Source organism: Triticum urartu, chromosome 2A (assembly GCF_056163025.1).
Source record: "Triticum urartu cultivar PI428250 chromosome 2A, HENAU_Tu73, whole genome shotgun sequence".
Taxonomy (NCBI): domain Eukaryota; kingdom Viridiplantae; phylum Streptophyta; class Magnoliopsida; order Poales; family Poaceae; genus Triticum; species Triticum urartu.
The window spans coordinates 616,869,814-616,941,902 of NC_141874.1; the positions used below are offsets into that span (position 1 = coordinate 616,869,814).

Here is a 72,089-nt window from a genome sequence, read left to right on the forward strand (position 1 = left end):
TCTGCATTCGTTTGCAGAATTCTTACAGCATTACATTAACTCTCCCGAAGCCAGTTCCTGTTTGACCAGAAAGCGAAAGCCTTTGAAGCCTTTAAACGTGTTGAAGCCCTTCAGTTTAAGCTTCATGGCACCAGAGAAACCTACAAGAAAGGGTGGCAGACAGCGTCGTGGCAACACCTCAAGAGATTTGCCTCCTGACCTCTATGAGTTGTACAAGACAGATCCAGAGGAGGACTACAATCAGCGAAAAACTCGAATCCAATGGATTCAAAGATATTGGGCAGAACAGTGGTTCAAGTACAGGTTCATGACCCAGGAGTATGCTGAGAAGAATGCCATCAAACGACCATGGGGAGACATTCTATACAGAAATCTTCAACCCAAGTCCAGAGCTGAAGCCATTGAACAAGGCTTCTATCCTTGCATGGTCCATGGACCGCAGCCTGCGGATGCAGACCCATCTTCATTACTGTGGTGCCGCGATGATAATCTATTCAAGCGCAACCTTCAGTTTGCCAAGAACTCGGCCAAAGAGAACAAGAAGTCACGAGGCTTAGACTTCAATCCAGGCCCTTCTGCTCCTCGTGCTGATGGCACATGCGAAGCTGAACCCAATCTTGTTGGGCCCTTCTACAACCTGGAAGGTCTCATCACTCATATCATGGTTCAAGGGACAGCCATGGATGAGCCTGCAGATGACGCTGAATCTGATGAAGCGCCTGCACCGCCGAAGCCAAAGAAACTGAAGAAGCCTAAAGCTTCAAAGCCTGCTCCTGCACCAAAGGTCTTACAGGCGAAGCCTCTGGCCACTGCACCTCCTGAACACAGTGTGTAGTCTGAAGATTTTTCACGCATCTCCAAGCCCTCGAGAGTAAAGATGCCCTTGCAACCCACCAGCCAAGAACTGACTACTGCTGCTATTCTGCGCAACGACGCCATTGATCTGTCCAACGATGAAGATCTTGCAGATGACGCTCTTGAGCAACTGATCAAGAGCAAAGAAGAAGCAGAAATCTTCAATGAGTTGCCTCTATTTGACGTAGCAATCCTTCACAACTTCATTGATGAGTGGTTTGAAACCCCCAATCTCAGCTTTGATGATCTGCAACTTCCAATTGGCCTTAGCATCGCTTTCACTGGCACCATTTCTTTTGAGCTAGCTCTAGCTCAGCGCATCGTTGAACTGAAGCAAAAGATCGACTATGAGAAAGCTCAGTTCAAGCAGCACATGGCAAAGCTCAGCGTGCAAGATGTCAAGAACTTCAAGACTATGCTGCACGAGCTCAAGGAAGCCTTTCTCAAGAAACGCGAAGAAGCTAAAGGTTCTCGTGAGCGCATGAAGAGTCTGGCTGACAAGTGCGTGCAAGCCTACAATGAAGCTGAAAAGCGCAAGGCTCTTGGGTGTCCTGGCATCGATCCCAGGATGGCTGCAAAGAAGAAGAAGAAGCCAGCTGTGGCCGAACCCGAAGCAACAAGGCAGGAAGCACATCCCATTGTCTTCTCAGCCAGTATGACAGGCTCGAAGCCTAAGGTCCCCACAGTGGCTTCAGAATTAAAGAAGACAAGGGCTGCCGAGGCTGAAGCCAGAAAGAGGAAACATCCTGAAGCTTCTGATGTCGTTCCCTCCAAAAAGAAGCGCAAAAGCAAGAAAGATCGGGCTGCTCCCACCGAGCCCCTTATTGTTGAGCCCATCTCGGTTGCTCGTCCTGCCTCTTCGCATCAAGAACGATGGATGGTAATTCATGAGCCTGCTTCCACAGAGGCTCCTGAAGCTGAAGACATTCCAGCAGTTGACCCCACCGCTGCTGAAGACATTGGTCACCATGACAATGTTGAAGATGATGAAGTCCTTCCTCAGATCGAGCACCAATTGGTATCATCGCCTGTGCTTACGCACAGCGAACTCATCAGCATTGGTCGTCCTCTGACGCCAACTGCTCAGGATGCATCGTGGGCTGATCACCCACAGAGACAAGACACTCCAAGCTCTCCCCAACCGCAAGCTACCCCAACAGTGCAAGATGATGATGACTTTATGGCCTAGCACACCCCATCTCCACAAGCGTCGCCCGCATTATGCAGGCTTCGCAAAGGACCAAGGCCCCAAGTCACTCCCACAATGCATGTGTCTGAACCCGAAGCCAAAATGGCTGAAGACATTCCGGCTGCATCAGCCGATGAAGAATAAGATGAAGATGAAGCCCTAAGAGACACAAGAGTTGCTACACCTCCGTCTCACCAAGATGTTGTTCTCGAGGAGAACGTGACCGACCCTCCAGCTTCTGAAGTGGAGGTTAACAACCCTGAAGTAACCACCAACATCACTGCTGACGCTAATGACGTTGTCATGGTTGACGCCAATATGGCGTCGGAAGCCAACGAGGCGCCAGAAGCCAATGAGGCACCAGAAGTCAATGCTGCAACACCTGAAGTCAATGCTGCAGCACCTGAGGTCCAAGTACCTGAAGCCCATGAAGACAATGCCAATGCCCCTGTTCCCCCTCCAAGAACCCTTATACCAGACCGCGCATTTCCTCAGATCGGTTCTGGAGCTATCAGCAGCGCAGCTACTATTCATGTGTCCTATACAATCAAGGGCGCATATTTCCACATATGTGTTGGAAATATGCCCTAGAGGCAATAATAAATTAGTTATTATTATATTTCCTTGTTCATGATAATCGTTTATTATCCATGCTATAATTGTATTGATAGGAAACTCAGATACATGTGTGGATACATAGACAACACCATGTCCCTAGTGAGCCTCTAGTTGACTAGCTCGTTGATCAATAGATGGTTACGGTTTCCTGACCATGGACATTGGATGTCATTGATAACGGGATCACATCATTAGGAGAATGATGTGATGGACAAGACCCAATCCTAAGCCTAGCACAAAGATCGTGTAGTTCGTATGCTAAAGCTTTTCTAGTGTCAAGTATCATTTCCTTAGACCATGAGATTGTGCAACTCCCGGATACCGTAAGAGTGCTTTGGGTGTGCCAAACGTCACAACGTAACTGGGTGGCTATAAAGGTACACTACGGGTATCTCCGAAAGTGTCTGTTGGGTTGGCGTGAATCGAGACTGGGATTTGTCACTCCGTGTAAACGGAGAGGTATCTCTGGGCCCACTCGGTAGGACATCATCATAATGTGCACAATGTGATCAAGGAGTTGATCACGGGATGATGTGTTACGGAACGAGTAAATAGAGACTTGCCGGTAACGAGATTGAACAAGGTATCGGGATACCGATGATCGAATCTCGGGCAAGTGTTGTACCGATAGACAAAGGGAATTGTATACGGGATTGATTAAGTCCTTGACATCGTGGTTCATCCGATGAGATCATCGTGGAACATGTGGGAGCCAACATGGGTATCAAGATCCCGCTATTGGTTATTGGCCAGAGAACGTCTCGGTCATGTCTGCATGTCTCCCGAACCCGTAGGGTCTACACACTTAAGGTTCGATGACGCTAGGGTTGTAAAGGAAGTTTGTATGTGGTTACCGAATGTTGTTCGGAGTCCCGGATGAGATCTCGGACGTCACGAGGAGTTCCGGAATGGTTCGGAGGTAAAGATTTATATATAGGAAGTCCTATTCGGCCATCAGGACGAGTTTCGGGGTCATCGGTATTATACCGGGACCACCGGAAGGGTCCCGGGGGCCCACCGGGTGGGGCCACCTATCCCGGAGGGTCCCATGGGCTGAATTGGGAAGGGATCCAGCCCAAAGTGGGCTGGGGCGCCACTTCCCCCTAGGGCCCATGCGCCTAGGGTGGGGGGGAACCCTAAGGAAGAGTCCCAAGGGGGTAAGGCTCCTCCTAGGTGCCTTGGGGGGAGGGAAACCTCCCTTGGCCGCCACCCCCTAGGAGATTGGATCTCCTAGGGCCGGCGCCCCCCCTTGGCCCTCCTATATATAGTGCGGGAAGGAGGGCTCTTTCATCCATGCCTTTGGTTGCCTCCTTCTCCCTTCTCCAACACCTCCTCCTCTCCCGTGATGCTTGGCGAAGCCCTGCGGGATTGCCACGCTCCTCCATCACCACCACGCCGTTGTGCTGCTGCTGGATGGAGTCCTCCTCAACCTCTCCCTCTCTCCTTGCTGGATCAAGGCATGGGAGACGTCGTCGGGCTGTACGTGTGTTGAACGCGGAGGTGCCGTCCGTTCGGCACTAGGATCTCCGGTGATTTGGATCACGACGAGTACGACTCCATCAACCCCGTTCTCTTGAACGCTTCCGCGCACGATCTACAAGGGTATGTAGATCCACTCCTCCCTCGTTGCTAGATGACTCCATAGATAGATCTTGGTGACACGTAGGAAAATTTTGAATTTATGCTACGTTCCCCAACAGTGGCATCATGAGCTAGGTCTATGCGTAGTTTCTATGCACGAGTAGAACACAAAGTAGTTGTGGGTGTTGATTTTGTTCAATATGCTTGCCGTTACTAGTCTTATCTTGATTCGGCGGCATCGTGGGATGAAGCGGCCCGGACCGACCTTACACGTACTCTTATGTGAGACAGGTTCCACCGACTGACATGCACTATTTGCATGAGGTGGCTAGCGGGTGCCAGTCTCTCCCACTTTAGTCGGATCGGATTCGATGAAAAGGGTCCTTATGAAGGGTAAATAGCAATTGGCATATCACGTTGTGGTTTTTGCGTAGGTAAGAAACGTTCTTGCTAGAAACCCATAGCAGCCACGTAAAACATGCAAACAACAATTAGAGGACGTCTAACTTGTTTTTGCAGGGTATGCTATGTGATGTTATATGGCCAAAAGGATGTGATGAATGATATATGTGATGTATGAGATTGATCATGTTCTTGTAATAGGAATCACGACTTGCATGTCGATGAGTATGACAACCGGCAGGAGCCATAGGAGTTGTCTTAATTTATTTATGACCTGCGTGTCAACATAAACGTCATGTAATTACTTTACTTTATTGCTAAACGTTAGCTATAGTAGTAGAAGTAATAGTTGACGTGACAACTTCATGAAGACACGATGATAGAGATCATGATGATGGAGATCATGGTGTCATGCCGGTGACAAGATGATCATGGAGCCCCAAGATGGAGATCAAAGGAGCTATATGATATTGGCCATATCATGTCACTATTATTTGATTGCATGTGATGTTTATCATGTTTATACATCTTGTTTACTTAGAACGATGGTAGTAAATAAGATGATCCCTCACTAAAATTTCAAGAATGTGTTCTCCCCTAACTGTGCACCGTTGCTAAAGTTCATCGTTTCGAAGCACCACGTGATGATCGGGTGTGATAGATCCTTACGTTCACATACAACGGGTGTAAGACAGTTTTACACATGCAAAACACTTAGGTTTAACTTGACGAGCCTAGCATGTGTATAGACATGGCCTCGGAACACAGAAGACCGAAAGGTCGAGCATGAGTCGTATAGAAGATACGATCAACATGAAGATGTTCACCGACGTTGACTAGTCCGTCTCACGTGATGATCGGACACGGCCTAGTTGACTCGGATCATGTAATCACTTAGATGACTAGAGGGATGTCTATCTGAGTGGGAGTTCATAAGATGAACTTAATTATCCTGAACATAGTCAAAAGGTTTTTGCAAATTATGTCGTAGCTCGTGCTTCTGTTCTACTGTTTAGATATGTTCCTAGAGAAAATTTAGTTGAAAGTTGATAGTAGCAATTATGCGGACTAGGTCCGTAAATCGAGGATTGTCCTCATTGCTTCATAGAAGGCTTATGTCCTTAATGCACCGCTCAGTGTGCTGAACCTCGAACGTCGTCTGTGGATGTTGCGAACATCTGACATACACGTTTTGATAACTACGTGATAGTTCAGTTAAACGGTTTAGAGTTAAGGCACCGAAGACGGTTTTTGAAACATCGCGAAACATATGAGATGTTTCGAGGGCTGAAATTGGAATTTCAGGCTCATGCCCACGTCAAGAGGTATAAGACCTCTGACGATTTTCTTAGCCTACAAACTAAGGAGAAAAGCTCAATTGTTGAGCTTGTGCTCAGATTGTCTGAGTACAACAGTCATTTGAATCGAGTGGGAGTTGATCTTCCAGATAAGATAGTGATGTTTCTCCGAAGTCATTACCACCAAGCTGCTAGAGCTTCGTGATGAACTATAATATATCAGGGACATATATGATGATCCTTGAGATATTCGCAATGTTTGACACCAAAGTAGAAATCAAGAAGGAGCATCAATTGTTGATGGTTGGTGAAACCACTAGTTTCAAGAAGGGAAAGGGCAAGAAGGGATACTTCATGAAACGGCAATTCAGCTGCTGCTCTAGTGAAGAAACCCAAGGTTGAACCCAAACCCGAGACTAAGTGCTTCTATAATAAGGGGAACAACCACTGGAGCAGAATTACCCTAGATACTTGGTAGATAAGAAGGCTAGCAAGGTCGATAGAAGTATATTGGATATACATTGTGTTGATGTGTACTTTACTAGTACTCCTAGTAGCACCAGGGTATTAGATACCAGTTTGGTTGCTAAGTGTTAGTAACTCGAAATAAAAGCTATGGAATAAACGGAGACTAGCTAAAGGTGAGCTGACGATATGTGTTGGAAGTGTTTCCAATGTTGATATGATCAAGCATCGCACGCTCCCTCTACCATCGAGATTGGTGTTTGCGTTGAGCATAGATATAATTGGATTATGTCTATCGCAATACGGTTATTCATTTAAGGAGAATAATGGTTACTCTGTTTATTTGAATAATACCTTCAATGGTCTTGCACCTAAAATGAATGGTTCATTGAATCTCGATCGTAGTGATACACATGTTCATGCCAAAAGATAGTAATGATAGTACCACCTACTTGTGGCACTGCCACTTAAGTCATATCGGTATAAAACGCATGAAGAAGCTCCATGTTGATGGATCTTTGGACTCACTCATTTTTGAAAGGATTGAGACATGCATACCATGTCTATTGGTGTATATGCATGAAGAAACTCCATGCAAATGGACCGTTTAGACTCACTTGATTTTGAATCACTTGAGACATGCAAGTCATACCACATGGGCAAGATGACTGAAAGCCTCGGTTTCAGTAAAATGGAACTAGAAAGCAACTTGTTGGAAGTAATACATTTTGATGTGTGCAGTCCAATGAGTGCTGAGGCATGTAGTGGATATCGTTATGTTCTTACTTCACAGATGATTTGAGTAGATGTTGAGTATATTTACTTGATAAATCACGAGTCTGAATTATTGAAAGGTTCAAGTAATTTCAGGGTGAAGTTGAAAGATCGTCGTGACAAGAGGATAAAATATCTATGATATGATCATAGAGATGAATATCTGAATTACGAGTTTGGCACAGAATTAAGACATTGTGGAAATTGTTTCACAACTAATACAGCCTGGAACACCATAGTGTGATGGTGTGTCCGAACATCATAACTGCACCCTATTAGATGTGATGCATACCATGATGTCTCTTATCGAATTACCACGATAGTTTATGGGTTAGGCATTAGAGATAACCACATTCACTTTAAATAGGGCACCACGTAATTCCGATGAGATGACACCGTATGAACTATGGTTTAGAGAAACCTAAGCTGTCATTTCTTAAAAGTTTGGGGCTGCGGCGCTTATGTGAAAAAGTTTCAGGCTGATAAGCTCGAACCCAAAGCGGATAAATGCATCTTCATAGGACACCCAAAATAGTTGGGTATACCTCCTGTCTCAGATTCGAAAGCAATAAGGGATTGTTTCTAGAATCGGGTCCTTTCTCGAGGAAAAGTTTCTCTCGAAAGAATTGAGTGGGAGGATGGTGGAGACTTGATAAGGTTATTGAACCGTCTCTTCAACTAGTGTGTGGCAGAGCACAGGGAGTTGTTCCTGTGGCACCTACACCAATTGAAGTGGAAGCTTATGATAGTGATCATGAAACTTCAGATCAAGTCACTACCAAACCTCGTGGGATGACAAGGATGCATACTACTTCAGAGTGGTACGTGATCCTGTCTTGGAAGTCATGTTGCTAGACAACAATGAACCTGCGAGCTATGGAGAAGCGATGGTGGGCCTGGATTCCGATAAATGGCTCGAGGCCATAAAATCCGAGAGAGGATCCATGTATGAAAACAAAGTGTAGACTTTGGCAGAACAGCTCGATGCTCGTAAGGCTGTTGAGTGCAGATGGATTTTAAAAGGAAGATGGACAATGATGGTAAGTATCACCATTAAGAAAGCTCGACTTGTCGTTAAGATGTTTTCCGACAAGTTCAAGGAGTTGACTACGATGAGACTTTCTCACTCGTAGCGATGCTAAGAGTCTGTTGGAATTATATTAGCGATTACTGCATTATTTATGAAATCTTGCAGATAGGATGTCAAAAACATTGTTTCCTCGACGATTTTCTTGAGGAAAGGTTGTATGTGATACAACCGGAAGGTTTTGTCAATCCTGAAAGATGCTAATAAGTATGCAAAGCTCCAGCAATCCTTCTAGGGACTGGAGTAAGCATCTCGGAGTTGGAATGTACGCTTTGATGAGATGATCAAAGATTTTGGGTTTATACAAAGTTTATGAGAAACTTGTATTTCCAAAGAAGTGAGTGGGAGCACTATAGAATTTCTGATGAATATATGTTGTTGACATGTTGTTGATCAGAAATGACATAGAATTTCTGGAAAGCATATAGGGTTATTTGGAAAGTGTTTTTCAATGGAAAGCCTGGATTAAGCTACTTGAACATTGAGCATCAAGATCTATAAGGATAGATCAAAACGCTTAATGGTACTTTCAAATGAGCACATACCTTGACATGATCTTGAAGGTGTTAAAGATGGATCAGTCAAAGAAGGAGTTCTTGCCTGAGTTGTAAGGTATGAAGTTAAGACTTAAAGCTCGACCACGGCAGAATAGAGAGAAAGGACGAAGGTCGTCCCCTATGCTTTTGTCATAGGCTCTCTACAGTATGCTATGTTGTGTGCCGCACCTGAAGTGTGCCTTGCCATGAGTCAGTCAAGGGGTACAAGAGTGATCCAAGAATGGATCACAGGACAGCGGTCAAAGTTATCCTTAGTAACTAGTGGACTAAGGAATTTTCTCGATTATGGAGGTGGTAAAAGAGTTCATCGTAAAGGGTTACGCCGATGCAAACTTTAACACTAATCTAGATTATTCTGAGTAGTAAACTGGATTCGTATAGTAGAACAGTTATTTGGAATAAGCTCCAAATAGAACGTGGTAGCTGCATCTAGGAGATGACATAGAGATTTGTAAAGCACATACGGATCTGAAAGGTTCAGACCCGTTGACTAAAACCTCTCTCACAAGCAACATGATCAAACCCAGAACTCATTGAGTGTTAATCACATAGTGATGTGAACTAGATTATTGACTCTAGTAAACTCTTTGGATGTTGGTTACATGGCGATGTAACCTGTGAGTGTTAATCACATGGCGATGTAAACTAGATTATTGACTCTAGTGCAAGTGGGAGACTGTTGGAAATATGCCCTAGAGGCAATAATAAATTAGTTATTATTATATTTCCTTGTTCATGATAATCGTTTATTATCCATGCTATAATTGTATTGATAGGAAACTCAGATACATGTGTGGATACATAGACAACACCATGTCCCTAGTAAGCCTCTAGTTGACTAGCTCATTGATCAATAGATGGTTACGGTTTCCTGACCATGGACATTGGATGTCATTGATAACGGGATCACATCATTAGGAGAATGATGTGATGTACAAGACCCAATCCTAAGCCTAGCACAAAGATCGTGTAGTTCGTATGCTAAAGATTTTCTAATGTCAAGTATCATTTCCTTAGACCATGAGATTGTGCAACTCCCGGATACCGTAGGAGTGCTTTGGGTGTGCCAAACGTCACAACATAACTGGATGGCTATAAAGGTACACTACGGGTATCTCCGAAAGTGTCTGTTGGGTTGGCATGAATCGAGACTGGGATTTGTCACTCCGTGTAAACGGAGAGGTATCTCTGGGCCCACTCGGTAGGACATCATCATAATGTGCACAATGTGATCAAGGAGTTGATCACGGGATGATGTGTTACGGAACGAGTAAATAGAGACTTTCCGGTAACGAGATTGAACAAGGTATCGGGATACCGACGATCAAATCTCGGGCAAGTGTCGTACCGATAGACAAAGGGAATTGTATACGGGATTGATTAAGTCCTTGACATCGTGGTTCATCCGATGAGATCATCGTGGAACATGTGGGAGCCAACATGGGTATCCAGATCCCGCTATTGGTTATTGGCCAGAGAACGTCTCGGTCATGTCTGCATGTCTCCCGAACCCGTAGGGTCTACACACTTAAGGTTCGATGACGCTAGGGTTGTAAAGGAAGTTTGTATGTGGTTACCGAATGTTGTTCGGAGTCCCGGATGAGATCTCAGACGTCACGAGGAGTTCCGGAATGGTCCGGAGGTAAAGATTTATATATAGGAAGTCCTATTTCGGCCATCAGGACGAGTTTCGGGGTCATCGGTATTATACCGGGACCACCGGAAGGGTCCCGGGGGCCCACCGGGTGGGCCACCTATCCCGGAGGGTCCCATGGGCTGAATTGGGAAGGGATCCAGCCCAAAGTGGGCTGGGGCGCCACTTCCCCCTAGGGCCCATGCGCCTAGGGTGGGGGGGAACCCTAAGGAAGAGTCCCAAGGGGGTAAGGCTCCTCCTAGGTGCCTTGGGGGGGAGGGAAACCTCCCTTGGCCGCCACCCCCCTAGGAGATTGGATCTCCTAGGGCCGGCGCCCCCCTTTGGCCCTCCTATATATAGTGGGGGAAGGAGGGCTCTTTCATCCATGCCTTTGGTTGCCTCCTTCTCCCTTCTCCAACACCTCCTCCTCTCCCGTGGTGCTTGGCGAAGCCCTGCAGGATTGCCACGTTCCTCCATCACCACCACGCCATTGTGCTGCTGCTGGATGGAGTCCTCCTCAACCTCTCCCTCTCTCCTTGCTGGATCAAGGCATGGGAGACGTCGTCGGGCTATACGTGTGTTGAACGCGGAGGTGCCGTCCGTTCGGCACTAGGATCTCCGGTGATTTGGATCACGACGAGTACGACTCCATCAACCCCGTTCTCTTGAACGCTTCCGCGCGTGATCTACAAGGGTATGTAGATCCACTCCTCCCTCGTTGCTAGATGACTCCATAGATAGATCTTGGTGACACGTAGGAAAATTTTGAATTTATGCTACGTTCCCCAACAATATGCGCCTCGACTCTGAAGCTATAGCTGGTCTGCCCTGCCTCAAAGAAGCATTAGACTGTTTCAGAGATGCTGGTCTGTTGCAGTTCATCACTGACAAGGAGCACTGGAATGAAGAATTGCTCCTTCAATTCTATGCCACTCTTTATATTCGAGGCTACAACAGGGATCCGAAGACTTGGGTCCTTGAGTGGATGACAGGCAATGCCCATCATGAAGCTAAAGCTCTTGATATCATTGAACTCACAGGCCTGCACACTCCTGGTGAATACTATGAACCAGGTTGTCAACAACATCAAAATGCCTTGGAAAACATCTTTCAGAAGCCAGAACCCAACATGAGTCAAATGCTGAGCATGATGAAGCCTCTGCCTCTCGACGCTGAATACCCATCTGAGTTCTTTGTTGAAGACCTAGAGTACCTGCCTCGCACCATTTACCACATCATCAGGAAGACTCTATGGCCTGTCAAAGGACACTCATCTGCAGCGAAGCTTGAAGGAGAAATGAAGACTTTGGTTTTCTATATCTTCAATGGCATCAGCTTCAATGCTCAAGACTTCTTCATCAGGCAGTTGGCTGCATCTGGCTCCGACATCTTTGGGTTGAAATTCTATGCTCCATGGGTCATGCGTCTGATCAAGCGTCACTCAGCCTTCAACTATCAGCCGTCTGCGCACAATCATCTTATATTCTTGCCCGAGGTTGATCTGTCAGTTGAAGCCATTTACCCAGAACCTGCTAAGGATCCCATTTATCTTCACAATGCTGATCACCAAAGCTTCACCCAGCCCATTGAAGGAATTCCAGCAGTGTCTTGTGTTTATCCCCTTGCTGGAAACACACGTGCCCCTCGTGCTCAAACTGATGCCACTGGTAGCACCATTGCGCAAAGGCCTCAAAGACGATCTCGTGTCCTCAATGACCGAGAGCTTCTCGTCGCGCTGCATCAGAAAAAGGATAAACATCACGACTGGCTTAAGCGTCAGATGCAAAGCCTCTTGGTGGATGTCAACCGCATTCGCAATCTTGCCACCAAGAATGCCTTTGTCACTCATGAAACCTGTCGGAGGTCGTGGAAGAGTTTGACCCTACTGAGTGCTGAAGCTGATCTGCACGACGATGGCTTCACCGAACGCTTCAAGTTTGACTCAACTCCTCCCAGAAATGCTCACTTGCGTCGGACTCCCTCACTTGAAGACTCTGAATACTCGTCCTTAGCTGCGACTGTAAATGCCAGAGTCATCGATGACCAAGATGATGCAACTTCACCTCCTGCAACTTCAGCGCATGACGACACTGCACCAAGTTCCTCTGCACCACCGGATCTCACCGACGACCCTGTTGCCTCGCCTGCACCTCATGGGAACGAGTAGGCGCTCTATGTCTTCAAACCTTTTTGGTCCTCACTGACAAAAGGGGGAGAAGCATATGAGTTGATAGTCTTGAAGCGGGTCCATATGGGTGGTTGCTTTACTTTTTGCTACTTTTGCCAAGTGCTTACAACTCTCGCTTTCGATACATTTGGTTCTTTGAGTTGTAACACTTAAACTCGATGGTCGTCTGCTACTTATTTGCTATTCTGTGATGCGATGATAAATTCCGCATGTGCGACGATAAATTCTGCACTTAGATCATTTTGCAGACGTCCATTTTTCATTATGCATGTCATTATCTTCACATACTTTTCTTGCATGATGAATTGTCATCATAAGTTGAAGAGGATCTCCACAAGGACAACCTGCCATGTGCATTTGCATACCAAAAGCAAATTACTTATATGCACATCTTCAGGGGGAGCCTTTGCCACTTATGATGACAATCCCCTATCCTTTACAATTTCACATATTTTATTCCCTGTTGAAAACTTCAACTAGTTTGTCATCAATCACCAAAAAGGGGGAGATTGTAAGTGCATCTAATGCCACCCCTAGTTGGTTTTGGAGTATTGATGACAAACCTAGTTGAGGGACTAATGTGTTTGTGAGAATTGCAGGATAACACAGGTAGAAGTCCCTCATTGATTCGGTTTTCCTACCAGAGATGACCCCTAAAAATGTAAGAAGACATTGAAGTCAAAGGTGGTATGTGAAGACATTCACATTGAAGACTATGACAAGAGAAGACATCGCATGAAGACTATGGAGCGCGAAGACTTAGTTATTTCGTCGTTCTTTTTCTTCTTTGTCGAGTCATAGGAACCACCGTACTGTTAAGTGGGGTCCAAGTGAACCAGTCAGAATGACTGAAGTGATGCTTAACCAAAATCCTATGTCTTCGAGTGAAGACTATGAGAGCAAATCTTGTCCAGAGTTGGATAAATCAGCTTTGCTTGTAGCTCAAGTAAAGTTGTCGTGTGTGTCTGAAACCTGACCGTTGGAACACGTGTCAGTTCCTTAGTGACCAAGGGTCATTTCGGACAAATCAGGTCGGGTTGCCTAATGGCTATAAATAGCCCACCCCCTATAACCATAAACGGTTGGCTGCTCAGAGTTAGTGCACGGCTTTTGTCGTTTGGGAGCAACCCACCTCGAAGCCTTTGAGAGAGAATTCCTTGCAGGGATAAAGCCCTAAACACCCAGAGCCAAAGAGTGTTAGGCATCACTTAAGTCTTCCTATCTGTGTGATCTGAAGACTTATTACACTTGAGGACTGTGAATCCTCTAGCCGGTTAGGCGTCGCGTTCTGAGCATCCAAGAGTCATTGTGGATCGCCGGTGAACGAAGTCTATGAAGGTTTGGAAGTCTACCTTGAAGACTTACCAGAGTGATTGGGCGAGGACTGGGTGTCCTTAGCTCAAGGGGAATAAGGTGAAGACGAGGTATTCTGAGTTGAATCTCAGCCTCCCTAACCAGACATATAGTTGTCACAACAACTGGAACTGGTCCAACAAATCATTGTCTTCAATGAGTCACTGGTTTCATCCTTCCCTTCCCTTTACTTACTGTTGGTCCTTGTGAAGTTATTCTATGATTGCTTTATTTTTGTCTTCACTGAGTGACTGCTTGTTCTGATTGGCTTCACAATATCTTCCTACCTGATCTTTACTGCCTAGCTGCTATTAGTCATTGTGCTTTCACTCTATTGAATACTTGACTATGGTTTGCCTAGTGTAGTCTACCTTCCGCTGCATGGTAATAGGTTTATTTCTATCGTTTGTCTTCGAAAGTTCCATGTTTTGAAGACTTTCATAAAAATCGCCTATTCACCCCCCTCTAGTCGATCACTAGCTCTTTCAGGCTTGCTGGACGGTGATGGGTTGGATGGGATCTATCATGTAATTGAGTTAGTTTTGTTAGGGTTTGATCCCTAGTGTCCACAATGTTCTGAGAATGATGTTGCTATGACTTTGCTATGCTTAATGCTTATCACTAGGGCCCGAGTGCCATGATTTCAGATCTGAACCTATTATGTTTTCATCAATATATGAGTGTTCTTGATCCTATCTTGCAAGTCTATAGTCATCTATTATGTGTTATGATCCGTTAACCCTGAAGTGACAATAATCGGGATACTTACCGGTGATGACCGTAGTTTGAGGAGTTCATGTATTCACTATGTGTTAATGCTTTATTCCGGTTCTCTATTAAAAGGAGGCCTTAATATCCCTTAGTTTCCGTAAGGACCCCGCTGCCACGGGAGGGTAGGACAAAAAATGTCATGCAAGTTCTTTTACATAAGCACGTATGACTATGTTCGGAATACATGCCTACATTATATCAATGAATTGGAGTTAGTTCTGTGTCACCCTAGGTTATGACTGTTACATGATGAACCACATCCGGCATAATTCCCCATCACCGATCCATTGCCTACGAGCTTTCCATATACTGTTCTTCGCTTATTTACTTTTTCGTTGCTATTGCTATCATCACTACAAAATACCAAAAACATTACTTTTACTGTTACCTTTTGCTGCCGTTATCACTACTATCATATTACTTTGCTATTAAACACTTTGCTGCAGATATTAAGTTTTCAGGTGTGGTTGAATTGACAACTCAGCTGCTAATACTTGAGAATATTCTTTGGCTCCCCTTGTGTCGAATCAATAAATTTGGATTGAATACTCTACCCTCGAAAACTGTTGTGATCCCCTATACTTGTGGGTTATCATCCGCGGTGGCCACGTGAGCGCCGCGCGCGTGCTCCGAGACCTTCCCACGTGCGCGGGCGTACGCGGGTGCACGACATCATGCCGACGCCGTCACCGTCGCCTTCGCCCTCTCCGTCGCCCCCCACCTCCTTGCATGACAGAGGAGGAGGAGGCCCGACTCCTTCAACGCGTCATGGAAGACTCCATGAACATGCACGATGAGGGCCAGTAGGAGGGCCTAAAGACCATGATGGCCCTCTCTGCCCCCGGTGACGTCGCCTTCCCCGAGCTGGAGATGGTGGACATCAAGGAGAAGGTGAGGAGGGAGGAGGTGCTGGAGGAGCAGCCCGTCGCCGCGTTCCACCCGGATCTGGTGGGCCAGTGATGGAGCTGGTCGTGCACGGCCGGCGACATGGCCGACGCCGTGAGGGCCGTGAACTGGTGCCCACGACGCCGCGGTCTCGGGAGCGTGAGCCGTCGCCACGGGGGGAGGGGGGAGGTGGTGCAGGCGCCTCCCACCTTCAAGGAGCCTCCCGCCTTTTAGGGACCGGCCCATCTCTGGAAGCCGCCGCCCTATATCGACCTCACTGGCGACGACGACTACAACGGCGACGTGTGAGGAGACGGCGACGGGCATGGCAGGAGTGCGCAAGCGGCACTTTTCTTTTCTTTTTTATGTTAATTAAATCTATGTGAACTGTGGAATCGGGCTGTTCTTTTATTTTTTTATGTTTTAATGTTAATTTTGTCAGCAATTTTTTTTAGTTTTTGTGATTTTTTGAATCACGTCCGCTCCAAAAATGATTTGGGGTGTGGCCGCGTGTTGGGCCCGTTGACACAGCAACGACCCCAAACGAATATGGGTGACCGCATTACCGCCTCAAACAAACGAAAACATGTTAAAATGGACGTCCGTTTTGGATCGTATGTTGGAGTTGGCCTGAATGCAGCAGCTCGAAACCAACCCTTGTTCCGCACGACACACGCAGAACGGTGATGGTTGGGCTGCTGGAGAACAGCATCATGTGCTGCTCCGCCCATGAACACTGATGATTCCTCCCTTGCAAAAAGTCAAAAGAACCTCACGCCTCTTGCCCATTTCAGCGTCCATCCGCGCATCATACCCCTAGCCATGCGGGTGCTCTAGTCCTGCACCACTGCCCTGCATCCGTATACGTGTGGAATAAATCGCTGGCTCTTCAAACTTTTCTTCCTGCTGATTCCGTGCCGCGGCAGTACTCATTTCGTTTCGAATTATTTGTCGCAGACATGGATGTATCTAGATGTATTTTAATTCTTGATACATCTATTTCTGCGACGAGTAATTTAAAACAGGGGTACATTGGAGCCGGTAACCGAAAGCAGAATGGTCAAGGCAGGCCGAGGAAAATATTACTGCTACCCGGGAAGGGAAAGCAAGGAGTGCGATAGGCTCGCGGCGCGCAAGGCGTGCGTGCTGGAACAAGAAAGGGAGCCGGGCTGCCGGGGGCGCGCTCTCTTCTCTGTCACGGGTCCTGTCCATGTCCATGTGGGCGCCGGAGGAATGATAGGTGTTACGGTAAAGCGCGGCACTTGGCTTGGTTATTACTTAGTACTCCAAGGCTGCAATGATTAGCTGCCTAGGTTAACATAACACGGTGAGTCAGTCAGTGGCAACAGGCAGGGTAGCTGCCTAGGTTAACATACTAACACGGCGAGTCAGTCAGTGGCAACAGGCAGGGTCACGGCCGGGCCAGGTATATTTGGAGCGGCGCGCCCTCTGTTTCTTTTCCGTGCCCCCCCTCCTCCTCCCTTGAACCACGTACCTGCGCTGCACAGGCACAGCACAGGCGTGATGGATCATGGCGGAAAGATGGGTACGGCCTGCGCCCTGGCTGCGGCTGCTTTTGTATTCTCTGATTCTCCCTCGCGCGCGCTCGGTCTCGCTCACTCTGATGAGTCGCTGTGGTGTGGTGTGGTGTGGTGGTGCGTGTGACCGCCGGCCTGCCTACTCTTTCCCGTTTGGTCTCTTGCCGCTTGTCCTCTCCCACGGATGGCTCCTGCTTGCTTGCTTTATTAAAAGCCGATACGTATCATGTAACTTTGGTCTAAATCCAATAAGCACCGTGTCAGAGCCAGGCCTTCACCCACCAGGTTCATGTCCAAGGCCATACAACACTTGCGGACACACATACTCAAGCTAATAATAATCTATGCAACGGCTTACGTAGGTTGCACAGACGTGATGGGCAGTCGGCCGACGTTGCTATCACGGGTTCGCTCGCTACATGACGAGTGACCCGGACGATCGAAGGGGTCGATCAGTCGCATGCACTGCAGCCGTGCAATTATATCTAGCTAACGGATTTCGGTTTACCCACCAATGAGATAGAGCTGATGAATTTGGCAGCTCACGATGCCTGAAAGCACGCACGCAGTTAGGCACGGAGTGGTTGCTGCCGTGATGCAACTGCATGCTACTCTTTTGGTCATCTTTGAGAGGGAGGACGCGATAGGTTTGCCGAAAATAGGGGGAGAGCGGACACGATAAGGGCGACCAGCGAGGATAGCTCGTCTTTGGAGCTCGAAATAGTGTTGACGCACTCGGAGACTTCCTTCGGTTCTCCACATGCACCGTGTTTGTTTGAACTAATCATCATACTGCCTGTAGCTATCGGTGAAGTAAAAAACCAGATTTAGTCTAATAGGAGTATATTGCAATGAGGCATAATATCAATCCGGGTGTTTGGTCTAGTGGTATGATTCTCGCTTCGGGTGCGAGAGGTCGCGAGTTCGATTCTCGCAACACCCCTCTTAATCTTTTTATGAAGTTTTTTCTTGTGTACTGTAATATATCTCTGCAGGCTTTGGCAAATATAGCCTGCTCGATGGCCCAAGCCCAAGCAATCCCTCCTGTCCATGTGTTTCCTGTTCAGCCCTTGGGCGTTTTTCTTCGGCTTTTTGTGCGGCCTGTTGGCCTGGTATCACTATCTCTCACTCAGTATCGTTCCGTTTACCCAGCCTGATGATCTCCGGCGTGATATATATTTAACCCAGTTGATGTTGGACGCATATTACAAATCCCGCTGAGTTATAATGCATACGATGATTTTGACCGCTGTCATTGATAGGTCGGGATCAGTAATTCTAGAACAGCTTCTCCGATCCTCTCATCAATTTATGCCTAATAATTTACGCAGCATCGGTGTCAGAGAAGGAATTATGGTTACATGCTGGTACTATGTCCGCCAATAATCAGGAGTGCGCCGACAGTTCGTGCCATTTGTCTGAACTTTCAGAGAGCTCTTTCGCCCAGGACTATGAACAGGACTGGAGTTGAAAAAAACCAGGGGAAGGATTCATTAAACTTAATGTTGATGCTTCCCGACGAAATGAAAGACTCCACGGGTGCGGTGGTCAGAGACGCTCGTGGTGTTTTTCTAGCTCCTGCTTGCTCTACCATTCAACATGTCGACGATGCTCAGACAGCTGAAGCAATAGCGATGCACCAAGGCCTTCTTCTTGCAAATACATTGGGCTTAAACTCAATCCAAATTGAGTCTGACTGAATTGAAGTGGTAAATGCTTGTGCTGGACATAACAGAATATGGAATGGAGCTTCCGCAATTTATGCAGATTGATTTATTATGGCTCCCTGGGATGATTGGAAGAGTGGATTTCTTGCACCGTGTTAGAGAAAATAATGATGTACTACCTTTATAATTTGTGTTAGAGAAAATAATGATGTCTTGGTTTATTAGTCCCCTTTATAATTTGTGCTAAATTTTAATCAAAGATTTAACTGATAAAATGTCAGTGCATGTCAACAAAAATTATATTGTTGGATTCGTATTTGAATGTAGTTTTCAATGATATAATTTTTTATAACATGCATGAACATTTTGTTAGTTAAATTTATAATCAAATTTTGGCACAGATTATAAATGGGGACCAATAAACCAGGACGGAGGTAGTAACCCATAGCTTAGCAAAATTTCAAGCACGTCCTGAAATAAAGTAGCCATGATGGCATTCCCTAGAAAAAATAAGGATCGTTCCACTTACGGCAACATTGATGTGCCTAGACCAAACGTTGATCTCCACGCCATCCTGCTCCACAACAAACCAGCAACATGATCTTCATTCCGAGTATTCCCTGTACGGAGGATACATTGGTTGGCTGAATTATCTTCTTAGTGCCAGATGCTGCCATGGCTGTGACTTTCAGCTGACCATTTCAAGCCGAGCAGCCAACTGGCCATATTTTTCTTTCACATCAACATCTCTTATCATACGGGCGAAAAACACATTATGTGAAAAGACTACGAACTCCACCAGTGAGCATTCAATCGTTTCAAACAACAATACAAAGCTTGCGTATGGCCAGTTTGGTGTTCTGAAATGTCAGATGTACATTATCTCCACAAAAACTGGCTCACGGGACGAAAATTCAATCTATACACATGAATACTGTAGAAGTCTGAAAGTACGCTGTTCAACTATTGAAATCAAACACCTATAACCTATGTTCCTCCTCAAAACCCCTAGAAAATATGCGGGACTTTGCTCGCCAGAACACGCTCGCGTCTTTCGACATAGGCATGTGGGAACCATCCTGCTTTCCCCTTGCATTCACCTTCCGCCCAACCGTTGCTTGATATCTGAGTTCGGACAAGACATTGTCAGATTAATAACGGAAGCCACAAGACGGTATGTGCAGCTTCTAGGACCACGCATAGGGAACATTATTAACTTGGGAGAAGCTTACAGAGCACAGATATGAAAAGTACTATTTACCTTCCGGACGATAACGATGTCGCCAACTGACAAGTTAAGCTCAAACTCACTCTCAGCCTCGAAGGAATCGAGCGCCTGCATCATAAAGAATACAGAAAGCACATTTAATAAGCCTCCCAGATATGATCAACTTTTTGTACATCTGGCATGCTATCTTTATGTATTGTAAATATGTCACACCTCTCCCAGGAAGAAGTCGACAGAGTTAACTGCCTGATCAGCAGAAGTGGAGGCAAACATGCCATTAACTTCGTCATATGATGGTGGTGGCGGTGACATATAACTTTCTGCTGCAGGGGGTGGAGGTGCTTCAATTTTTTGGCGCTCAGACACCATCTAGCAATCAAAATAGTCATTCAATTCATGCATCAGTGTTTCCATATGCTTCATGTCGCACACTCTGGGATGTGCCAATTGAAAACTAAGAATTCAAGAAAATATAACAAATGCTGGAATCTCATACTTCTTCTTCCAAATGGTCAAGGATCTCCAGGACTTTCTGATGATAAGTTCTCTCCGCCTCAACCTTCGGGCCAGAACGCGAATGTCAGTGACCACATAATTTTCTCACGATAATATATTGCATAAGATTTTTTTTAAATGGGCACAGTTGATGGTTACCATTGCAATGAGGCGTTGTAATGTCAATCTTTGCTGCTGCCCCTCTACAGCAGCCATAGCTGAAACCGCTTCCTTTCCTAACCCCACCATGTTTGACTTCAGTTCTTCAAGTTTATACTCAGCTGCCTCCAACTTTGATATCACGTCACTATTCCCAGCTGATTCTCTTACTCTGCTTTGACGCCTTGAAACTTCAACGACCTACGAAGGGCAAAAGTAAGATAAATACTGCTGTTCGTACAAAAGAAATGAAGTGCCCCGAGCACATAATTACTTATATGTTGTTCAAATTCAGAATGACTCAATTAAATTACATGATCTGACATTGTGACAAAATGATGCATGAAGTTCTTAAATGTAACATAAGCTTATCAGAACTGCTGATACTAAGTATTTAATTGGACATTGAAGAGCATGAATTGGAAAATTGGCATTGATATTGCTGCTTTGGAAATGATTAAATTTAACAGTTCAAGTGATGGAAACACCCTTCAGATGAGAGGCTGAATTGATCTGTCCATATACACAGTAACAGTGTGATGGTTCCTCCACACAAAAATAACAAACGCGCAGTTGAGAAGCAAAGCCAGTTCAGAGAGTCCAGTTATATCCGTCATTTTACTGTACACATATGATTTACTCTACACATATGATGTTCTCCACTGTGCGTCTATGATACTTGCAATATAAGGAAGGCATGGCAGTAGAAGCATAAACTAAACATGCTATTATAGTGTGGAGTTGTGGACCATGTAGCTTATCTAGATCCTGAATGAGTGTTGTCCTCAACTACCAAATAACTACAAGGGAATTCCAGAATTATTTCTAACATCAAGAATACAATTTTATCATTGCATAAGATGTGCTTATATGTGAGCAAGGATTTTCACCTGAGCATCAGCTTCTTGCCTTACTCTGTCATATCTCTGGGCTAGATGTCTAGCATCCTCTAGAGGGGCACCCATTACCATTGCCCGTAGAGGCTCTGCCACCTAGAATTCAATAATTAATCACACACTGTATCAATACATATTATACCCTGGTTACACACTTAGATGTAAAAATATAAAAATAAATCTGTTCGGTTATACTCCAAATGATAATCTATAAGAATATCCATATAGGCATTTAAGGAGTTATGCATTTTCAAATATATATATCATATAGCCTAACAAGTTCATTTAACCATGTACATGAGTTAACATATAGTAAAAACTATGTGCAATGAAATTCATCAGGAGGATCTTGTCATAAGGTAAAGGGTAAATCCAGCACTTGGAAAATATACCTGAGTACCAAATGCTTTTAGCATGTTCCCGCGTTCCTTTTCTATCAGTGAACGCGCCTTTCCATAGTATGTAGCAGCTCTGGATAAAGTATTACCACTTGTGCATGTGTTTTCAATGCCATATTTCTGGCTATCATCAGACAATTTGTTCCCTGCAAATTTAGATTATATGTAAATACATAATTAATAATATACCATGGATAAGTAATGCAAAGATAAAAATTACTCCCCTGAGCTAATATACAATTGGAGGGACATACCTATCTCCACTTGCTTAGATCCTGTCACTATGTAGCCCTCCACACCCCGAACGACGTCCCTTTGAAAATGCTGGCAAAAGATGCCAATGTTTTAATCCAAAGGAAACAATGTAGAAAGAAAAGAGACGATGAAATTGCGTTACTCATACTTTGGCAGCACGAGTGGATAAGTAAAGTTTTTCCAATCTCTGATGTAGTTTAACTTCTGACTCGTCTGTGAATGCATTATCAGAATTTCCATAGCCACCAGCCCCAAACTGCTTAAACACACCCTGCAACAGTACATACATGTTACAATATTATTTTACTCATACGAAAATTGGAAAGTTATATGTTTTGATGCCGCTAGCAGGGATATATATTAATTTTATTATTATTTAAGTAGATACCATGTAGTATGTGTGGCCAGTTATAGCTCAGTAATATCTACTCAGTATAAAGGTTACATACAAGTAATTCCAGTTTTGCAATGCGTGAGAGGTAGTTGAAAATGGGGTGCTGTTGAATTTCCGCTTCACTTGGCAAAGCACAAGCATGAGTAGAAAAATACTAGTATGTGTAATTACAGTATTGCAAATTATAGGTCCACTTCAGAATCTTGAGATCGCCTTACTCAGCTGGTAGTTCTTACTATAAATACATGAACAAACATCCATATTATGTAGTAAAGAAAGGATTTTGTTAAGTTCTAGAATGTTAACAGTGAACCACCTTCTGCATTTCCAGACAACATAGTTATCTCTGAGGCAAACATAACCATGATATGTGATAGTTGGCTTCTAGCCTGTAATACCATCAGCCCGAGTGCTCCTAAGGCAATGTAACACGTTTATTTCAGCCGATCATCCTACGATTGCGAAAGATGGATGCAAAGCAATCAGATTGGCAGCTAGGTACTAGTCTAAACAGTGTAATGCGACAGGTCACCCTTTGCTGAGTAAGGCCCCTCGCTGCGTCTTGTTCTCCGTACGTGCCGGATCTCCCTTGTGCTGCTGTCATGGCTGGAGACCTAAAAAAATGCCTTCGGATTTCTTCCCCCAAGGGTCAAGTTTTTGTGTGTGTGTATCCGGACAGATTGTGTTTTATGGGCTTATGGCAGTTCTATATTTGGACGATTAACGATGATTCATGAGCAATCCTTCGATCAGAAACCTAATATGTATACTTCAAATCAAACCTGTATTCCCTTTCGCTGTAAAAACTCAGTTATTTTAGAAAATAGCCAATTTGATTACCTCAAGCATTTCTCCGGTCTATGTATACTTCAAATCAAACCTAATATGTATACTTCAAATCAAACCTGTATTCCCTTCCCCCCACGATCAAGCACAGTAAATTGCCAACCCTCTATCTCCATCTATCCATTTCTCCGGCCTCCAGCATCAATATAGCCTACTAAGGTCAACTGCCTCTCTAGCACATACCCCACATAGATCAGACACCGAGCCAATTACAGGCACATCATCATCACCAGACCTCTACTGTGTGCGCGCGCCCAGCCCAGCCGCTCGGGGCACTCCACCCAGATCGATCGGAAAAACTGCCAGAGGCGGTCGGGCTCACCTGGCGGGCGACCTGCTCCTTGAGCCTGGAGGCCTGCTTCCACAGCGCCTCCATGGCCCGGATTCGCGGGCGGCGGCGCAGCAGACGGAGGGGGGTGCGGGGAGGGCGGCCGGGCCGAAGGGGTCGCGCGGCGCGGAGACGGCGAACGGGGGACGGCGGTTTGGTCTCCTCTCCTTTTACTTTTGGTTTTCTGACCGGGCGAGGCCGCCTGCGGCTTCCTTCCTCGGAGGATGTTTCGGTGGTGGTTGGCCCTCACGGCCGTACCAGGCCTCCCCACGCTGGAACCGCGTCGCCGATGGCCCGGGAACAATAAACGGCTCGGTCGTCCCGGGCCCGCGTGGCGGTGGGCGTAGGGCCTACGGGGAGGGCGTGATGGTTCGTTCGGCCGAGGAGACGCCTCCGTACGTCGGCTGTGTTTATCCTGCCAACCACCTGTCGGCGCAAGCATTCCAATTTGTTTTTCGTTTTTTTTAAGAATCAGATCTATTATAAATGTTCACGGAAGTAGACTTTGAAAGAACTTTTTTCTTGACAAATTTGAGATATGTTCATCAAGCATCATGGCAGTATAAAGAACAACAAAAATAACACAAACTACATTCATGTCCGCAGAATATGTAGCGACGACCACACGCACTAGGCGAGCGAAGGTGCACATGGGCTGAACAATGCTTGTTATAGTGAACAGTTAGAAAGTCGTCATGCTAAGGCCCGAAAAGACCAGCGCATCGTACCAACAACCTTTTATAGGAACACCGCAAAAAAAGAGAAAACATCTCCGAAGATAGACATGATGAGGAAATAATAATAAAGCTGAGAACATGCAATGTTGCACATAATAATACTCCTGTGACCACGATAAGCCATTGCACAGAGTAAAAATAATAAGTATTCCCTTCATTCACAAATATGATATATCTATTTTTTTTTGAATCGGGTGTATATAAACACGTTTCAGTGTGTTTGCTCATTCATTTTAGTCCACATGTAGTTTACACTAAAATATCCAGAAATATTTTATATTTATGAGCAGAGAGAGTACCAAACAAACTCTGTTTGCCTCGTGATTCCTAAAGAAATTGCAAGTTTAAGGACAACCGTTTCACACTATCTGCCATGGCAGGAATTTTTGTCATGCCCTAAAACCTACTCTCTCATTCTTAAAACATTTTTTGGTTGCCTTATTTTGCATCATCTCTAGGAAATGCTCTGACACCCCACATAAATCTGGACTATAAAAAAAGAACCATGGGCCAACTAGGAGCGGTCGTGTCTCGTCCGCAGTGAGACACCAGCATATCTCACCTCAAGAATGTTTTAAATGGGCCGACACAACGTGCGAGGAGTGTTGATGCCCCAACCCACGTTTTTATCACTTTTATTTATATTCTGGAATGGAAACATAATTTTATTTAAATTTTAAATGATCTGAAGCCTCAGATGCATGCATCTCAAATAGCAGTACAATACTGCCCATTGGGAGAGGACTTAGTCGATGCTAGCTCTCGCGACTCCCCGGCCCACCTCTACCTACCACCGTCACCACTGCTGTCAGCGAGCTCCCCCGCCGCCACTGCGGCCAACTCGGCCCAAGGGAGTCTGCGCCGCTTCTCCGCGACCTCGACGGGGGGCCCTTGCACTCTGCTTCGCCCCGGAGAAAAGGATTCTGCCACGCGCGCCCCCAAGTTCGTCTCCAGATATGGGGGGGGGGCATGGATCCGGCGGGCGAGGAGAGCTGCGACCCCTGGGAGAGGGAGCTGGAGGAGAGCCACCGATCCCAGATGGAGAAGACGATGAGGAGGCCCGGCGCACGAGACACGCCGCGGAAGCTGGTGACGAGGATCTGCACGGAGGCGAGAGAGGAAGAGATGCGGCGCATGATTCCGGGGAGGAGCGTGTCTCCGGAGAAGGTAATAAGTTGGGCTCGTGCAGAGGCCAATTCGTGAGATCCGATACAGCGGGCGAAGTGGCGAGCATTATGGTCGCTGCAAGGGCAGATCCGATGGTGAGGCCGCCGAGACACACTGGGCCCCCAGGGCTGCCCGAGACTCCGCCGTAGCTGAGAGGGAGCCTGAAGAGCTTCGACTTTGGGACTCCGCTTTGCTGGGCAGCTGGGCTCGTCTCGCCATGGCGTAATGGTCGTGGTGCGCAAAGCCGGGGAGCAGCAAAGGTCGAGGCCGGCGAGTTCACCGTTGGCGAGATCCGATGTGCGGTGACAGCAGTTGGAAGGAGGGAGAAGACGCTGGTGAATTTTGAAAAAGTCAATAGAAAAAACAAAAAGCAAAGGAGTCCATAGGGCCCGCTGGAAGATGAGGATGAGGCAGCCCAGGCTCACTTTGGCCAACTGTGGGACGCGGACCCGATTCCAGAACCCCCAGATCCAGAACCTCTCCTGGTCTGGGTGGAGAAAACCCTAGCCCTCACCCGCAAGGTTACCGTCGCCGACTGCTACCCCCTTGGCAACCAATCTCCGCACGCTGCCTTGCCACCGGCGGAATGCATCACAGTTGCGAAAGACCTGTTCGAAGAGATCGCTGCTATGGCTGAAGCCCAAGGGAGGGGCCGTGATAGAGGGAAAGGGGAAAACCCCGAGAATAACAAGCAGATGGCGCAAGGGTAGATCGAAGATGGACACCAATCAGGTCAGTGGTTCCACCAATTTGATCCCCAATTTGGCCCACCACCATAGCAGTTCCAGTTTGGCTTTGGATTCCCTAGTGGCCAGCAGATCCCCCCACCTTGGTTCCCAGGACCCTACTTCCACCGCCCCAGATGAACTAGTGGAGGAACGGTGGAGGGTGGGGGCCTGGTCCGAACCAGGGCCTGGCTGGCCCCTCTGATGCTGGATTCTAGGGGCAACATCAACAAATGATGCAAGCTCAAAACTCCAGGACTGATCAGGGTCAAGTAGGAGAGCGGAAACAACAGACTGGAAATCCTCAGATGTCTGGCTTTCAGAGACAGGGCTCCAATGCCACCTCAGCTGCTCAGACACAAAAGAAGGGCAAACCTGCGGGGAAACCCAAACAGAACTTCAATAGGGAAAAAGGAGTCTCTGCCTCAGAATATGTGGATGTAATATGCTATAGCTGTGGAGAGCCTGGGCATCACAAAGCCCAGTGCTCAAAGCCCCCCAGCATGTTTTATCTGCAAGATGGTCACACATAAGGTTGAGGAATGCCCAGTCAGAAAGAAACCCAGGAACCCTGCAAAATTGTTGGCAGTGCTACCCCTAGCTTAGGATTCTATCAAAATAGACGTGCCTGATGTAAATGAGCAACACATGGGGCACGGAAAAAATGTGGAAATTGTCTATGTTGAATCTAGACAAGCAAGCAAGAGTGATCTGGCTCACAACTTCTTCCTCATATACAAAACAAACTGGCCTTGGCACGTCAGGAAACTTGATGAATGGACATACCTGGTCAAGTTCCCTCCACATATCCCTATAGAGCAAGTGGCTGGCTATCCAATGTTTGGGTTGCTAGAAATGGATGGTGTCACAGTCAAAGTAGAGGCTTGGAAGGGAGACCTAGAACACTATGGTGAGCTCCAAAAAGTTTGGGTCCAGCTGAGAGGAGTGGCCCCTGCTTGGGCTGAATGGGATGTCCTAGAGCAGTTTGCATTTGTATTTGGTATCCTAATTGATTTAGATTGGCAAGGAAACTCAAGACCTTCTTTGAAGTGGTCAGAATCAAAATCAGGTGCAAAGATGTTACCAAGATTCCTACTGACATGATTTTTGGAATAGGAGAAAAGCTCTACAAGATACTAATCCAAGTTGAGCCACCTGAAGAAGACTTTGAGGATGATGATCTGCTAGAGGATGACCTAGAAGGAAATGGAAAAGAAACTAAGGGAGCTGGTCCTGGTGTGGATGATGGGAACACTACCAATAGTAGCAAGGGCGGGGGGACAGCTGGCTCCACCTCTTCTCAGACCAGCAACAAACCTCTGAAACTAATACTGGGAGAAACTCCAGGCAAAAAACCATGGAATATCTACAACAACTACCTGATCTATGCTCAGCAGATCAGACTTACTCCTTGCTGCAGGAAATGGATCTGATGGGAGAAGATGAGGAAGATGAAGACATCATGGGAGAGTTTGCTGAAGTTGAAGACTTGGAATTGGAAAACACTAATGATGTAGTTTTCAGCCCCATGCACAACAACCCTGTTACAATCTCTCAGAACAGTAGGGCTCCAGAAAAGCAGAAATGGGGGCCTGTGCAAGCCCAGAGAAAGAGCAATAGGGTGGATGTAGGAAACAGGACGATGCTGGAAATTGCTATGGATACCAAGAAAGTGCAAAATCTGGAGGCTAACAAAACTGAGGTTAAATGTACTATTGTTAAAACCTCTTTTGAACACTTCACTAATCCTGAATTTATTATTGTAGCTAACAAAATTGGGGTGGAAATAGATAATGATCTTATTTTATCTGCTAGTCAAAATGATATGCAGTTACATAAGGAAAATGTGCACCACATGTCTGAAGGACAAAATGGTGTTAGCTTCTTAGTTAATGCTGAAACTGGTATTAATATAGGAACTCTAGACTCCATTAAAACTCCTGATAAGCATATGAGATCTGAACCAAATGCACCTCCTGAAGGGGGGTTGCATACAAGTGATCCTACAGATTCTCCTAGAACCCCCTCTACTCCTGAGGGCTTAAAAGGGCTCTCATCAGTTATTGACGATTACAGTGTGGGATGGACACACATAAGCAAATATGGACGGGGCAAACACCCTAGGAAAGCCTCATACAAATGAATGCTCTTTTTTGGAACATCAGAGGGATTACAACCCCTGGGGAAAACCCCTGTATTATTGATACTCTATCTAAACATAATCCCAGTATTGTTTCCTTCCAAGAGACCAAGAAAGAGCACCTTACCCCTGCTTTTCTAAAGTCTATTAGCTGCAATAAAAACTATGACTGGCACCACCTGCCTGCTATAGGCACTTCTGGTGGGGTGTTGGTCGGAGTGGACCTAGACATCTTCGATGTCACTAGCTGGGTCCCTCTTCAGTTTTCTGTTTCTTGTAGCCTAGTTCTTAAGAATAAGAATATTCCATTTAGATTTATTGCAGTTTATGGGTCTGAAAGTGCAACTATTCCTGGGTGGTTTTGATAATTCCTAACGACATATAGCTCATTGAGCTAATGCCATTTTAAGATAAATACTTCAGGAAAGCTCAATGATTGGCATGTCATGGATTAGAAAGTGGACCCCTCAAAATGCTAAGGATAAAAGATTGGCTCAAGCGCAAAGCACAAGACTCTACATTTTACTTTTAGTGATCCAAGATCACATTGAGTCCATAGGAAAAGCCAATACTATTAAAAGGGGGTGAGGTGTTGCTTAATGAGTTACTTGCTCAAAATACTTAGTGATATGCTCCAAAAACCCTCAACTACTTTCTCATATCCACATATGTCCCAAACCAAAAGTCAAACTCGGCCCCACCGAAATTTTCTATCCGGCGCCACCGAGTTCACTTGACATAGCCACTGCCACAAACCCTAGTCACTTCGGTCTCACCGATAGGGATCTCGGTCTCACCGAGATGGGATTGCAACCTCTCTGTTTCCCTTCGTAACGTTTTGGTCCAACCCCGATGAGCGATCGGTCCCACCGAGATTGCAATGCAAACTCTCTGTTTACCCTTCGTAACGTTTCGGTCTAACCGAGATGAGTGAATCGGTCCCACCGAGTTTGCCTAACCAACTCTCTATTTGTCTATTACCAAAATCGGTCCCACCGAGTTTGTGTAATCGGTCTCACCGAGATTACGTTATACCCTAACCCTAATGAAATTGGTCCCACCGAGTTGACATGTCGGTCCCACCGAAAATCCTAACGTTCACATTTTGAACTAAGTCGGTCTGACCAAGTTTTATAATTCGATCCCACCGAGTTTGGTGATTTGTATGTAACAGTTAGATTTTGTGTGGAGGCTATATATACCCCTCCACCCACTCTTCATTCGTGCAGAGAGCCGTGAGAACATGCCTACACTTCCAACATACATTTTCTGAGAGAGAACCACCTACACTTGTGTTGAGGTCAAGATATTCCATTCCAACCACATAAATCTTGATCTCTAGCCTTCCCCAAGTTGCTTTCCACTCAAATCATCTTTCTACCAAATCCAATCCTATGAGAGAGAGTTGAGTGTTGGGGAGACTATCATTTGAAGCACAAGAGCAAGGAGTTCATCATCAACACACTATCTATTACCTTTTGGAGAGTGGTATCTCCTAGATTGGTTAGGTGTCACTTGGGAGCCTCCGGCAAGATTGTGGAGTTGAACCAAGGAGTTTGTACGGGCAAGGAGATCGCCTACTTCGTGAAGATCTACCCTAGTGAGGCAAGTCCTTCGTGGGCGATGGCCATGGTGGGATAGACAAGGTTGCTTCTTCGTGGACCCTTCGTGGGTGGAGCCCTCCGTGGACTCGCGCAACCGTTACCCTTCGTGGGTTGAAGTCTCCATCAACGTGGATGTACAATAGCACCACGTATCGGAACCACACCAAAAATCTCCATGTCTACATTGCGTTTGCTCCCTCCAAACTCCTCCCTTTACCTTCATATGCAATTGTTTTACATTCCGCTGATATACTCTTAGAATTGCATGTGTAGGTTGATTACTTGAATTGTGCTAAGTTGCTAAAATCTGCCAAGACTTAAAATTGGGAAAATGCTAGATTTTTATTTGGTCAAGTAGTCGATGTTGGGGAACGTAGTAATTTCAAAAATTTCCTACGCACAAGCAGGATCATGGTGATGCATAGCAACGAGAGGGGAGAGTGTTGTCTACGTACCCTCATAGACCGTAAGCGGAAGCGTTATATCAACGCGGTTGATGCAGTCGTACGTCTTCACGATCTGACCGATCCAAGTACCGAAAGCACGGCACCTCCGAGTTCTACACACGTTCGGCACGGTGACATCCTCGCCTTCTCGATCCAGCAAGAGGGGTGAAGTAGTAGATGAGTCCCGACAGCACGACGACGTGGTGACGGTGTTGGTGAAGAACAATCTCCACAGGGCTTCGCCTAAGCACTATGAAAACTATGACGGAGGATAAACTAGAGGGGACGGGGTTGCCGGCACACGGCTTGGTGTTTCTTGATGTGTCTTGGGTGCTAGCCCTGCCCCTCTATTTATATGTTGAGCCTTGGGGTCGAAACTTGGAGTAAAAGCCTCCACAAAGTCGGTTTCATCCGAAAGGCAAGAGTCCTTCTCGGACTCCAGGGCCAGACGCCAGGGACCCTAGCGTCTGGCCCCTGGACTCCGCAAAACTTCCTTTTGCTCTTTCCAAAAAACTCGTGGGCTTTCCCCTTTGGCCCAGATAAAGTGTTCTCGTGCCCAAACATTTCGGGAAACATCCGGAACCCCTTTCAGTGAATTCCGGAACCCTTCCGGAGATCAAACACTACTATCCACATATCAATCTTTACTTCCGAACCATTCCGGAGTTCCTCGTCATATCCGTGATCTCATCCGAAACTCTGAACAACATTCGTTCACCAACATACATAACTCATAGTATATCATCAACGAACGTTAAGAGTGCGGACCCTACGGGTTCGAGAACTATGTAGACATGACCGAGACACCTCTCTGGTCAATAACCAATAGCGGGACCTGGATGCCCATATTGGCTCCTACATATTCTACGAAGATCTTTATCGGTCAGACCGCATAACAACATAGATTCGATCGTCATCGGTATTGGCTCCTACATATTGGCTCCTACGTTGTTCCCTTTGTCATCGGTATGTTACTTACCCGAGATTCGATCGTCGGTATCTCAATACCTAGTTCCATCTCGTTACCAGCAAGTCTCTTTACTCGTTCCGTAATACATCATCCCGCAACTAACTCATTAGTTGCAATGCTTGCAAGGCTTATAGTGATGTGCATTACCGAGTGGGCCCAGAGATACCTCTCCGACAATCGGAGTGACAAATCCTAATCTCGGAATACGCCAACCCAACAAGTACCTTCGGAGACACCTGTAGAGCACCTTTATAATCACCCAGTTACGTTGTGACGTTTGGTGGCACGCAAAGTGTTCCTCCGGTAAACGGGAGTTGCATAATCTCATAGTCATAGGGACATGTATAAGTCATGAAGAAATCAATAGCAACAAACTAAACGATCAAGTGATTAGCTAACGGAATGGGTCAAGTCAGTCACATCATTCTCCTAATGATGTGATCCTGTTAATCAAATGACAACTCATTGTCTATGGTTAGGAAACTTAACCATCTTTGATCAACGAGCTAGTCAAATAGAGGCATACTAGTGACACTCTGTTTGTCTATGTATTCACACATGTATTATGTTTCCGGTTAATACAATTCTAGCATGAATAATAAACATTTATCATGAAATAAGGAAATAAACAATAACTTTATTATTGCCTCTAGGGCATATTTCCATCAGTCTCCCACTTGCACTACAGTCAATAATCTAGATCGCATCGCCATGTGATTTAACATCAATAGTTCACATCACCATGTGATTAATACCCATAGTTCACATCATCATGTGACCAACACCCAAAGGGTTTACTAGAGTCAATAATCTAGTTCACATCGCTATGTGATTAACACACAAAGAGTACTAAGGTGTGATCATGTTTTGCTTTGTGAGAGAAGTTTAGTCAATGGGTCTGCAACATTCAGATCCGTATGTATTTTGCAAATTTCTATGTCAACAATGCTCTGCACGGAGCTACTCTAGCTAATTGGTCCCACTTTCAATACGTATCCAGATTGAGACTTAGAGTCATCTGGATCAGTGTCAAAATTTGCATCGACATAACCTTTTACGACGAACCTTTTTGTCACTTTCATAACCGAGAAACATATCCTTATTTCACTAAGGATAATTTTGACCACTGTCCAGTGATCTACTCCTAGATCACTATTGTACTCCCTTGCCAAAAATAGTGTAGGATATACAATAGATCTGGTACATAGCATGGCATATTTTATAGAACCTATGGCCAAGGCATAGGGAATGACTTTCATTCTCTTTCTATCTTTTGCCGTGGTCGGGCTTTGAGTCTTACTCAGTTTCACACCTTGTAACACAGGCAAGAACTCTTTCTTTGACTGTTCCATTTTGAACTACTTCAAAATCTTGTCAAGGTATGTACTCATTGAAAAACTTATCAAACATCTTGATCTATCTCTATAGATCTTGATGCTCAATATGTAAGCAGTTTCACCGAGGTCTTTCTTTAAAAAACTCTTTTCAAATATTCCTTATGCTTTGCAGAATAATTCTACATTATCTCCGATCAACAATATGTCATTCACATATACTTATCATAAATGTTGTAGTGCTCCCACTCACTTTCTTGTAAATACAGGCTTCACCGCAAGTCTGTATAAAACTATATGCTTTAATCAACTTATCAAAGCGTATATTCCAACTCTGAGATGCTTGCACCAGTCCATAGATGGATCGCTGGAGCTTGCATATTTTGTTAGCACCTTCAGGATTGACAAAACCTTCTGGTTGCATCATATACAACTCTTCTTAAATAAATCCATTAAGGAATGCAGTTTTGTTTATCCATTTGCCAGATTTCATAAAATGCGGCAATTGCTAACATGATTCGGACAGACTTAAGCATAGATACGAGTGAGAAACTCTCATCGTAGTCAATACCTTGAACTTGTCGAAAACCTTTTTGCAACAATTCTAGTTTTGTAGATAGTAACACCACTATCAGCGTCCGTCTTCCTCTTGAAGATCCATTTAATCTCAATGGCTCGCCGATCATTGGGAAAGTCAATCAAAGTCCATACTTTGTTCTCATACATGGATTTCATCTCAGATTTCATGGTCTCAAGCCATTTCGTGGAATCTGGGCTCATCATCGCTTCCTCATAGTTCGTAGGGTCGTCATGGTCAAGTAACATGACCTCCAGAACAGGATTACCGTACCACTCTGGTGCGGATCTCACTCTGGTTTACCTACGAGGTTCAGTAGTAACTTGATCTGAAGTTACATGATCATCATCATTAGCTTCCTCACTAATTGGTGTAGTAGTCACAGGAACAGATTTCTGTGATGAACTACTTTCCAATAAGGGAGCTGTCGGGGATATACCCCGCGACGTAAACCGGCCGAAAGTATAACCCGACCGGACTTGGCGTTTCATTGGTAACCCGCCAGAAGATTGGCGACTTACGTGTCTGGTGGTTCACTGGTATGATGATTCACGAACCTGAAGACTCATTGGTGACCCAACGCGTGTTTCAGATGGATGACAAGGCCCAAGGCCCAGAAGGCCGGCTCATGTTATGGTGGGCCGGTTTACGAGGAAAAGCGTGAGGAACATTTATCTTACAAGGAGTTAAGACCTGGACTTGTATCCGGTTTGTATTAGAAGGTAGGTTAGTCCTAGTCCTAATAGGACTCCACATGTAACCCGCGCCTCTAACTTATATAAGGAGGGGCAGGGCTCCCCAAAGAGGGACAAGCAACAAGCAAGAAGATAATCTCTAGGGCCAGGCACAACTAGGAGAGCCGGTTCACGGCGGCTCCCCCATGATCATAATGAAACCTAGCCACAGACAGCATGTAGGGCTATTACGGATAATGTTTCCCGGGGCCCGAAGCTGTCTAAACCCTTGTCTTGTGTTGCGTCTCTCGATTCCGCTCAACACCTTTCAAGCTACCATATAGATGCGTTGGCCTCACGACTAAGTCCTCACACTAGGACATCTGCCGTGACAATTCCACGACAGTTGGCGCCCACCGTGGGGCTGGCACACGGTGGTGTTGAGTTCTTGGAGGGCGTTATCCCATGGACCGAGAAGTTCCGCCCAGCTCATTGAAGAGTTCCGGCCGGTTCGCAAAAGAGTTCCCACCGGCTCGAGAAAAGGTTCCATCCGAATCACCAAAATGTTCTGCCGGCTCGTCGAAAGGTTCTAGCCAGATTATTGAAAAGTTCGAGCACTTCGACATAAGGTTCCATCTGAATCACCAAAAGGTTCCGTCGGCTCGTCGGAAGGTTCTAGCCGGATTATTGAAAAGTTCCGAGCACTTCGACATAAGGTTCCGTCTGAATCACCAAAAGGTTCCGATTGCCTCGACGAAAAATTCTGTCCGAATTGACAAAGGGTTCCAACCGAATCGCTGAAAGGTTCCGTCCGAGTCGATAAACAGTTCTGACTTAGATTACGAAATATTCCGATCGGATTATCAGAAAGTTCCGGTTCAAAAGTTCTGGATTATCAAGAGGTTCCAGTTCAAAGGTTCCGGATTATCAAAAGTTCCGACCGGATTATCAAGAGGTTCCAGTTCAAAAGTTCCGGATTATCAAAAGTTTCGGCCGAATTATCAAGAAGTTCCGGTTCAAAAAGTTCCGGTCGAGTTATGCGGAGACCTCACGCACTAGAAGACACAGAGCCAATCAACTCTTCCGTCAAAAACAAAAGCAGCACTATGCATTATCCAGCGTCAGCATCCGGCAAAAAATATCAGGTATTATTTTTCTATGTATTTTATCAGTACATGTTAATTCATCCGACAACAATTACTCTGATCTGTAATATTTTTACGCAGGGCAACTATTAAAAAAACGGGGGCGAGGGTATACCACGGATGCATGTTCGGTTGTGCCGCATGGCTTCACGGACACGCGTGTCATGGTCCGGTTTACATCAACGCACCGGCCGACTCGCCCATCCGCGCTGCATTACAGCGCCACAGACGGCTCGCCCGCCCTCGCGACCGGTTCACGCGTCCGCATTGGCTTACAATGAGGAGGACAATTTGCTCGTCCGCACCGGCTTATAAATGTCGCGGCCGATTCGTGTGTCTGCTCCCGCGGCCGATTCACCCCGAGGGATTTCAGTTTCACCTAGTGATCATCAACTTCATGGCGGATTATTTTTCGGCCTAAACACATCAGGTGATGTCCATCTAAAATATATTTTATTAGTACATATTATTTTTGTCAAAGATCAGTTTATCTTTGCCTTGGTCTGCAATATTGTTTATGCAGGGTAATTATTCACTGCAAAAGCTATGGTTGTGTCATGGATGTATAACTCGCGCCACCATTATAAGGCGCTAGTTGTTGGGTTTCGTAGTAATTTCAAAAAATTTCCTACGCACACGCAAGATCATGGTGATGCACAGCAACGAGAGGGGAGAGTGTTGTCTACGTACCCACGCAGACCGACTGCGGAAGCGTTGACACAACGTAGAGGAAGTAGTCGTACGTCTTCCCGATCCGACCGATCCAAGCACCGTTACTTCGGCACCTCCGAGTTCTTAGCACACGTACAGCTCGATGACGCTCCCCGGGCTCCGATCCAGCAAAGCTTCGGGGATGAGTTCCGTCAGCACGACGGCGTGGTGACGATGATGATGTTCTACCGACGCAGGGCTTCGCCTAAGCACTACAACGGTATGACCGAGGTGGAATATGGTGGCAGGGGGCACCGCACATGGCTAAGGACGATCACGTGGATCAACTTGTGTGTCTATGGGGTGCCCCTGCCCCCGTATATAAAGGAGTTGAGGAGGGGAGGGCCGACCCTCTCTATGGCGCGCCCTGGGGAGTCCTACTCCCACCGGGAGTAGGATTCCCCCTTTCCTAGTCCAACTAGGAGTCCTTCCATGTATTAGGAGTAGGAGTCAAGGCAAGGGAAAAGAGGAGAGAAGGAAGGAGGGGGCGCAGCCCTTCCCCCTAGTCCAATTCAGACTAGGCCATGGGGGGGGGGGCGCCCAACTTCTCCTATCTCTTTCCCCTAAAGCCCAATAAGGCCCATATACTCCCCGGCGAATTCCCGTAACTCTCCGGTACTCCGAAAAATACTCGGATCACTCGGAACCTTTCAGATGTCCGAATATAGTCGTTCAATATATCGATTTTTACGTCTCGACCATTTCGAGACTCCTCGTCATGTCCCCGATCTCATCCGGGACTCCGAACTCCTTCGGTACATCAAAACTCATAATATAACTATCATCGAAACCTTAAGCGTGCGGACCCTACGGTTCGAGAACAATGTAGACATGACCGAGACACGTCTCCGGTCAATAACCAATAGCGAGACCTGGATGCCCATATTGGCTCCTACATATTCTACGAAGATCTTTATCGGTCAGACCGCATAACAACATACGTTGTTCCCTTTGTCATCGGTATGTTACTTGCCCGAGATTCGATCGTCGGTATCCAATACCTAGTTCAATCTCGTTACCGGCAAGTCTATTTACTCGTTCCGTAATACATCATCTCGCAACTAACTCATTAGTTGCAATGCTTGCAAGGCTTATGTGATGTGCATTACCGAGAGGGCCCAGAGATACCTCTCCGACAATCGGAGTGACAAATCCTAATCTCGAAATACGCCAACCCAACATCTATCTTTGGAGACACCTGTAGAGCTCCTTTATAATCACCCATTTACGTTGTGACGTTTGTAGCACACAAAGTGTTCCTCCGGCAAACGGGAGTTGCATAATCTCATAGTCATAGGAACATGTATAAGTCATGAAGAAAGCAATAGCAACATACTAAACGATCGGGTGCTAAGCTAATGGAATGGGTCATGTCAATCAGATCATTCAACTAATGATGTGATCCCGTTAATCAAATAACAACTCTTTGTCAATGGTTAGGAAACATAACCATCTTTGATTAACGAGCTAGTCAAGTAGAGGCATACTAGTGACACTCTGTTTGTCTATGTATTCACACATGTATTATGTTTCCGGTTAATACAATTCTAGCATGAATAATAAACATTTATCATGATATAAGGAAATAAATAATAACTTTATTATTACCTCTAGGGCATATTTCCTTCAGTCTCCCACTTGCACTAGAGTCAATAATCTAGATCACATCGCTATGTGATTAACACCAATAGTTCACATCTTTACGTGATTGGTTCACATCTCCATGTGACTAACACCTAAAGGGTTTACTAGATTCAATAATCTAGTTCACATCGCTATGTGATTAACACCCAAAGAGTGATCATGTTTTGCTTGTGAGAGAAATTTAGTCAACGGGCCTGCCATATTTAGATCCGTATGTATTTTGCAAAATTCTATGTCTACAATGCTCTAATCTAGCTAATTGCTCCCACTTTCAATATGTATCCAGATTGAGACTTAGAATCATCTGGATCAGTATCAAAAACTTGCATCGACGTAACCCTTTACAACGAACCTTTTTGTCACGTCCATAATCGAGAAACATATCCTTATTTCACTAAGGATAATTCTGACCGCTATCTAGTGATCTACTCCTAGATCACTATTGTACTCCCTTGCCAAATCAGTGCAGGGTATACAATAGATCTGGTATACAGCATGACATACTTTATAGAACCTATGGCCAAGGCATAGGGAATGACTTTCATTCTCTTTCTATCTTCTGCCGTGGTCGGGCTTTGAGTCTTACTCAACTTCACACCTTGTAATACAGGCAAGAACTCTTTCTTTGACTGCTCCATTTTGAACTATTTCAAAATCTTGTCAAGGTATGTACTCATTGAAAAAACTTATCAAGCGTCTTGATCTATCTCTATAGATCTTGGAGCTAAATATGTAAGCAGCTTCACCGAAGTCTTTCTTTGAAAAACTCCTTTCAAACACTCCATTATGCTTTACAGAATAATTCTACATTATCTCCGATCAACAATATGTCATTCACATATACTTATCAGAAATGCTGTAGTGCTCCCACTCACTTTCTTGTAAATACAGGCTTCACCGCAAGTCTGTATAAAACTATATGCTTTGATCATCTCATCAAAGCGTATATTCCAACTCCGAGATGCTTGCACCAGTCCACAGATGGATCGCTGGAGCTTGCACATTTTGTTAGCACCTTTCGGTTTGACAAAACCTTCTGGTTGCATCATATACAACTCTTCTTTAATAAATCCATTAAGGAAGGCAGTTTTGTTTATCCATTTGCCAGATTTCATAAAATGCGGCAATTACTAACATGATTCAGACAGACTCAAGCATAGATACGAGTGAGAAGCTCTCATCGTAGTCAACACCTTGAACTTGTCGAAAACCTTTTGCGACAATTCTAGCTTTGTAGACAGTAACATTACCATCAGCGTCAGTCTTCTTCTTGAAGATCCATTTATTCTCAATTGCTTGCCGATCATTGAGCAAGTCAACCAAAGTCCATACTTTGTTCTCATAAATGGATCCCATCTCAGATTTCATGGCCTCAAACCATTTCGCGGAATCTGGGCTCATCATCGCTTCCTCATAGTTCGTAGGTTCGTCATGGTCAAGTAACATGACCTCCAGAACAGGATTACCGTACCACTCTGGTGCGGATCTCACTCTGGTTTACCTACGAGATTCGGTAGTAACTTGATCTGAAGTTACATGATCATCATCATTAGCTTCCTCACTAATTGGTGTAGTAGTCACAAAAACAGATTTTTGTGATGAACTACTTTTCAATAAGGGAGAAGGTACAATTACCTTATCAAGTTTTCTACTTTCCTCCCACTCACTTCTTTCGAGAGAAACTCCTTCTCTAGAAAGGATCCATTCTTAGCAATGAATGTCTTGCCTTCGGATCTGTGATAGAAGGTGTACCCAACATTCTCCTTTGGGTATCCTATGAAGACACATTTCTCCGATTTGGGTTTGAGCTTATCAGGATGAAACCTTTTTCACATAAGCACCACAACCCAAAACTTTAAGAAACGACAACTTTGGTTTCTTGCCAAACCACAGTTCATAAGGCGTCGTCTCAACGGATTTAGATGGTGCCCTTTTAATGTGAATGCAGCTGTCTCTAATGCATAACCCCAAAATGATAGTGTTAGATCGGTAAGAGACATCATAGATTGCACTATATCCAATAAAGTACGGTTATGACGTTCGGACACACCATTATGCTGTGTTGTTCCATGTGGCATGAGTTTGTGAAACTATTCCACATTGTTTTAACTGAAGACCAAACTCGTAACTCAAATACTCTTCTCTACAATCAGATCGTAGAAACTTTATTTTCTTGTTACGATGATTTTTCACTTCACTCTGAAATTCTTTGAACTTTTCAAATGTTTCAGACTTATGTTTCATCAAGTAGATATACTCATGTCTGCTTAAATCATTTGTGAAGATCAGAAAATAATGATACCTGTCACGAGCCTCAATATTCATCGGACCACATACATCAGTATGTATGATTTTCCAACAAATCTGTTGCTCGCTCCATTGTTCCGAAGAACAGAGTCTTAATCATCTTGCCCATGAGGCATGGTTCGCAAGCATCAACTAATTCATAATCAAGTGATTCCAAAAGCCCATCATCATGGAGTTTCTTCATGCGCTTTACACCAATATGACCTAAACGGCAGTGCTACAAATAAGTTGCACTATCATTATTAACTTTGCATCTTTTGGTTTCAATATTATGATTATGTGTATCACTACGATCGAGATCCAACGAACTATTTTCATTGGGTGTGTAACCATATAAGGTTTTATTCATGTAAACAGAACAACAATTTATTCTCTTACTTAAATGAATAACCGTATTACAATAAACATGATCAAATCATATTCATGCTCAACGCAAACACCAAATAACACTTATTTAGGTTCAACACTAATCCCGAAATTATAGGGAGTGTGCGATGATGATCATATCAATCTTGGAACCACTTCCAACACACATCGTCACTTCACCCTTAACTAGTCTCTGTTTATTCTGCAACTCCCGTTTCGAGTTACTAATCTTAGCAACTGAACTAGTATCAAATACTGAGGGTTTGCTATAAACACTAGTAAAGTACACATCAATAACATGTATATCAAATATACTTATGTTCACTTTGCCATCCTTCTTATCCGCCAATCACTTGGGGTAGTTCTGCTTCCAGTGACCAGTCCCTTTGCAGTAGAAGCACTTAGTCTTAGGCTTAGGACCAGATTTGGGCTTCTTCACTTGAGCAGCAACTTGCTTGCTGTTCTTCTTGAAGTTCCCCTTCTTCCCTCTGCCCTTTTCTTGAAACTAGTGGTCTTGTCAACCATCAACACTTGATGTTTTTCTTGATTTCTACCTTCGTTGATTTCAGCATCACGAAGAGCTTGGGAGTTGTTTCCGTTATCCCATGCATATTATAGTTCATCACGAAGTTCTACTAACTTGGTGATGGTGACTAGAGAATTCTGTCAATCACTATCTTATCTGGAAGATTAACTCCCACTTGATTCAAGCGATTGTAGTACCCAGACAATCTGAGCACATGCTCACTAGTTGAGCGATTCTCCTCCATCTTTTAGCTATAGAACTTGTTGGAGACTTCATATCTCTCAACTCGGGTATTTGCTTGAAATATTAACTTTAACTCCTGGAACATCTCATATGGTCCATGACGTTCAAAACGTCTTTGAAGTCCCGATTCTAAGCCGTTAAGCATGGTGCACTTAAACTATCAAGTAGTCATCATATTGAGCTAGCCAAACGTTCATAATGTCTGCATCTGCTCCTGCAATAGGTCTGTCACCTAGCGGTGCATCAAGGACATAATTCTTCTGTGTAGCAATGAGGATAAACCTCAGATCACGGATCCAATCCGCATCATTGCTACTAACATCTTTCAACACAATTTTCTCTAGGAACATATCAAAATAAACATATGAAAGCAACAGCGCGAGCTATTGATCTATAACATAGATATGCTAATACTACCAGGACTAAGTTCATGATAAATTTAAGTTCAATTAATCAAATTACTTAAAGAACTCCCACTTAGATAGACATCCCTCTAATCCTCTAAGTGATCACGTGATCCAAATCAACTAAACCATAACCGATCATCACGTGAGATGGAGTAGTTTTCAGTGGTGAACATCATTATGTTGATCATATCTACTATATGATTCATGCTCGACCTTTCGGTCTCCGTGTTCCGAGGCCATATCTGCATATGCTAGGCTCGTCAAGTTTAACCTGAGTATTCTGCGTGTGCAAAACTGGCTTGTACCCGTTGTAGATGGACGTAGAGCTTATCACACCCGATCATCACGTGGTGTCTAGGCACGACGAACTTTGGCAACGGTGCATACTCAGGGAGAACACTTCTTGATAATTTAGTGAGAGATCATCTTATAATGCTATCATCAATCAAAGCAAGATAAGATGCATAAAAAGATAAACATCACATGTAATCAATATAAGTGATATGATATGGCCATCATCATCTTGTGCTTGTGATCTCCATCTCCGAAGCACCGTCATGATCACCATCGTCACCGGCGCGACACCTTGATCTCCATCGTAGCATCGTTGTCATCTCGCCAATCTTATGCTTCCACGACTATCGCTACCGCTTAGTGATAAAGTAAAGCATTACATCGCGATTGCATTGCATACAATAAAGCGACAACCATATGGCTCCTAACAGTTGCCGATAACTCGGTTACAAAACATGATCATCTCATACAATAAAATTTAGCATCATGTCTTGACCATATCACATCACAACATGCCCTGCAAAAACAAGTTAGACGTCCTCTACTTTGTTGTTGCAAGTTTTACGTGGCTGCTACAGGCTTAAGCAAGAACTCATCTCACCTACGCATCAAAACCACAACGATAGTTTGTCAAATAGACTCCGGTTTAACCTTCGCAAGGACCGGGTGTAGCCACAGTTGGTTCAACTAAAGTTGGAGAGACAGTCGCCCGCAAGCCACCTATGTGCAAAGCACGTCGGGAGAACCGGTCTCGCGTAAGCGTACGCGTAATGTTGGTCTGGGTCATCTCGTCCAACAATACCGCTGAACCAAAGTATGACATGCTGGTAGGCAGTATGACTTATATCGCCCACAACTCACTTGTGTTCTACTCGTGCATATAACATCAAACCATAAAACCTAGGCTCGGATGCCACTGTTGGGTTTCGTAGTAATTTCAAAAAATTTCCTACGCACGCAAGATCATGGTGATGCACAGCAACGAGAGGGGAGAGTGTTGTCTACGTACCCACGCAGACCGACTGCGGAAGCGTTGACACAACGTAGAGGAAGTAGTCGTACGTCTTCCCGATCCGACCGATCCAAGCACCGTTACTCCGGCACCTCCGAGTTCTTAGCACACGTACAGCTCGATGACGCTCCCTGGGCTCTGATCCAGAAAAGCTTCGGGGATGAGTTCCGTCAGCACGACGGCGTGGTGACGATGATGATGTTCTACCGACGCAGGGCTTCGCCTAAGCACTACAACGGTATGACCGAGGTGGAATATGGTGGCAGGGGGCACCGCACACGGCTAAGGGACGATCACGTGGATCAACTTGTGTGTCTATGGGGTGCCCCCTGCCCCCGTATATAAAGGAGTGGAGGAGGGGAGGGCCGGCCCTCTCTATGGCGCGCCCTGGGGAGTTCTACTCCCACCGGGAGTAGGATTCCCCCTTTCCTAGTCCAACTAGGAGTCCTTCCATGTATTAGGAGTAGGAGTCATGGCAAGGGAAAAGAGGAGAGAAGGAAGGAGGGGGTGCAGCCCTTCCCCCTAGTCCAATTCGGACTAGGCCATGGGGGGGTGCCCAACTTCTCCTATCTCTTTCCCCTAAAGCCCAATAAGGCCCATATACTCCCCGGCGAATTCTCGTAACTCTCCGGTACTCCGAAAAATACTCGGATCACTCGGAACCTTTCAGATGTCCGAATATAGTCGTTCAATATATCGATTTTTACGTCTCGACCATTTCGAGACTCCTCGTCATGTCCCCGATCTCATCTGGGACTCCGAACTCCTTCGGTACATCAAAACTCATAATATAACTGTCATCGAAACCTTAAGCGTGCGGACCCTACGGTTCGAGAACAATGTAGACATGACCGAGACACGTCTCCGGTCAATAACCAATAGCGGGACCTGGATGCCCATATTGGCTCCTACATATTCTACGAAGATCTTTATCGGTCAGATCGCATAACAACATACGTTGTTCCCTTTGTCATCGGTATGTTACTTGCCCGAGATTCGATCGTCGGTATCCAATACCTAGTTCAATCTCGTTACCGGCAAGTCTCTTTACTCGTTCCGTAATACATTATCTCGCAACTAACTCATTAGTTGCAATGCTTGCAAGGCTTATGTGATGTGCATTACCGAGAGGGCCCAGAGATACCTCTCCGACAATCGGAGTGACAAATCCTAATCTCGAAATACGCCAACCCAACATCTATCTTTGGAGACACCTGTAGAGCTCTTTTATAATCACCCATTTACGTTGTGACGTTTGGTAGCACACAAAGTGTTCCTCCGGCAAACGGGAGTTGCATAATCTCATAGTCATAGGAACATGTATAAGTCATGAAGAAAGCAATAGCAACATACTAAACGATCGGGTGCTAAGCTAATGGAATGGGTCATGTCAATCAGATCATTCAACTAATGATGTGATCCCGTTAATCAAATAACAACTCTTTGTCAATGGTTAGTAAACATAACCATCTTTGATTAACGAGCTAGTCAAGTAGAGGCATACTAGTGACACTCTGTTTGTCTATGTATTCACACATGTATTATGTTTCCGGTTAATACAATTCTAGCATGAATAATAAACATTTATCATGATATAAGGAAATAAATAATAACTTTATTATTGCCTCTAGGGCATATTTCCTTCACTAGTATCTTACCATGCCATCAAGATTGATGAATATATGTGCAAGCTGCCATTCTGCAGACCGGTTTACATCAATATGATGTGGCTAACTCGCCCGTCCACGCCGGTTTACAACGCCGCGGCCGATTCATGTGTCTGTGCCGCATCTGAAGCCGCGATCGTCTTTGTCGTCCGTCTCCCGAGGCCTGGTCTACATCAACTCATCAGGCCACATTTGTTTGCATGAGCTGTTTATTGAGTATAAAGCCAGTCACTGCTTGGGTAACCCGTTTTCTTTCAAATTGGAGGCAAATTATCATCAGCCACCGTTTGCACTGGATGGCTCAATGAGCAGGCGCACAAGTCGCCACCACTGCAGTTTGGTTAACTTCAAATAGCCAGTTGGAAGGAACCATTGGCCGAGTTGCTAACATGGCTCATACAGGATCATTTATAACCCGCCGCAGTCACCTCAACCTTCTGCGGGTTCACATCGTGCTATCAACACCAATGATATACAACTTATGCCGGTTTATATCACGGTCAAATACGAAGAATCTCAAGCCAACTCCTCGAGTCACCTTGAGACTCGGGGGCTACGATGAGATGACTCAGCAAATCTTGCCAGTTTCAGAAAATTTAAGAACCCCAGGACGATGGCGGGAAAGATAACCCGGTCCCAGAGGCTACTGTTATATTAATGAAAATTTAAAGGCCGTCAAAAATTTTCCTGTTGAAAATGAAGATTCCGGTTTAAAATCCGGTTCAAGGGAAAGATGTCTCCCACACAGCTTTGAAGCTCTCAATATCCGTTTCAAACTCCCGGTTCAAGAAGAATTTATCTCTTGCAAAAAGTTAAAGGTTGCCGAAGAGGACCTGTTGCTATGATGCATGGTTCAAACATGGGTATCCTGCCTTATTGGCTTATCATATTATTGATCACATGGAGGCTTCTGTTTATAAAGCGGAATTCTGATTACATATTGATCTGGCTATCAAGCCAATATTATCATAAGGGGCCAAAGAGAGTTTGTTGCGCAGCACAACTCAAACATAGGCGTCCGACGAGCACATCTCGGAAATACATCACTTGGGGGCTTAGTTGTATTTGAACCATAGCTACACCTCTTGATCGACGTAAGGCCACCAGGGAAATCACTTGGAGGCTTGGTTGAATTTGAACCATAGCTACTGTCGGGGATATACCCCACAGCGTAAACCGGCCGCAAGTTAACCCGGCCAGGACTTGGCGGTTTATCTGAAGACCCCGCTGACACTTGGCGAGTTACTGGCGACCCGCCCTGACCTGGCAGTTTACAAGCAACCCACCTGGTCATTATGGTGATCCGGCGTGCGGGACAGACGGATGACAAGGCCCAAGGCCCAGAAGGCCGGTTCATGTTTAATGGTGGGCCGGTTTAAGAAGAAAGGCATGAGGAACGTTTATCTTACAAGGAGTTAAGACCTGGACTTGTATCCGGTTTGTATTAGAGATAGACTAGTCCTAGTCCTAATAGGACTCCACATGTAAACCGCCCCTTCAACATATATAAGGAGGGGCAGGGCTCCTCAAAGGGGGAGAAGATTGACAAGTTCCACAAGTTGGACAAGTTAGGTTTAGACAATAGCTCTCGAGATAGAGCACTCTTGTAACCGTGATCATCATCATCAATATCAATGAAGCAGGATGTAGGCTTTTTCCTCCACCATGAGGGGCCGAACCTGGGTAAAACATCGCGCCTCTCGTCCCGCTCAACCCCTCTCAAGCTACCACATAGTTGCGTTGGCCTCGCGACTAAGTCCTGACACTAAGGACATCTGCCGTGACAATTCCATGACAGTTGGCGCCCACTGTGGGGCTTGCGCACGGTGGTGTTGAGTTCTTGAAGAGATTTCTTCAGGGATCGAGAAGTTCATAATTTTCCGGATGAAAAAAGTTAGTTCCAGAAAGATCTACGTCGACCAGCAGACGGAACAGCGCGTACAAAATTATGATTGGGAAATTTTAAGGGATGCGTACTAAAGCGGCTACAGCACGCGCCATAGAGATTCGCCGAGTCCAAGTCGGGATGCGCCGCCGCAAGTCGCCGAGACCGACAAAGTTCTTTCCTACTGATTCAACTCATAAGCAGAGATGAAGATCGATTCTTGGGCGGGCAGTCCGCCGAGGTGGACACCAGTTTCCGCTGCGCCGCCACTGTCAAATCACAGGCCATCTCCGCGCACACGCGTTCAAGTCCATCCAGCTGGTCCAGCAACAGTAGCGCTGTCACATCTTGAAACTACAGGCCTGCCACCCACGTGAAGGGCCAAACACCAACGTGAATCAAAAACTAATATTACTAGTACTACTACATGGGAAGGGCAAAGATGTATGCACCAAGGACCCCTCACGTGAGTTTGCCAAACGTGCTAGTTCACGTAAAAAAAAGAGAGAAGAGAAACAGTAAACCGGCCACGTCCTCAGCGACCGGTCCCTGCACTGGCGACGAGCAGCTCACGGGCAGCAGTGGTGGCGGATCAAAGACAGTGCCTAGCTCCAAGTCGCTCCTGCTCTACTTCGCCGGAACAATCTTGCTGCAGCCCAAGTTGCTGCTGGCGGTCAAAGTTGCCGCAAGTAAAAACGTGTCAGGTGATATCCGTCCGGTTTATTTCAACACATATTAATTTTTGTATGAACAAATACTTTGTCTTGCAATATTTTTTAATGCAAGATAACTATTTATTATAAGAGCGATGGACATGTCATATATAGCTCGCGCCATCTTTATAATGTGCTAGCATCTGACCATGCCCTGGTGCTCGATGAATCGTCACGGCCGGTTTATCTGAACACTGGTGCCGACTCACCCGTCCACACTGGCTTACAGCGCCGCGGCTGACTCATCTGTTGTCTGGACGAATCTGGTGATATTCATCCAAGTTTATTTTATTAGCACATATTGTTTTTGTCAAAGAGCAGTTTATCTTTGCCTTGGTCTGCAATACTGTTTATGCAGGACAATTGTTCATTACAAATGAGGCGCTATGTTACGGGCACGGAGCACGCGCTAGCAACGTTCTACACTGGCGTTTCGTCCGTGTCCTACCACCCGGTGAATGAACATGAGAAGGTCGCCGTCCCTATGGCTCGGTTTACATCAGCTTGCCGAGACCGCGCCCGCGATTAACTCGCCCGTCCGAGCCGGTTTACAACACCGGTGCCGATCTTCCCCGTCCGTACCGGTTTACAATGTCGCGACCGATTCATCTATCCGAGCTGCCTCTGATGTTGCGGTCGCTTTTGTCGTCCGTCTCTCGCGGCCTGGTCTACATCAACATACCGGGCTGCACCTGTCTGCATGAGCTGTTTATTGGGTATGAGCAAGGCACAGCTTGGGTAGCCCGGTTTTCTTTCAAATTGGAGACAAATTATCATCAAAACGCTGTTTGCACTGGATGGTTCAATGGGCAGGCGCACAAGGCGCCGCTACTACAGTTTTGGTTAACTTCAAATCGCCGGTTGGAAGAAACCATTGGCCGAGTTGCTGACACGGCTCATATGGGATCATTTGCAACCCGCCGCAGTCACCTCAACCTTCCATGGATTCACATCGTGCTATCAACGCCAATGATACACAAGTTATGCCGGTTTATATCACGGTCAAATATGGAGAGTCTCAAGCCAACTCCTCGAGTCACCTTTGAGACTCGGGGGCTACGATGACATGACTCAGCGAATCTTGCCAGTTTCAGCAAATTTAAGAACCCCAGGACGATGGAGGAAAGGATAACCCGGTCCCGGAGGCTACTGTTATATTGATGAAAGTTTAAAGGCCGTCAGAAAATTTCTGGTTTAGAAAGTATATGACAGTTACAAAATCCCGGTTCAATGAAGAAGATCCAGGTCATCAGAAAGGATTCCGGTTTAAAATCCGGTTCAAGGGAAGTCAGTCTGACTGCAGCTCTCAAATATCCGGTTTACAGTCCGGTTCAAGGGAAATCTGTTCTCCCACAAAGCTCTGAAGCACTCAAATCCGGTTTAACAATGTCCGGTTCAAAAAGGAATTAACCTCTCGGAAGTTCGAGTTTAAAGGCCGTCAGAAAATTTTCCGGCTGAAAATGAAGATTCCGGTTTAAAATCCGGTTCAAGGGAAAGATGTCTCCCACAAAGCTTTGAAGCTCTCAATATCCGGTTCAAGATCCCGGTTCAGAATAATTTATCTCTTGCAAAAAGTTAAAAATTGCCAAAGAGGACCTGCTTCCACGATGTGCGGTTCAAACATGGGTATTCTGCCTTACTGGCCATGACATATTATTGATCACATGGGAACCTCAGCTAAAGCGGGGTATTTGTTCTTGTACATCATGTGTGGTTACACGGAGTTGTTCTAAAGCGGCCTCTGGTTTACCCCTTGAGTTAGCTTTTCAAAAGCATCATGTTATATCACTTGGGGGCATGGTCGTGTCCGAACCAATGCAATACCTCTTGATAAGCGAGAGCCACCAGATCACTTGGGGACTTGGTCATGTGTGAACCAGTCATGCCTCTTGATCGGCCTAAGGCCACAGAATCACTTGGGGGCTTGGTCGAACCCGAACCATTGCCATGCCACTTGATCGGCATAAATGCCACGGTTTCATTTGGGGACCTGGCTGGATTGAACCATAGCTACACCTATCGGGAGCTTGGTCGTGTCCGACCATGGTAACACCATCTGATCAGCTCAATAAGCCTCTTTTTGCAAATAGTTTTATCATTGCCTTTGCTTCAATATTTTCCTTGATAATTATTTCTTTTGTTGCGTTTTTAAACCGACAATTCTTAAACCGGTTCGACTGTCAAATTACAAATTGACGAAACACGGTCAAATCTTAACCCGGAGACTATCTACCCGGTTTGATTTTCTGTTACCATCCTATTATGGAGTAAACCGGTGTTTATCACAACCCGGCATGGTTTTATCATAAACCGGCACAATATGGAAGGAGTTATCAATACTCAAGATTGGGGTTATCACTTTTACTACAAAAAGTTGGTAAAACCAACAATGTGATTCAATGCCACAGGTATGATCTATTTCATATTTGATTATTCTTAAGTGCGGCCTTGGTTAAAAACCCGGGTTATATGTTGGGCATTATGACCCGTCCGGCGGTAAACCGCCAGGACACTTTAAACTTGTTGTATGCAGAAACATGTTTGTTAAACCGGCCTCGCTTTGGACTATAAGTCGCCAGTATATATATTTGGATTGCGCCATTGGAATCATGCGCTTATAAATCATTAGGTTATATTATTCAAATGGCCAAACTTGGCTGGATTTTCATTATGATATTGAATGAATAAGGTTTTCATATTGGATTATATTATCTTGAATAGCCAACATGGCTGGATTTTTTGGTTATTAATAACCGGTATTATTGAGTTTTCAAAGTCGCTTTAGCGCAATGGTTATTATTTTATCAAAGGATATGATTTATTCTACAATGGAAGGAATAGTCCCGAGTCGCTGCAGGCTTACAACCCGGCACTTGGGGGCTACATTATTCAAATCGAGATTACATGCAAGTCTCATACTGCAAGCATGCATCATGACACTTGGGGGCTAATGCCAAGTCATTTTTAGTCTTACTGAAGACCCGATTCATCATATTATAATGAGCCGGCCCTTGGGGGCTACCAATTGCTCCTGTCAACAATTCAAGGTACACAAGTTTTTATCCATTATGTTGAAGGGTCCACTCCTCAGTTGATAAAGCACAAAGCTCTTAACCTTGTGGACGTGGGTTCAAGCCCCATGATGGGAGTTACATCATATGATGTTATTTTCAATGAAGTATATATAAAGTCCCAGCTCAATATTATCTTATTGAACCGGCCCTTGGGGGCTACACTGATTGAAGTTTATATAAGCAATTACAAGTCCCAGATTGCTGCAAGCATGACAACCCGGCACTTGGGGGCTACATATATGGAGCATTCAATTTATATGATTGAGATGAACAAACCGAATTTCTTCAAGGTTGAAACACTTATGGGAGCAAGTCTTAAGTTATCACTATGTTCTCCTCTTAAGACTTGGGGGCTACAGGTATTATGCATATAAAGGAGGAACATCTTCATTTAATCAGTTTTGAGTAAATCAGGAAGATCAATTACATGACCCGGTGTCGACAACAATTATGACCCGGCGCCATCAATATTTATAAACCGGCTATTTTTCTAATATTAAACCGGCAAGTTTTACATCTTCAAACCGGTTGAATATCAGATAAGTATTTTCACACCCATGTTTCTTAAACCGGCGCTTTGGGAGCTGAGTCAAAGGAGTTATTCTTCACGATATTTCTCGGTGACAAACCAAGGTCGGCAAATTGATTATGAAGCTGGTCTGTTGACCCGGATTTCTCAGAAGGAGGAAATAACAAGGACTTAAGGATGATCAGGTACCGATTTACAAAAATTCTTAACCCGGAGCATAACCTGTCAAATTTGTTCTTGTGTTTATTTTGCAGCATAAGTTTACCATGAATAAATCCAAGCTAAACTTGGGGGCTAATGTCGGGGATATACCCCATGGCGTAAACCGGCCGCAAGTTAACCCGGCCAGGACTTGGCGGTTTATCTGAAGACCCCGCTGACACTTGGCGAGTTACTGGCGACCCGCCCCGACCTGGCGGTTTACAAGCAACCCACCTGGTCATTATGACTCACTAGTGATCCGGCGTGCGGGGCAGACGGATGACAAGGTCCAAGGCCCAGAAGGCCGGTTCACGTTTAATGGTGGGCCGGTTTAAGAAGAAAGGCATGAGGAACGTTTATCTTACAAGGAGTTAAGACCTGGAATTGTATCCGGTTTGTATTAGAGATAGACTAGTCCTAGTCCTAATAGGACTCCACATGTAAACCACCCCTTCAACATATATAAGGAGGGGCAGGGCTCCTCAAAGGGGGAGAAGATTGACAAGTTCCACAAGTTGGACAAGTTAGGTTTAGACAATAGCTCTCGAGATAGAGCACTCTTGTAACCGTGATCATCATCATCAATATCAATGAAGCAGGATGTAGGCTTTTACCTCCACCATGAGGGGCCGAACCTGGGTAAAACATCACGCCTCTCGTCCCGCTCAACCCCTCTCAAGCTACCACATAGATGCGTTGACCTCGCGACTAAGTCCTGACACTAAGGACATCTGCCGTGACAATTCCACGACAGCGACACCTCTTGATTGGCGTAAGGCCACTAGGGAAGTTACTTGGGGGCTCTTTGCTTCGCACCGAACTAAGAGTCTGCACCCTTATAATAGGCTATCAAGCCCAGCTTGGAAGCCTGGTGTTCGCACCTAAAACCCCGGATTAACCTGCCTTCTTTAAGTAAGTCACTCCGCCCAGGTAAACCTGGTACGACCCGCGAACGTTTGACAGTCAATCTCATAGTCCCTGAACTTGTCAAAATTAAAATGTGATTGGTTAAAGATTGAGGTCCATCTTAAGAGGCATTGTGAAATGGTTAATTCAGTGGCCCGGCAGCCCATGAAAATCCTCGATTTGGAGCCTGGCAGCTCGTGAAAAGCCTCGCATGTTCTTTTTGAGTTCTATTTGCCAAGTTTTTTTTGCCTTTTTTGAGGTTTGTAATATCTCCTGATAAACCGGTGTCCTTGACCCGGCTTTGCTTTCAACTAACAAGTTGTCAGTACATGATCAATTATAATCCGGCGTTTCTTAACCCGGTCTGGTTTGACTAACAAGTCGCAGTATTATATATGGATAATCCGGTGTTTATTACAACCCAGTACGGTTTTATCATAAACCGGCAAAATATGGAAGGAGTTATCAGTACTCAAGATTGGGGTTATTACCCTTACTACAAAAAGTTGGTAAACCAACAATGTGATTCACCCTTACTGGTATGATATATTTCATATTTGATTATTCTTTAGTGCAGCCTTAGTTATAAACCCGGGTTATATGTTGGGCATTATGACCCGTCCGGCGGTAAACCGCCAGAACACTTTAAACTTGTGGTATGCAGAAACAGGTTGAATAAAGCAGGATTATAAAACACCGGCGTTTATTAACCCGGCCTGGCTTACGACTATAAGTTGCCAGTATGATGATAAATTATCCAGTGTTTATTAACCTGGCTTGACTTTGAATGATAAGTCGCCACATATGACAATCATAAACATTTGGAAGTTTTTGGCTTCTACAGATTGGGTTATCACCCTTACTGCACAGGTATCCTAAACCGATAGTACGATTCAATATCACAGGAACCGGTTTTTCAAACCGGGTTATATTATTCAAATCTTTAATAGCCAACATGGATGAATTTTTATTATGGTCATCAATAACCAATATTACGATTGAGGTTTTCAAAGTGGCTTCAGCGCAATGGATATTATTTTATCAATGGATATAATTTATTATACAATTAAAGGAATAGTCCTGAGTCGCTGTAGGCTTACGACCCGGCACTTGGGGCCTACATTATTTAAGTTGAGATTATATCAAATATGCAAGTCTCATGTCGCTGCAAGCATGCACCATGACACTTGGGGGCTAATGCAAAGTCATTTTTGCTCACCTCATCGAAGACCCGACTCATCACATTATAATGAGCCAGCCCTTGGGGGCTACCAATTGCTCCTATCAACAATTCAAGGTACACAAGTCTTAATCCATCATATTCAAGGGTCCACTACTCAGCTGGTAAAGCTCAAAGCTCTTAACCTTGTGGACGTGGGTTCAAGCCCCATGGCGGAGTTACATCATGTGGTGTTATTTTCAACGAAGCATGATTATATTTATAAAGTCCCTGCTCATTATTGCATAATGACCCGGCCCTTGGGGGCTACCATTTGCTCCTATCAATGATTCAAGGCAGTTACAAGTCCCAGGTTGCTGCAAGCATGACAACCCGACACTTGGGGGCTACATAATATGGAGCATTCAATTTTTACTAAGTGACTCGAATGAACAACATGGATTTCTTCTTAAGTGGCAGTATTAATATTGAAGCAAGTCTTAAGCCATCACTTTGTTCTGCTCAAGACTTGGGGGCTACAGGTAATATGGATATAAGGGAGAAAAATCTTCAAATTCTCAGTTTTGTATAGACCAGATTGACCCGGTGTCTGCAACAATCATTACCCGGCGTCATCAATAATCATGAACCGACGTTGGCAACAATCATAACCCAGAATTATCAGTTTTATAACCGGCGATTTTGGAAGTCATAGCCCAGCAAATTCTATAGTTTCAAACCGGCTGGATATCAGTTGAATATTTCAAAGACCAACATTTTGGTCAAACCAGAGCATTGAACGCCGACTCAAATGGATTCTTTATTTACAATATTTATTCTACAAGAAAATTGATTATGAAGCTGATTTATTGACCCGGATTTTCTAGAAGGAGGAAATGACAAGGACTTAAGGATGATCAGGTGCCGGTTTACAAGAATTCTTAACCCGGAGCACAACCTCTCAAATTGGTTCTTGTGTTTATTTTGCAGTATAAGTTTACCATGGATAAATCCAAGCTAAACTTGGGGGCTAATGTCGGGGATATACCCAGCGGCGTAAACCGGCCGGAAGTATAACCCGGCCGGACTTGGCGTTTCATTGGTAACCCGCCAGAAGATTGGCGACTTACGTGTCTGGCGGTTCACTGGTATGACGATTCACGAGCCTGAAGACTCATTAGTGACCCGGTGCGTGTTTCAGATGGATGACAAGGCCCAAGGCCCAGAAGGCCGACTCATGTTATGGTGGGCCAGTTTACGAGGAAAGGCGTGAGGAACATTTATCTTACAAGGAGTTAAGACCTGGACTTGTATCCGGTTTGTATTAGAAGGTAGGTTAGTCCTAGTCCTAATAGGACTCCACATGTAACCCGCCCCTCTAACTTATATAAGGAGGGGCAGGGCTCCCCAAAGAGGGACAAGAAACAAGCAAGAATATAATCTCTAGGGCTAGTCACAACTAGGAGAGCCGGTTCACGGCGGCTCCCCCATGATCATAATGAAACCTAGCCAGAAACATCATGTAGGGCTATTCCGGATGATGTTTCCCAGGGTCCGAAGCTGTCTAAACCCTTGTCTTGTGTTGCATTTCTCGATTCCGCTCAACCCCTCTCAAGCTACCACATAGATGCGTTGGCCTCATGACTAAGTCCTCACACTAGGACATCTGTGTCACGTCACCTGGGTGTGCTCTATCAGAACCAAAGGACCCAGGTGCATCGGAGGGCCTGCAAGTCGGTGACTCGAGGCAGAATGATGCCGAAGAAGCGACGGCGTGTGACCTGGTTGTTCCCTGACAGCTGGAGGCTGCGAAGCCGTGGGTGTCATGTTAAGTAGGTGGCGTGCCTTGTAAGGAGGCATCAAGAACTATTGTATGAACTTGGACAGGAAGCTGATCTTCCCCCGACCTTTGCCTCTCTCAACCACTTTCCTCCCCTGCCCCCTTTCTCCTTCGCTCCTCTCAGATCCAATCCACAAGGGGGCGTTACACTTGGTATCAGAGGTCCAGCCCGATCCCCGGCGATCTGGAGCCGCCGGACTACCTGCGGAAGCCACGCTACATCACCAAGCAAGTCCAGCGCACGGCGGCCATAGAGGAGCAGCTAGCGGCCTTGATCCAGTCGGTCAAAGACAGCCGCGCGGCCACCGATGCCAAATTGGAGGCCATCCAGACGTCGCTCGAGCTCTGGCGGCCGGCGGTGTCCAACCTGCAAGGCCAACTCGACGAGATGCGAACCCAGGTGGGCCGCATCGCGCTCCATCCCGTGCTCACGGATCCGGCAGCCGTCATTCGGGATCCTGCAGCCGCTGTCCCAGATCCGGTGGTGCGAACAGTCGAGCCGCCCCTGGAGATCGACCCTGGGCACCATGGGCCAAGTGGCCACGGCGACATCCACGACTGCGGGGGTTTGGCACATGGGGTGGTCACCACCCTAGCGCCGCCTTCGGCCAACGATGCGTACAAGCCTCTGCCTTGTTCTCTTGATCCGGTAGTGGGAGGTGGTCATGAGATTGAGCAGCGGCAGTATGTCCAGCACAATTGGGCCTTGCCCAAGCTCGATTTTCCATCCTTTGATGGGGATAATCCACAGTTTTGGAAAAGTAGGTGTGAAAAGTACTTTGATGTCTATGGAGTCCAACCTGATTTGTGGGTGCGTGTAGCAGCACTACATTTCGCAGGGAATGCAGCTCGCTGGCTGCAGTTGCAGGAGTCACAGAGCATGTCCTTCACTTGGGAGGCCTTGTGCGCTGCGCTGTGTAGCAAGTTTGGTAGGGAGCAGTATCAAACACACCTGCGATAGTTTCACAGTCTTAGGCAAACGAGCATGGTCCATGAGTACATGAGTCGATTTGAGGAGTTGATGCACCAGATGTTAGCGCATAACTCTGGTTTCGATTCGTTGTATTTCACTACACATTTCCTGGAAGGGCTTCGAACCGACATTCGCGTAGGTGTTATGTTACATCAGCCAAAAGATTTGGATGCTGCTTTTTCCTTGGCTACAATGCAGGAGGAGCTACTGGAGGCGTTGCCCCGGAAGGAATTTCGGCGACAAGACATGCCGATGCAGCAAGCTCCACAACGCCCGTTGCTGGCACTGGGAGCACCTCCCGCCCGGCAACTGTTGCCTGCACCACTAGCCGCAGCAGAGGACCGCCGAGGCCTGGATGCAGCTCGTGGGGCAGATCGGGGCAAGCGGGCAGACAGAGGGGCACGCGGAGAAGACCGTGTGGCAGCCCTGCGAAATTATAGGCGCGCACGGGGGCTATGCTTCAAGTGCTGTGAGCACTGGGGCCAAGGTCATCAATGTGCGGCCACGGTTCAACTACATATTGTTGAGGAGCTGCTAGAGCTTTTGCAAGCAGAGAACCAAGTGCCTCCGCTGCAAGATGATGAGTCTAACGAAGAAGTTCTGATGTCTATATCCAAAATGGCCACTACCGGCCAAACCACACCACAAACCATCAGGTTGCTGGGCAGAATCGTAGGCAAGTCAGTGCTCATTTTAGTGGACTCGGGAAGCTCTCATTCGTTTGTCAGTGAAACGGTAGCTGACTATCTTCGAGACAAGGTGCAACAAGTCGATCCCATCTCTGTCAAAATCGCCGATGGAGGAGTTCTCCATTGCGTCGACATTATTCCTGATTGCACATGGACAACGCAAGAGTACCAATTTGCAAATGATCCGAGAGTACTGCCTTTGGGTTGTTACGATATGATTGTGGGCATGGATTGGTTGCGTCAGTGCGGGCCGATGTGGGTCGATTGGGAGCACAAGATCCTTCAGTTTGAGCAGCGCGGGCGCACTGTGGTTTTGCATGGAGTCCAGAGTAAACTGCAGCCAGTTCCGCAGATATCCTTGGTGCAACTCCAGGAACTGGAAGAAGATCATGATGTTGCGTGTGTGGTCACGCTGTATCCACTGACGGCCGAAGTGAATGCGGGGCAACCAGAAGATCTTCCGCCCGAAGTAGAAGAGCTGCTCGACCAGTACAAGATTGTGTTCTCTGAACCTCAGGAGTTGCCGAAGCACAAACCATGGGATCATGCCATTCCCTTATTGGCAGGAGCGAAACCAGTCAATATTCGCCCTTACAGATACACGCCAGAGCAAAAAACTGAGATCGAAAAGCAAGTACAAGAAATGCTTCGAGCTGGACTGATCGTTCCTAGTACAAGCCCGTTCTCCTCGCCAGTGCTTCTGGTCAAAAAGAAGGATCAAACATGGCGATTTTGTGTCGATTTATGGCACCTCAATGCTATCACAGTCAAGAATGCTTACCCATTGCTAGTCATCGATGAGTTGCTAGATGAATTGGCCGGATCCGAGTGGTTTTGAAAACTGGACCTCAGGGCAGGGTATCATCAAATCCGCTTGGTGGAACAAGACGAGCACAAGACTGCCTTTAAGACACATCAAGGGCAGTTCCAGTTCAGGGTCCTGCCTTATGGAGTGACAGGAGGACCTCCAACCTTTCAAGGGGCAATCAATATCATTCTATCTCCACTTCTCAGGCATGGAGTGCTGTGTTTCATGGATGATATCTTGGTCCATACCAAGACTTATTTGCAACATCTGAAACTCCTGCGCCAAGTGCTTCAGTTGCTCATGGAGAACGACCTGTTTGCTAAACGCTCCAAATGCTCCTTTGCCCAGCGCCAGATCAGTTATCTGGGGCATACCATCAGTGGAGAAGGAGTGGCCACACTGAACGAGCATGTGCAGACGGTCCAAACTTGGCAGAGACCGACAACAGTGAAGGAACTCCGAGGGTTTTTGGGACTAGCCGGCTACTATCGCAAGTTTGTGCGCAACTTTAGTGTTCTTAGTCGTCCCCTCAACGATCTGTTGAAGAAGAATGTGCCGTTCAGCTGGACAAAGACGATTGAATCGGCATTCCAAGCTTTGAAAACAGCGTTGGTTGAGGCCCCAGTTTTGGCGTTGCCTGATTTCTCCAAAAGATTCATCGTGGAAACAGACGTGAGTGCCACGGGGATTGGTGCAGTATTGATGTAGAATGATCATCCAGTCGCATACTTGAGCAAGGCCCTCGTCCCCCGCAACTTGGGGCTGTCAGCGTATGAAAAAGAGTGCCTCGCATTACTGTTAGCAGTTGACCACTGGCGCCCATACCTTCAGCACTCAGAATTCACCATTCAGACGGATCAGAAAAGTTTGCTGAATTTAACTGACCAGCGCTTGAATACCCCAATTCAGCAACGTGCCTTCACAAAACTAGTTGGATTGCAGTTCAAGATTCATTATAAGGTGGGAGCGGCCAATCGAGCAGCAGACGCTCTTTCTCGCCGCGTACATGATACAACTGCAGAAATGGCAGCTGTGACAATGTGTAAGCCAGCTTGGTTAGAAGCCATCACAGAGAGCTACCGGCAAGACGCAACAGTGCAACTTTGCTTACCAGGCTAGCTTTGGATCCCAACAGTGACGAAGGCTACTCACTCCAAGATGGTGTTCTCAAGTATAATGATCGGATATGGATTGGTGATGATAGTGAAACCCAAACTTCCTTGATCAAGGCACTTCACGACAGTGCGACTGGTGGTCACTCCGGCTTTCATGCCACGTACAATAGAGTGCACAGGTTGTTTGCATGGAAAAATTTGAAGAACATGGTTCAACACTTTGTGCGCCAGTGCAGCACTTGCCAGCGTGCAAAAATAGAGCGAGTGTCGCCCGCTGGACTGCTGCAACCATTACCAATACCCAAACGACCATGGGCTGTCGTGTCCTTGGATTTCATTGAAGGCCTGCCTAAGTCGGGGGGATATGATGTTGTGTTAGTGGTGGTGGATAAGTTCTCCAAATACGGTCATTTTGTGCCAATGAAGCATCCCTACACCGCCTTGACAGTGGCCCAGGTATACATGGAACAGATATTCAGGCTGCATGGGCTACCGTTGGCATTGATCTCCGATCGTGACAGAATCTTCACGAGCAACCTGTGGCAAGAGCTTTTTCGCCTCTCTCAGACGCAACTATGGATGAGTTCGTCGTATCATCCCCAAACCGACGGCCAAACGGAGTGGGTGAATCAATGTTTGGAGACTTATCTGCGTTGTGCCGTCCACTCTTGCCCCAACAACTGGTACAAGTGGCTATTCCTGGCGGAGTACTGGTACAATACCACGTTCCATTCAGCATTGGGGTGCACACCCTTTGAAGTCATCTACGGCACGCTGCCACGAGAGTTTGGGGTCACCCAAGTGGATCAATGCACGGTGCCTGACCTGGCGGCATGGCTTCGTGAGAGAGAAGTCATGTTGGAACTTCTACAGCAACAACTCAAAAATGCCCAGGATCGGATGAAGAGGCAAGCAGACAAGAAGCGCACTGACAGGGAATTTGCAGTGGGGGACTGGGTTTATCTGAAGTTGCAGCCATTTATTCAGAGTTCAGTGGCTCAACGACCCTTCCAGAAACTTGCATTCCGCTACTACGGCCCGTACCAGATCGTGGCTAGAGTTGGAAAAGTGGCGTATCGTCTTGCCCTGCCTGAAACAAGTCAGATACACCCAGTGGTGCATATTTCTCAACTCAAGCAGGCTGTGGGAGTGGATACCACCGTGGAGGCTGACCTTCCACCTGATCCTGCAATGCTGCAAATGGAGCATGAACCGCTCCAAATCCTGACAATTAAGGAAACTGTGACTTGTGCAGGTACATGTACCCGTGTGCTGGTGCACTGGTCGAAGCTGCCGCCGTCCCTCGCTACATGGTAAGACCTTGGAGAGCTTCATCGCTGTTTCCCAGCAACTGCGGCTTGGGGGCAAGCCGCATTCCAAGGAGGGGAGAATGTCACGTCACCTGGGTGTGCTGTATCAGAACCAAAGGACCCAGGTGCATCGGAGGGCCGCAAGTCGGTGACTCGAGGCAGAATGATGCCGAAGAAGCGACGGCATGTGACCTGGTCGTTCCCTGACAGCTGGAGGCTGCGAAGCCGTGGGTGTCATGTTAAGTAGGTGGCGTGCGTTGTAAGGAGGCATCGAGAACTATTGTATGAACTTGGACAGGAAGCTGATCTTCCCCCGGCCTTTGCCTCTCTCAACCACTTTCCTCCCCTGCCCCCTTTCTCCTTCGCTCCTCTTAGATCCAATCCACAAGGGGGTGTTACAATCTGCCATGACAATTCCACGACAGGAGCAGGTAGAGTTACCTCATCAAGTTCTACTTTCCTCCCACTCACTTCTTTCGAGAGAAACTCCTTCTCTAGAAAGGATCCATTCTCAGCAATGAATATCTTGCCTTCGGATCTGTGATAGAAGGTGTACCCAACATTTTCTTTTGGGTATCCTATGAAGATGCACTTCTCCGATTTGGGTCTGAGCTTATCAGGTTGAAACTTTTTTCACATAAGCATTGCAACCTCAAACTTTAAGCAACGACAGCTTAGGTTTCTTGCTAAACCACAGTTCATATGGTGTCGTCTCAACGGATTTATATGGTGCCCTTTTTAACATGAATGTAGCTGTCTCTAATGCATAACCCCAAAAAGATATCGGTAAATCAGTAAGAGACATCATAGATTGTGCCATATCTTGTAAAGTGCGATTACGACGTTCGGACACACCATTACGCGGTGGTGTTCCAGGTGGCGTGAGTTGCGAAACTATTCTGCATTGTTTCAAATGAAGACCAAACTTGTAACTCAAATATTCTCTTCCACGATCAGATCGTAGAAACTTTATTTTCTTGTTACAATGATTTTCCACTTCACTCCGAAATTATTTGAACTTTTCAAATGTTTCATATTTATGTTTCATCAAGTAGATATACCCATATCTGCTCAAATCATCTATGAAGGTGAGAAAATAACGATACCCACCGCGATCCTCAACACTCATCAGATCGCATACATCGGTATGCATTATTCCAATAAGTCAGTTGCTCACTCCATTGTTCCGGAGAATGAAGTCTTAGTCATCTTGCCCATGAGGCATGGTTCGCAAGCATCAACTGATTCATAATCAAGTGATTCCAAAAGCCCATCAGCATGGATTTTCTTCATGCGCTTTACACCAATATGACCTAAACGGCAGTGCCACAAATAAGTTGCACTATAATTATTAACTTTGCATCTTTTGGCTTCAATATTATGAATATGTGTATCACTACGATCGAGATCAAACAAACCATTTTATTGGGTGTATGACCATAGAAGGTTTTATTCATGTAAGCAGAACAACAATTATTCTCTAATTTAAATGAATAACCGTATTGCAACAAACATGATCCAATCATATTCATGCTCAATGCAAACACTAAATAACATTTATTTTAGGTTTACCACTAATCCCGAAAGTATAGGGAGTGTGCGATGATGATCATATCAATCTTGAAGCCATTTCCAATACACATCGTCACTTCACCCTGAACTAGTCTCTGTTCATTCTGCAACTCCCGTTTCGAGTTACTATTCTTAGCAACTGAACTAGTATCAAATACTGAGGGGTTGCTATAAACACTAGTAAAGTACACATTAATAACTTGTATATCAAATATACCTATGTTCACTTTGCCATCCTTCTTATCTGCCAATTACTTGGGGTAGTTCCGCTTCCAGTGACCAGTCCCTTTGCAGTAGAAGCACTCAGTTTCAGGCTTAGGTCCAGACTTGGGCTTCTTCACTTGAGCAGCAACTTGCTTGCCATTCTTCTTGAAGTTCCCCTTCTTCCCTTTGCCCTTTTCCTTGAAACTAGTGGTCTTGTCAACCATCAACACTTGATGCTCTTTCTTGATTTCTACCTTCATCGATTTCATCATCATGAAAAGCTTGGGAATCGTTTTCGTCATCCCTTGCATACTATAGTTCATCATGAAGTTCTACTAACTTGGTGATGGTGACTAGAGAATTCTGTCAATCACTATTTTATCTGGAAGATTAACTCCCACTTGATTCAAGCGATTGTAGTACCCAGACAATCTGAGCACATGCTCACTGCTTGAGCTATTCTCCTCCATCTTTTAGCTATAGAACTTGTTGGAGACTTCATATCTCTCAACTCGGGTATTTGCTTGAAATATTAACTTCAATTCCTGGAACATCTCATATGGTCCATGACGTTTAAAATGTCTTTGAAGTCCTGATTCTAAGCCGTTTAAGCATGGTGCACTAAACTATCAAGTAGGCATCATATTGAGCTATCCAAACATTCATAACATCTGCATCTGTTCCTGCAATAGGTTTGTCACCTAGCGGTGCATCAAGGACATAATTCTTCTGTGCAGCAATGAGGATAAACCTCAGATCACGGATCCAATCCGCATCATTGCTACTAACATCTTTCAACTTAGTTTTCTCTAGGAACATATCAAAAGTAAAACAGGGGAGCTAAACGCGAGCTATTGATCTACAACATAGATATGCTAATACTACTAGGACTAAGTTCATGATAAATTTAAGTTCAGGTAATCATATTACTTAAGAACTCCCACTTAGATAGACATCCCTCTAATCCTCTAAGTGATCATGTGATCCATATCAACTAAACCATGTCCGATCATCACGTGAGATGGATTAGTTTCAATGGTGAACATCACTATGTTGATCATATCTACTATATGATTCACGCTCGCCTTTCGGTCTCCGTGTTTCGCGGCCATATCTATTATATTCTTGGCTCGTCAAGTTTAACCTGAGTATTCCGCGTGTGCAACTGTTTTGCACCCGTTGTATTTGAACGTAGAGCCTATCACACCCGATCATCACATGGTGTCTCAGCACGAGGAACTTTCGCAACGGTGCATACTCAGGGAGAACACTTATATCTTGATAATTTAGTGAGAGATCATCTTATAATGCTACCGTCAATCAAAGCAAGATAAGATGCATAAAAGATAAACATCACATGCAATCAATATAAGTGATATGATATGGCCATCATCTTCTTGTGCTTGTGATCTCCATCTCTGAAGCACCATCTTGATCACCATCGTCACCGGCGCGACACCTTGATCTCCATCGTAGCATCGTTGTCGTCTCGCCAGCTTATGCTTCTATGACTATCGCTACCGCTTAGTGATAAGGTAAAGCATTACAGGGCGTTTGCATTGCATACAATAAAGCGACAACCATATGGCTCCTGCCAGTTGCCGATAACTCGGTTACAAAACATGATCATCTCATACAATAAAATATAGCATCATGCCTTGACCATATCACATCACATCATGCCCTACAAAAACAAGTTAGACGTCCTCTACTTTGTTGTTGCAAGTTTTATGTGGCTGCTACGGGCTGATTAAGAACCGTCCTTACCTACGCATCAAAACCACAACGATAGTTCGTCAAGTTAGTGCTGTTTTAACCTTGTCAAGGACCGGGTGTAGTCACACTCGGTTCAACTAAAGTTGGAGAAACTGAAACCCGCCAGCCACCTGTGCGCAAAGCACGTCGGTAGAACCAGTCTCGCGTAAGCGTACGCGTAATGTCGGTCTGGGCCGCTTCATCCAACAATACCGCCGAACCAAAGTATGATATGCTGGTAAGCTGTATGACTTGTATCACCCACAACTCACTTGTGTTCTACTCGTGCATATAACATCAACGCATAAAACATGGATCGGATGCCACTGTTGGGGAACGTAGTAATTTCAAAAATTTCCTACGCACACGTAGGATCATGGTGATGCATAGCAACAAGAGGGGAGAGTGTTGTCTACGTGCCCTCGTAGACCGTAAGCGGAAGCGTTATATCAATGCGGTTGATGTAGTCGTACGTCTTCACGATCCGACCGATCCAAGTACCGAAAGCACAGCACCTCCAAGTTCTGCACACGTTCGGCTCGGTGACGTCCTCGCCTTCTCGATCCAGCAAGAGGGGCGAAGTAGTAGATGAGTTCCGGCAGCACGACGGCGTGGTAACGGTGTTGGTGAAGAACAATCTCTACAGGGCTTCGCCTAAGCACTACAAAAACTATGACGGAGGATAAACTAGAGGGGACGGGGTTACCGGCACACGGCTTGGTGTTTCTTGATGTGTCTTGGGTGCTAGCCCTGCCCCTCTATTTATATGTTGAGCCTTGGGGTCGAAACTTGGAGTAAAAGCCTCCACAAAGTCGGTTTCACCCGAAAGGCAAGAGTCCTTCTCGGACTCCAGGGCTAGACGCCAGGGTTCCCGGCGTCTGGGCCCAGATGCCAGGGACCCTGGCGTCTAGCTCTTGGACTCCGCAAAACTTCCTTTTACGCTTTCCAAAAAACTCGTGGGCTTTCCCCTTTGGCCCAGATAAAGTGTTCTCGTGCCCAAACATTTCGGGAAACATTCAGAACCCCTTCCGGTGCATTCCGGAACCCTTCCGGAGATCAAACACTACTATCCACATATCAATCTTTACTTACGAACCATTCCGGAGTTCCTCGTCATATCCGTGATCTCATCCGAAACTCTGAACAACATTCGTTCACCAACATACATAACTCATAGTATATCATCAACGAACGTTAAGAGTGCGGACCCTACGGGTTCGAGAACTATGTAGACATGACCGAGACACCTCTCTGGTCAATAACCAATAGCGGGACCTGGATGCCCATATTGGCTCCTACATATTCTACGAAGATCTTTATCGGTCAGACCGCATAACAACATACGTTGTTCCCTTTGTCATCGGTATGTTACTTGCCCGAGATTCGATCGTCGGTATCTCAATACCTAGTTCAATCTCGTTACCAGCAAGTCTCTTTACTCGTTCCGTAATACATCATCCCGCAACTAACTCATTAGTTGCAATGCTTGCAAGGCTTATAGTGATGTGCATTACCGAGTGGGCCCAGAGATACCTCTCCGACAATCGGAGTGACAAATCCTAATCTCGAAATACGCCAACCCAACAAGTACCTTCAGAGACACCTGTAGAGCACCTTTATAATCACCCAGTTATGTTGTGATGTTTGGTGGCACACAAAGTGTTCCTCCGGTAAACGGGAGTTGCATAATCTCATAGTCATAGGAACATGTATAAGTCATGAAGAAAGCAATAGCAACAAACTAAACGATCAAGTGCTAAGCTAACGGAATGGGTCAAGTCAATCACATCATTATCCTAATGATTTGATCCCGTTAATCAAATGACAACTCATTGTCTATGATTAGGAAACTTAACCATCTTTGATCAACGAGCTAGTCAAGTAGAGGTATACTAGTGACACTCTGTTTGTCTATGTATTCACACATGTATTATGTTTCTGGTTAATACAATTCTAGCATGAATAATAAACATTTATCATGGAATAAGGAAATAAATAATAACTTTATTATTGCCTCTAGGGCATATTTCCTTCAGTCTAATCACCCCCCTCTAGACATACTTTCGATCCTACAAGTGGTATCAAAGCTTTGGTCTCCATTTTCTTTGATTTCCATAGATTTTGGTGATCATAGCCTTGGTTTCACAACCTAGGAGAGTATGGTGTGTAGTGAGGGAAATTACCACCGTAGAGGTCCTTACTTTGATGGTACTAATTTTGCTAGTTGGAAGTATAAGATGAAAATGCATATTCTTGGACATAACCCCCCCGTTTGGGCTATTGTGTGTATTGGCTTGCAAGGTGAATTCTTTGATGGGAGAGAACCGAACCGTGAAGCTACTGCGGAAGAGTTGAAGATGGTGCAATACAATGCTCAAGCTTGTGATATTCTCTTCAACGGATTGTGCCCCGAAGAATTCAACAAAATCAGCCGTCTTGAGAATGCAAAGGAAATTTGGGATACTTTGATTGATATGCACGAAGGTACCGACTCCGTCAAGGAATCCAAATTGGAGGTGCTTCAAAGTCAACTTGACAAGTTCAAAATGAAGGATGGTGAAGGTGTCGCTGAAATGTACTCTAGGCTTGCTCTCATCACAAATGAGATTGCTGGCTTAGGAAGTGAAGAAATGACCGATAGATTCATCATCAAGAAGATCCTAAGAGCCTTGGATGGAAAATATGATACCGTGTGCACATTGATCCAAATGATGACCAATTACAAAGATCTCAAGCCAACAGAAGTCATTGGAAGAATTGTTTCTCATGAGATGTCACTCAAGGATAAGGAAGAGCTTCACAACAAGTCAAGTGGTGCTTACAAAGCCTCATGTGATGCTCCCACATCATCAAGTGAGAAACAAACCTTCAACGAAGAATTGAGCCTAATGGTGAAGAACTTCAACAAGTTTTACAAGAGTAGAAGCAAGGAAAGAAGTTCCAAGTCAAGGTCCTACAATGACAAAAGATCTTCTAGTCGTTAGCACAATTGCTACAATTGTGGAAGACCCGGACACTATTCAAATGAGTGTACGGCTCCCTACAAAAGAAGAGAAGATTCTCCCAAAATAAGAAGTAGAAGAGAAGAATCACCACCAAGAGAGAGAAGGAGTAGAGATGACCGTTATGAACGAAGAACATCACGGAGAAGCAAGGATTCGGAAAGGAAGGACAAGTCATCAAAGAGCTACACAAAACAAAGACATCAAGCTCATGTTGGTGAATGGGTATCCGGCTCCGACTCCGACAATCACTCCGAAAGAAGTTATCACCACTCTGACTCCGAATATACTCAAGATGAAGGTGTTGCCGGTCTGGCACTTGTGTCAACCAACTCCTACGACATATTTGACTCATCAAATGAAGGAATTGTAAGATGCTTCATGGCTAAAGGCCCAAAGGTATCACACCCCAAGTATGTTGATTTCAATAGTGATGAAGATGATTGAGCATCTAACTAAAGAACTAAACACTCTTAAGTTAGCTCATGAAACTACCTTGGAAGATCATCAAGAACTTTTAAAAACTCATGAGAAGCTACGCTTTGAAAAGCTCAACCTTGAGCAAGAGCATGAGTTCTTAAAAGCAATCAATGATGATCTTCACAAGAAAAGTTCTTCTTACATTGCCAAGTGTTTACTCTTGTCTACTTACATGCCACAAGTCAAGTCTAGTAACAAGAACAAGAAAGATTCTCCCTCTAGTAGTAACAAGAATCATGCTAAATCCAATGTTGTTGCTTCTAGTAGTTCTCTTGATTCCACTAATGATTCTCTTAGCCAAGTTACACTTGAGCAAGAAAATGGCTTATTGAAGGGAATTATATAGAAAGGAGTTTACAAGAGCCTTGCCCGGAGTAAGCAATTCGAGGAAATTGTACGCAAGCAAGGAAGGCACCGGAAGAACCAAGGTGTTGGTTTTGAACAAAAGTTCAATGCCAATGGAGTTGAGTGGGAAGAAGATCAATACCCCAAGACGAAGTTTGTTCCTCAACAAAAGAAGTATGATCCTACTTCCTTCAAAGGGACACAAGCTCAAGATGATCTTCCACCACAAGACCACAAGCAAAAAGGCAAGGACAAGCTTCAAGAGGAGATTGATGCATTTGAAGAAGCACCTAAGGCCTTGGTCAAGTGGGTTCCCAAGAGTAAATCAAGTTCCACTTCATCAAGTACGACTACAACTCTGAGGATTCCAATCAAGATGGTGTGGATCCCTAAGAAGAAGAACTAGAGAGTTCTTGAGGGTGACTCCGCCAACATACTTCACTCTTACCATCTTGGCAAGGACAAGTGCAAACAACTTCCATATCTTGCACTAGTTCAAGGAGTCACAAACCCTCTTGTTGGTAAGACAAGGGATAAGGTAACCTAATGCATTCATGGACATCATCTCATGTGAATATCACTCTATGTCTATGGATATCCTTGTTTGTTCCTTGTGGGACTAACCCGTGTAGGTATTGAAAGTGCAACTCACTCCAAAGGATTGCTCCGAATGATCTACATCAACATTGAGCATCTACATCTTCAACACCTACATGAAGTCATCATCGACAAAACCCAAGGTTAGTTCATCCCTCTTAGGGGGATATCACATCTAGGGGGAGCTTTACTCTAATCAATTGAGAAAAAGCAACTCTAATGATGTGAGCACAACAATGCTTTATGTAAAAGTGGTAACCCAACTTGTGCTTAAACGATGAGTATGACCTACGATCAAATGTTCACATTTGACTCCTAAGTCAATATACTCATATATAGATGACCTAGTCATCGCTAAATTGCTTGATAGATGCTAGAGTGAGTGTGCATGCTTTGTCACATATTTCAATTGCCATTTTATTGTGTGAGCATGTTGGATGCATATTTTACTCATTCGAGGACATCCATTTGTTGCTTTGGTTGTTTTTCTTTTTCTCTTTTGCCAAATGGATGGACAAGACTGGATAAGAACTCCCTCTAGCTATCCATGCTTTTCTCGTCTCAAACTCTATTCATGCTACATCACAAAGTTTGATCAAGTCAGATTCGAACCACTCTGTGTGAGGAGCACTTGGAGTCCCCGATTTGTCATAGACTTAAACTTCCAAAACCTCTTTGTGTATTTCGGTATGACCGAGTCATCCATTTCGGTCACACCGAGATTACTAAGTTGATCTAGGTTTTCAATCTCGGTGCAACCAATTTGAAATTTTTGGTCACACCGAGTTGCAGTAACCGCTTGCGATTCTGCATCTCGGTGCCACCGAGTTGTTCCACTCAGTCACGCTGACAGGGTCGGGATATATAAACCCACGGGTGATATTTTGGAAATTTCTTCGAAACCTCTCAGCCCGCGCGTATCCTGCTTTGCCGCCTCGGGTCTCCGGATCGTCTTCTCGCCGCCAGCGACCTCCCACCGCTGGTTTCCATCATGTCAATGGAATTCTGCCCCTCTGTTGCCGCCGTAGCGAACTCCACCGAACTAGGGTACGAGTTCGATCTTTTGTGCTATTCTTTTAACTCCGATTCGTAGCACATTACTTTACCATGATCATGACCACATATGCAAACAATCTATCCACTGAAAACTTCCTTTAGATTAGATTGGATTTGAAAATTTAGGGTTAGGTCTCCGCCGGACTCATCTCGGACCGACCGAATTGTAGAAATCGGTCTCACCGATTTGGCTTAGGCCATAGCACATGCATTTTCGGTCTGACCGAAAATTGCAAATCGGCGTGACCGAGTTCGATTCTTTGTGAAACCCTAGCAGTCTCGGTGCCACCGAACTGTGAATCGGTCTGACCGAGTTCACTTGTTTAGGTTCCAAAAGCTGCTTCGGTATCATTGAGTTTACAAATCGGTAGCTCCGAAATGCTTTCTGTGGAGAACTAAAACTAAGTTTTTAAGCCATCTATTTTGCAAAAACTCTAAAATTTGTGATGCTCATCCACTCTACCTCACCTATATCTATTCACATGGTCTACTGTCAGTAAGTTTGCAGAGATGTCTGACCAGAGCGACAGCCAGAACAGGTCTGAAGAACAAGTGCAATTGAGTGAGGGCACTAGTCCCTCAAGCACTTCTGATGATGGCAACAGGAGCACACCAAGTAACTTGCCCAAAGCAGCCACCAGGTCAAGGAAGAAGAAAACCTCGGATTCTGAAGATGAGGACTATGTGGCTGTTGAGGAGGAAGTCAGCTCCAAGAAGAAGGTGCTGAAGAAAGAATATGGGTCAGCTGCTACAACTAAGCCTGGCTTGCACAAGAAGGCCCCTGCTGTCGGTGTCAAAACTGGCAGATCTCGGGTAGGGGGTCCCGAACTGTGCGTCAAGGATCGATGGTAACAGGAGACGGGGGACATGATGTTTACCCATGTTTGGGCCCTCTCTATGGAGGTAATACCCTACTTCCTGCTTGATTGATCTTGATGAATATGAGTATTACAAGAGTTGATCTACCATGAGATCGTAATGGCTAAACCCTAGAAGCCTAGCCTATGTGGGTATGGTAATGAGTATATGTGTTGTCCTTTCCGGACTATCCCCTTCGGTTTATATAGACACCAAGGGGATCTAGGGTTTACATGGAGTCGGTTACATAAGAAGGAATCTTTAGTCGCCAAGCTTGCCTTCCACGCCAAGTAGAGTCCAATCCGGACACGGTGCATTCTTTGGCCATCATGTCTTCACATCCCATCAGTCCGGCCCATGGATAACAGGCCGGACGCCCGAGGACCCCTTAGTCCAGGACTCCCTCAGTAGCCCCTGAACCTGGCCTCAATGACGAGGAGTCCGGCGTGCAGATTTGTCTTCGATATTGCAAGGCGGGTTCCCTCCTTCAGAATAATCTTCGGACGAAGTAAGTATATCCAGACCTGTGTATATAATTGCAGAGGATATGATATCCCATAGGCCCAACTTGTTGATTAATGTTCATGACATCGTATCATGCCTGACCAGTTACTATTTCCAACCGTCGGCTAGCGAGCCGCCCCACGTCTCGGGGCACGGTTTTACTGGCACGTCTCGTCAAGGCAGAGATCATGTCCCTTTATTTACGGGATTTTCATTAATGCAGGCATGGGTAACCCAACCGTCCCCTGGGTACAACTCCTTGGTGATAGGTAAGTTCAGAGACCCGGGGGAGACGCCCAATATTTGGGACCTTTATATAGAGACCCAGTCTCGTTTTCTTCCCTTGCGCTTGCTTCTTCCTCAACCCCATCCACCCCAAGTTCCAACCCTCGGGTTCCAATCGCCACCAACCCTAGTCTTGTCCGGATCCAACCATCAGGGCCGATGGGTGGCGTCTTCTGTCACAGAGGAGGATATTGCGAAGCTCCGCGGAGCGAGGTATCTGACCTCAGAAATCTTTCATCGGCTTTCGGCACAAGGGCAAGTCATACCGACCCCCAGATCTGGCGAGAGGGTAGTATTTGTATCCCACTTTCTTCATGGGCTAGGGTTCGCGCTTAACCCCTTCGTCCGGGGGCTCATGTTCTACTATGGACTAGATTTTCACGATATGGCCCCAGACTCTATTCTCCTCATCTCGACATTTATCGTCACGTGTGAGGCCTTACTCCGGACTCCTCCGCACTCCGGTTTGTGGCTCAAGACCTTTGATGTGAGGCCGCGGGTCGCAGAGGAGGAGCAGGCAAAGTGCGGCAACGTCATAATAGGCAAGCTGGCCAGCGCGGTTTGGCCCGAAGGATCTTTCGCCAAATCTTCCGACCTATGGCAGCAGGGGTGGTTTTATATCAGCGAGCCGCGGGGCCCCAAGTGGGCGGCCACACCTGCGTTCTGACCTGGCCCTCCAACTCAGCTCGCTTCATGGGTCAATAAGGGATTGGATTGGGGATCGGTCGATGAAGTGCAGACTCTGCAAAGTCGCATTCGAAGCCTTACTGAGAAGGGCATCGATCTTGTGAGGATCGTTCAAGTAATGCTAGTCAGCCGGATCCTGCCATGTTAGCGGCGGCCTCTTCGTATGTGGGAGTTTAACCCAGAAGGGCGGTGGACTCTACAACACTTCTTCGGCACTACGCATGAAGGAATGTGGAAATTATATTTCGGGGAACGAGAGCAATGGTCGGACACCACCGAAGACGTTGGCCTTGACTGCAATCATCTAGACACTTCGGTAAGTATTCGATATTCGAGCACCTTCCATTCAGGCATCTCTTAACAAGATACTGAAGAATCTGTCGCTATACAGGACTGGATAAAGAAAGTGGTGCTAATCTGGTGTCCGGCGCCTCTTCCCGAAGGCCCTGCGACCGACCTGCTGACGAGAATGCTAATCCCGACACCGTACCAGGTGGCTGCGTTCGGGGAAACCGAAATCCTTTTGCCCGAGGGTAAGAGTGCAGAGGGGGCCCTCCAGGGCAAGAAGAGGGTCGCCTCCGAAAATCAGGAGGGGAATCCTCCCAAGAGAGGAAAAACACCGCCGTCGAGCCGCCTGAGCCGGGCGAGCGAGGCTGCCGTAGAGTTTGATGACGAGGACGAACCTCGAGGCAGACCGTAAGCGAGGTTGGGGTACTTTAAACGCACCTCATTCTTTTCCTATTAGTGAAGTAATCATCCGATATTTGTTCGTCCACACAGGTTAACGCTTGGTGCTTCTCAATCGTCCTCCTCCTCGGGAGATCTTCTTCCGGAGATGATGGAGAGTGACACGCCTTCTCCGGCTACATCGCCCAATAGGGGAGATGATACCGAGGTATCGTCCCGACGGGCTCCTCCTGAACACCAAGTAGTACAAGAAGCGAAGAAGGTGTTATCCGAAGGCGGTGCCTCTGTCACTCGGGGTT

General features: G+C 45.6%; 1 protein-coding gene, 1 non-coding gene and 1 pseudogene across 2 annotated transcripts; 2 read left to right on the forward strand and 1 right to left on the reverse strand.

Moving 5' to 3' along the window:
- Nucleotides 1–18,065: 18,065 nt before the first annotated feature.
- Nucleotides 18,066–18,137, forward strand: TRNAP-CGG (transfer RNA proline (anticodon CGG)). Its single transcript has one exon. It is a non-coding gene; the product is annotated as a tRNA-Pro (tRNA).
- Nucleotides 18,138–19,634: 1,497 nt separating this feature from the next.
- Nucleotides 19,635–24,143, reverse strand: LOC125539215 (SH3 domain-containing protein 2). The gene is made up of 10 exons (XM_048702594.2): nucleotides 23,855–24,143; nucleotides 22,441–22,563; nucleotides 22,292–22,361; nucleotides 22,032–22,183; nucleotides 21,634–21,735; nucleotides 20,744–20,944; nucleotides 20,586–20,648; nucleotides 20,303–20,458; nucleotides 20,123–20,197; nucleotides 19,635–19,986 (listed from the first exon to the last, which is right to left on the reverse strand). Exons 1-10 carry the CDS (start codon nucleotides 23,906–23,908, stop codon nucleotides 19,870–19,872), a joined length of 1,113 nt encoding a protein of 370 aa, XP_048558551.1. The 5' UTR covers nucleotides 23,909–24,143; the 3' UTR covers nucleotides 19,635–19,869.
- A 1,211-nt stretch (nucleotides 24,144–25,354) lies between these two features.
- LOC147986239 (uncharacterized) lies at nucleotides 25,355–55,824 on the forward strand (annotated as a pseudogene).
- Nucleotides 55,825–72,089: the final 16,265 nt, after the last annotated feature.

Coding starts and splice junctions, on each gene's coding strand:
- LOC125539215 (XM_048702594.2), bottom strand. CDS start 23,908: ATGGAGGCGCTGTGGAAGCAGGCCTCCAGGCTCAAGGAGCAGGTCGCC. Junction 22,564..23,854: donor AGGAGCAGGTCGCCCGCCAG/GTGAGCCCGACC, acceptor GTACTGTTGCAG/GGTGTGTTTAAGCAGTTTGG. Junction 22,362..22,440: donor TATCCACTCGTGCTGCCAAA/GTATGAGTAACG, acceptor ATCTTTTGCCAG/CATTTTCAAAGGGACGTCGT.